A 72089-nucleotide genomic window follows, 5' to 3' on the forward strand; every position below is an offset into this window, starting at 1 on the left:
TGCCCGTTGCTCTGTCCTGTCTCCCATCTGCCTCTGAGATGGTCCAGTGAAGGGGATCTGTAGATGCCCCTGTCCTTTAACTCATGATCTGTCCCCTCCTCAGCATCCCTCTTACCCTCTGCAAGGACCTCGGGGCTTGTCTTGCCTGTGATCCTTCCGCCCCTCATTTCAGTAGCACCATCACAGTCCTCTCCTTGCTTAGGTAGATTAATGGGGAGCAGACTGAAAAAAAGCAGCAGTAAATTGATCTGGAAATTTCTACATGCACAATTTTTTAATCAATGGTCACTTCGCCTGATGGTGTTATACCTCTTGTCTTCTTCCTATGCCCCCACCTGGACCCTCTTTTTATTTTTATTGTTCTACTATCTTGTGTAAAGATGAATTTGACACCCAAATTCTAAAAGGTTGGGACACCATTTTTCTTGGGTGTGAAAAAGTAAAAAGCGATATTAATTATTGCTGACTGCCTAGAGTGAAGTTATTTTAATACAATTTCTAATGCTACCAGTAACTATTCTTTTTCTCAGAAAGAATGCAAAGCTTTATTTGTTCTTGCTATTTCACGTATTTAATATTTTAAATTCTTTCCTAATTGTGATAGGGATGTGATGCAATGCAGTAACACTTCTTGTTTTTTAACAAAGAGCATTTTGTATTTAAATATGCTCAAATGAGTGAAAATTTATTTTGAATTAGCCTTTACTGAAGTACAATTGTCTTGCCCTACACAAAAGGCTGATAAGCAACTGTGCTGTGTGACCATATAAAAAAGTATTGTTGACAAAGTGCCTATTTGATTCCTTTCAGTGGCCCTTTTTACACATTGTGCAGAGCTTTGAGAGGAAATATTCAGGTCATATCTCAGTAACTAATGGATCTACAGCTTTATTTCCACACTGAACCACAGGAGGTAGGCATCTCAGTCACCAAGGTCTTTGCCCTTGAACCTCATGGACTTTCCAGTCCCTCTGCTACTGCTGGAAAATAAGCACCCATACGCCCCCTGGAAACGACTTGAACTTCCTAAATCACATAGTTGCTCTTGCAATTATTACACTCATCCTGTGCAGGAATCTTGTTATTCTACACATGGCAGACTTCCAGGTGATCTTATTTTACTATGCATTTATTATTCATGCAAGTTTAAAATGGGGATAAAAACAATTAAACTGCAGAAAATTTTGTGTAGTTGTGATAAAGTAGAAGGCTAAACCTGCACTCACTTCTCCCCTATAAGGTCCCACCTGGTGATGAACCTATGCTGGCCTTTCTGTGCTGGTCTTTGTGCATCCAGCACACTTAATAGTGCCAAAAATGGGCACTTGTTTTTGTTATGGGAGCATCAGAGACAGAAGGGATGTTGATATCCAAAGTTACAGCATCTTTGCATCCACCTGATATTTGTCTGTAGAAACCTTGCATCGTGCTTATTAAAGGTTCAGCTGTATTTAGTTAATACCTATAGCTTCACATTTTCTTAAGGTCCAGCAGAGGTGTTGCACCTCCTGTTGCAGTCCTAGGGAGAGGGTTGGGGGGTTTCCAATTTTTGTATTGTGGTAATTTTAGAGGGCCCCTATGGGAGTCTTCTGCAGATGTCTGAGAGTGAGTTCACGATCCGCTGAGCCCATCAGGCTGTTTTCTGTTAAGACGTGTGCTTAAATGCCAAAAGATGTGTGAATTCAGATTCCGTTCTAGAAAAAAAAGGACAATATATGCAATCTAGTAGGAAATTACTGATTTTAAGCTGCTGTTAAGATCTGTGATCAAGAAGAATATGAGGTAGAATAAAAGAGCTGTAATACCCCAATAACAATAATAATATGACCTTCTTTTAAGTTAGCACAAGCTGGTAGCATTTAATTTCTTGTTGCTTCTGACCACTAAATTACCAACTAAAAATGTGCACTGAGTTGGTGTTTATATTAGATTTCATTTGTGATCATTGAAAGACTACTTTTTATTTGCTTTTGGCCAATCTAAAAGTCAAAGTTACCTAAATGTGCTGTTAATCTGATATGATTGCAAGCTATAAACTGTGTATTTTAAAAAACACGGGAACCTGGTGTCTGAGTATGTTTTTCTTATCATCTTTAGAAAGAAGTATTTACATGGAAGTGTAATGATACTAAAATTGATGGACTGAAAAAACTTGTGTGTTCTGAAATTGATTAAAATGCATTCTCTTTGGCTAGAAATGAGTTGGTGCCAGAGGAGTGGTCTCAAACTCATGTGGAAGATTCATTTCGTTACTTATTTATTTGTTTGTTTGCATAGCTTATAAAATCTCTGTTTAAATAAACAATATACCCTAAATCCAAAGTAGCAAGGTCAACAGCACTGTTTACTAAGCCCAGTGTGTACAATTAAAAGAAAAAACAAACCAACTAATACAAACAAGAATATAATTACTGCAAATTCTTAATATTTTTTTTTGTAAACTGTTCCTGGTGTCTGACAGATTCCTATTCTTATTTAATATTCTGAGACACATTAATATGCCTCCAGAATCCCTCTTTTAAATTGCTGTAATGTTAACTGCAGTTTGAAATAAACACAAAGTTTAATAAACTGTGGAATTACTTAAAATTTTCTTCTTTTTTTTCCCATGAACACCTGCTTTTCCTGCTCATTAGAAGCAAGCTTTGTGAATACTAATTGGCACCTTTACTTAACCCCAGAGCTTGATCTAGGAGTGTATGATGGATTTGCTTATTTGCTATATATGCACTTTAAACAAATGTAAATGGTAGAAATTCAGTGAAAGTAATCCAGAAAATCTACCATGATCTACTAACTTGCCATTTAATCTAGATAAAAAATATACACAGCAGTTGTACAACTGTATGTTTATATGGAGCTCTGAATTTTTGACTGAAAAGAGAGCTTTCTTAATATAGCCTAAAGTGTGATTTCACTTGAAAAAGTGGATCTGTAAACTTAGCATCATGTTTATTGTCTTAATGACTTTTCAAATGCCAGACTTGATTTATACACTGGCACAGCAACTTGTTTATCCTATCTACGAGCTCAGTCTGAGGTCAGCAAGTCTAGCTACGTTCAAGGGGCCGAAATTAATGCAATATCTGTGGGAATAGTTGCATAATACACCATCTTATCAAGTTACCACATCAATCCAGGGTTGGGGTGGTGAGGACTATAAAAATGCTGCTGCATCTCTCCAAGTTTCTCCATCCTGTGTATTGTGTTTTCCTGTCCTATTCCCCTCTGTTTTCCACACAAAAGGAAGGTCACTGAAATGCCTCGTTTTCCCCCAAACTACTAAAATTTGAAAGAAAGACTGGGAAAACAGTAAGACTTTAAAATGAAGGAGGGACTTGCCTTGCTTCTAATCTAAGGCTCAGCTCTGTTAAAGGCAGTAGCAGCACCTTTTTTCCATGCAGCCTTCCAATGCCACAAGCTCTGCTCATCCTGCAAGGCACTTTCTAGATGGATTTGCACCATCCCAGGCAAGAAGCAGGCTTGGGTAAACAGGAAGGATGTGCTTGGTACCTGAGGCAACCCCAAAGTCCTTGCTGGCAAGTGCCTTTACGAGGAGCAGAGAGCCCATCTGTGACTCCTTCTGATGCCACTCTGAAAACTACTGCAGGTTACCGTGTTTAGTAATGCTGTGGCTGCATAGTGCACTGGTACACAGAACTTTTGTTGCCTGTAAACATGATACAAAATGATTGAATCAGCCCTTGCGAAGGGGACAGTGTCCTGCAGTCCTGGCACTGCATAACCCAAGGCAGCTCACCTGCAAGTGGAGCAGATGCTGGAGTGCTGGCTCACTGACATTGCAGTCTTAGGATATAAATGTCAATTTTTTTTTTAAATAAATGGATTTTGAAAGACATGACAGGATGCTGTTTCAGCATTGCATAATGAGATCATTTGGTTTCAACTAACAGGAGTTAAGTATAACTCTGAGGATGTCCTGCCGAACATCTACACAAACTGCACTTCCCTCCTGCAAGATTTGCTTGTACTAATGGAAGGGTTTTGGTGGCTTTTTTATTTTTTTTTTAAAACCTTTCTTTCAGAGTGCTGAAATATCCGAACAGAAATTAAGTTGTTGCTGAAAAACCAAACAGGCTGCCATCCCTTTCTCTATTCTGGGCTAAAGTCCAATTTTACACAGCAGTTGGAAAGAAAAAGCAAACGCATCACTAGATTCAGCGAAAAATATTGTAACAGTATGTAATCTCTGTCAAGATAAAACTGCTTTGTGATTTACATTACAATAAATCCTGACCTTTAAGTGCTGCAGACTAAGCTAATCTGTGAAGTACTTTATTCTACCACTGAATCAGCATGTGAAGCTAAAGCAAAGTGACTGTGTTCATCCCACTGTGGTACTGCTGAAGAGCACATAGGAAAGCAGATTATGGTGTGCTGTGCCATGTGCATCACAGCAGTGATGTAACTGAAATGTCTACTCTGGATTAATAAAGTGACTTGCTACTGTTGCAGGAAGTATAAGTTAATATTTTTATGAATACAGAGCATATAATATTTAAATTGACATAAATCAGGACATTTAGAATTAAACTTAAAAATCTGGGTTGACTTTCTAACATTAATTCTCTAACAGCTCATTCCCTCATCTCTTGCTGCCCTCATTAATTTTATTTTCAATTTTTTTACGGACAGCGGCTTGTGTTGAAATATCCATAGATATTTCAGCCTTAATTTAAATTTTTTGACCTTCGTCTCTCAATGTCTCAGAGCATTGTTTGAACGTAACCTTTGGTAGATGTGTCATCTCTGGCACTTCAGTTAGTCTTCTCTTCTTCTTTTTTTTGTGAAAAAAAAATAAAAATCTCCAGTATTAATATTTCAGAGATTCTTTAATTTACCCATTTACACATTAGTCATTACAAAAAGACACATAATATCCACCAGATTGAGTAAGTAGGTAATCAAGTAATTATTAAAACAGAAAATCTTGACACATTATCCCATAACAGGGCAGCTAAGTTTATTGTGTCGTGGTGTGCTTAGAGCATTTTAGCCGAGATATTTATATGAGCACTTAGAGGCAATCTCACTATATAACATTTAAGTCTATGGAGATGTCATGGTTTGAGCCATCCCCCCTGGGGGGGCTGGAAGTGGCTGGTCCCAGGTGAGTTTCCAATGAGGGGCCAATCAGCTGGGTTTCACCCCTGTGAAATTAGGATATTACAACAGCCGGAAGGAAGCTGTTGGCAGAGAGAGAACTGGAGCCACGAGGGGTGGCCAGGGGACCCCGAACCCGGGGGGCCCCTGGGCCTCCGCAGCCTTGGTTCAGCCAGAGCCGGGGCGGTTTCCTTGCCAGTTCCCCCCCACTGCCCTGGTGAGGCGGCGGTGCAGGGCTTGAGAGGCCAGACGGGGGTGGGAGCAGCCCCCCCGGCAGGCAGGCATGGCACTGGAGCCAAGCCAGAGACGGGCCAAGGGGTGGCCCAGAGCTGGAGAAGCATCTGCGATTGTGAAGCAGAGCTGGAAGAATTCCAGGCAGAGGAGAGAAGCAGCCTCGCTGCTACCTCCCCCACAATGGTGAGAGAAGTAGTGACCTGGAGCTGAGGCTGAGCACGGAGACAGGCTGAGGGGCTTGGAGGGGCCTTTGTAGGTTTAGATGAGGGCAGCTGAAAACCTTAGGACGACGGATACAGGGGGGGAGGAATGCCTCCCTGTGACACATGGAAACTGAGCTAATGCAGCAGCTGAAACAGAGAGAAGCCAAGCCAAGCAGGCTTTTTCTGGGTAAGGACTTTTGGTGAAAACTATTTGGGGTATATAAAAGACTGAGCAAAACACAGAAACCCTGCAACCTGGGGAAGAAGAGTGGACTTGAAGTAGAGAAGTCCCTGAATCTTACTTCCTGGGAGGAACCTTCATGAACCAGGGAAAAAGAACTCAAAAGCTGACCCCTTGTAACTTGTGATGAAGACCTGTTGCAGCAAGTGTTCCCTTGCAGTCCAGGAGGAGACCTCAGCAGAGGCCGAGGAGCTGGTGGGGGTGCAAAAGACCCTTTCCCCGATACCTCAATGAGAGAGAGACTTTACCTATGACACTGAAGGTTTTTCTTCTGAACTGATGTGGGAGAGTCGAGGGGTGGTAGAAATTGTATTAATACTGTGTATTTATTTGCTTTTTAGTTTCTATAGTATTTATTCTGTTAGTAATAAATTTTGATATAATTTCCCAATCTGAGTTGTGCTTGTCTGAAAACTTCTTTTCCACATTTGAGGCAAATTCTGGGGGAGCTTGGAAATTGGATTTTTGGAGTGAAACCCCCACAGGAGACAATCAGGTTTGCAGACAAGAAAGGTATTATAAACTCTGTAATTTTGCATACAGAGCATCTCATGCTGTAAAGCTCACTGCTCTTAAAAGCTTTACATGTTACTGTTAGACCAGTTTGCTTTAGTGTCTGTTGAAATGTTGGGTGGAACCTGAAACCAATGCAAAAAGTTTAACCTGCTCTGTATCACTCTTTGGATTACACCACACCTTCCAATTTAATTTCATTATATTTAGTATTGTGAGACCACTTATGTTGTGCGATATATGTCCCTTATCTTGGAGCTTTCATTTGTCTGTGTATCATTAATTGCACCTTCTGAACAGGATGTGCAATATTACAGAGAAGGATAAACAGTTAAAAACTGGAAGGACAAGTTAAAACATTGTCATGAGAGAAAGAGCTGCAGAAGCTACATATTCTAAACTATAATAAATAGGAAGTTGTTTGGTAATGTAAGGTTTCCAATTTTGCACTTGTAATGGTTTTGAACAGAATTCATTGAGGATTTTCTGATTTTTTTTTTCCCTCAAGACAAGTTTAGAAGCTGTTGAATCAGTGCTTTTACAAGAAAACCATTTTCTGTATATAGTTTCTTTTCAGTTACACTTGAATTAGGAAATGTTTTTGACAGTGTAATGGTTTGAGAGCCCCAAAATCCAATTCCTGAGTTCAAGCCCCCCTCCCACATCTCAGCCCAGTGTGAGATGGGTTTTCCAGACACCACACAAGATTCAAAATGGGGGGAACGGGTTATGTTACAATGACTGTACAAATAAATATTACAATACATTACACACACAATCTCAACTATCTCTACCATGATAAAGCAGTATTTACAATGGATCAAATCTCTTCTCTCTTCAAATAAAAGCCCAGGAGGGAAGAAAGAAGAGATCCTTTCCACTCTCAGAGCAGCAGTCTCTCCAGGGCATCAGTCTCTCTCTCTCTCTTTCTCCCATGCAGCAACTGTAGTTGAATCTCTGCCAGTACACACGAGGGAGGCCTCCAAGCCCCTCTCGGCCTTTCGACTCCAGGCGAGGGTCTTTTTCTTCCGTGGGCTGTGTTTACCGGGACAAAGGTCATTTCACCACGTCATATCACGAAGTACAGGAGTATTCATGACGGTCCCTATCTTCAGGGGATTCAAGCCCCCTTTGCAGAGCTCCTGTGCTCTGTCTCAAAGCAGTAGGGGGCAAAGCCCTCCTCCGCATTCCTTCGGCCATCCCAGTCCAGCTCTGGGAAGCCTTGAGCTTCTCAACTCCTCTCTGCCGTGCTGTAGCACTCCAAGACTCTTCTCAAGTAAGAGTCCATCATCCTCCTCCTCTCTAGGAGGTCTCAGAGGGGTTTGGGGAGTTTGTTTCAGTTCTTACATAAACTCTCTCTCCCTCTTCAGACAGCTCTGTGTCTCTCTGATTAGCTGTGTGCTTGGTTTGCTGCTTCTTCGGTTCTTATCTCCTTCTGGCTCTCTGCCACCGTTCTCCGTCCACTGCTGCTCTGCCACCGCTCCTGCTGCCCACTCACAGTGGAGAAAGACTCCCAACTTCTCAGTTACAGACCTCAGTCCAGTCTAACACTGTTCCAAGTCCCTGTAGCCCCCCAGCCGGGGCTGGGGGGGCCACAGCCCCCAGTGGGGCTCCTGCCCCTTCTCCTCATGGCCTCAGAACATGGCCACCTCTCCAACAACAACTACAACAACTAACCTTCTTTTCCGGTCTGAGTGATATGTTTATATTTTGCAGAAGCGCTCATTGGCTCAACCCCAAAGGTAACCACTCCCTGGGTGGTTACCATTTTATAACTTCAGGGGCAAAACTTTTTTCCCCCCACCACAGACAGAAAGTTTTGAAATTGCTAGGCTGAATCCATTTGACATTTTTTTTAAATTAAAAAATCCCCGTTCAGCAATCTAAACAATTTTTTGGAAGCTTAAGGTAACTACAGCTTAAAAGCAGCTAATATTAAAATAGAAGTTTTAAAAGTTTTGGAAAGGGAAGTATTGGAGAAATTTCTCAGACTTCATCTGTTAGTTTATTTTTGTCCTTTTCTCTTTCCTCTGAGGTTTTCTACTGAGATTTCACAGGTTTGACTGCCACATTGTTAGGGATGCATTTACCTCCAGCAACCTTCTGCCTGCCCATGGCAGGGTGGTTAAAACTACATGATCTTTAAGGTGCCTTCCAACCCAAACCATTCTATGGTTCTATGATTCTCTGACAGTTCCTGATAACACCCACCTCTGACACAGCAGTGGTGATTGCAAGGTTACATTTATACTGTAAGACACATCAAAGAGTGATACTGGACCACTAATAGATGCTATAGAAATATTGTTCATTCCATATCGTTCAGATACCCAGTTCTGTGCATCCCCCTGCTCGAGGGGAAGCCTATCCATATCCCTCCCTGCCATTTTGGTAACTAGTTTCCAAAAGAGCTTATTTAGCGGTCTTCTCTGAACATTTGTCTTCTAAACAAAATACACATCATCAACTGAAACAGGCTGGTAAAACTGTTTTCTCAAAATAACATATATATCAAAGCCTCTCTGTAGAAGTGCTTGTGCCTGTCCCTTTACATGAGGGTTTTAAAGCAGCTTGTTCTGAGATGTTCCTCATGCTTCTGTTCAATATGACCTTAAATATTTCATCAGGTCTTAAAATGCAGGACTCTATCCATCTACTGGAAGGTAGGAGGGAGGCTTCCCCTTTCTCTTAATTTATAGTTTTCACTCTCAATTACACAGCAGCTCTACTTTTTGTAAGATTCTGTTGTTTTAGGTTTTTTTTAAGCACTTATTTTCAAGCAAACAAAATCCCAGAATGTCAAACACAAAGTGTTTCTCCACTTTATTTTAGATTCCTTGGTCGCCTCCAAGAGCTAGCTGCAGACAGCTGCTCCTAAATTACACTGTCAGCTTCCTACCAGTTCATGTGGGTATCACTCCTGGGCACAACCCCGCAAACTGAGTCATTTCTCGCAATAAGAAAAAAAGAGTGGCTTTGTGGAACAGAGGAACCTTAAGACCCTCTGAGAAGAGAACAATTAATCTCAAAGATCTGTTCAGAAAGGATCAGAAAGCTATCACTGGAAGGAAAAGGTCTAGACTTTTGGTCTTTTTTTTTTTTTTTCTCCAAGTTGAAAATAGGTATTTTCTTTTCCAGAGAACAAAGGCTTGTCCATGCAGCCAAAAGCCTCCTCCCCTCCATGGTGGTTTGGGAGGGTTTAGCACAGAAGGCTGTGTTGTTTGCTGGCTGTGGCTGTCCTCATAGGTGGTTTGGTGAATCTCTATGGAAGGCCAGGACTGCAAATGTAAGTGGGCTTCCCATTTTCACCCAGAGGGTCAGGTTGTCCTGCGTCTATCACAGGGAGCATGTCACTGCCTTCAAAGTTGGATTTTCAGTGCCCTACAGGCAGTGTCTGGGAGTAAATCACAGTAAAATCCCTGACACAAGACAATCAATAAGGAACCGGCAGTCACTCTCCTGCAATTCACCACCGCGTTGATGTCCCCGGAGCCACACTAATGATGTCTGAACGTAGGCTAAATGTTTCGTAAAGCACTGCATTTTCTACCTAGCCATTATTGTGTTTGATGATGTTGAAAGTCCAGGTCAGTCCTGAAATTGTTCTTTTCACCTGCTCTCTGTAAAGGCATCCACCCTGCATAGTGTGTGGTGGTCCTTTCTCCCTCCCCACCTTTATAGTCTTGACCCTACAGTGTCACTCCTGTCTACAGCAAACCCAAACCCACGTAATGGCATTTTGGGTGAATGGTTTTTTGGTTCTGTAGGTGCTGGAGGAGTTGTACCATGTTCATTTCAGTCTCTGTTTGGCACATACGGCTCCTTCCCCACCTCCTGCTCCTGCAGGAACAGCTGTCGCCATGTTGCTGTCAGAAGATGCTTCCCATCTTACCTCCATGGGATCACGTTCTCTAGGAGCCTCTGAAATGCTACCTTTGTCCCTCTTCTACATCTTAAAATTATCTGAGCATCTGGAGTAAATTCAGAGGCTTCTCACCGGTTTGAGGTTTTTTCCCCTTTTTCTTTTTGGTTGAAAGTCACTGCAGCAGAAATAAATCTGAGGTCACAGAAAGAGTCCACTGCTGGAAAGAATGAATCTTGATGTGGTTTAAGCCTTCATGAATCCATTTTTATGACCCTCCTCCTTGATATTTGGGGATTATAAAGGACATATCGCAGTTTCTACAGCAGGAAGGAAGGAAAAAACCCAAACGAGAAAAACCAAGCCTGTGCATATTCAGAAAATAAATTATGGAGGTCTATTCATTTTAGAAATAGTATTAATATTCCTGGATTGATTGCACACAGCTTGAAATAAACAAACATACACAATATCAATTTAAATATAATTATATCTCTTATTTTATTTAGATTTATGCAGTATTAACTGTGAAAAGTCCAATAATGGCAAGAACTGTGGAAAACTATTTTTCATTAGGAAGAGAAATTCATCTGTCCCTGAGCTCTGTGAACATGCTGGCCATTCAGTGTATAACAAAGTAAATACTTAGGTTGTGAAAAGCTGTTTTCTCTCTAACTTCCTGAATGTTGCCCTAACTGCATTTTCAGATTGGTTTCTGTGGTCTGCAGCTATGCACAGCAGAAGAAATTGCAGGCATCTCTTAAGCTGAGAGAGTATTTTTAGATGTTTTGTGGGCTGTGTATCAATTATTTTATAGAGTTAGTAAGGAACGTATGAAATATATTTAGTGTCTTTTGAGAATATGTTAAGAGCATTTGCTTCTGACACTTGGAATATAATTTACAGAGATGCAAGTTACATCATTATAAAATTATATATTGAGAAAACACCACCACAAAAAATAAGCCAAAAAAAAACCTGTGAAGAAAATCGTTTGAACCCTGCCCTGAGGTATCCACCCTTGAAAAGAGTGGAAACTTTCACTAAACAGCCTTTGCTTTCATTTCAAAGGAAGCTTTTGGAGGATTACACAACCTGTGATTTTTCTATAAATTATTGTTGTATCAGTGGTTATGTTAATGACATTTGCACTACTAGCTGACTGTTCCTCTAGCCTTAAAATATCTTTTGGGTATCAACCAGTTTCCTTGGCTTGCCCTGTCTCTTGGTTTCTGTGGAAAAAGGAGGCAGGAGGAGGACCTTGCTTTTCTTTTTCACATTTTCCTTTTTTTTTTTCCCTAGAAAAAGATGAAGTGTTTTGGTGTTGTGAGGTTCTATGATTCATTTTTTTAAATAACAGAAAAAGAACCAAAACAGAATTAATATGTTTCTTAATATGAATAATTGAGGTATTAAACCTACATGTTAATGTTTTCCCAAATGTCATAGAATCATAGAATCATAGAATCAGCTGGGTTAGAAGGGACCTCAGAGATCATCAAGTCCAACCCTTGATCCACTACTGCTGTGGTTACTAGACCATGTCACTAAGTGCCACATCCAGTCTCTTTTTAAAAATCTCCAGGGACGGAGAATCCACTACTTCCCTGGGCAGCCCATTCCAATGTCTGACCACCCTCTCTGTAAAGAAATTCTTTCTAATATCTAACCTAAACCTCCCCTGTCATTGCAGTCAATGGGTTGGCAGGAGGGAATTGCCATCTTTCCTTCTGTTTTATTGGTGACTGGGTACATCAGTTGCATGGGAGTAGCTATAGCTTTATATGGAAGCAGTAGAGAAAAAATTTAACTGTTCTCTCTACTCACAAAAAATATATGGGCAGACCAAGAATGGAAAAACCTTGCCCAAATTATACCAGCCTTGACAGAGTTGTCAACATGGGAAACACAGGTGAGCCCTATCAAAATACCTAAGGGGTGGTTTCCGCAATGATCTCTCCTGCAGGCTAAGTCCTGTTCTATTCAGTGGTATTCAGTGTTAAATTTGGATACCTTATAGGCAACAGAAGCTGACCTATGCTCCCAGCAGAGAATCCTGAAGGTAAATCAGCCATATTGCTTATCTCAAAAAAAGAATTAAATATAATTTTGATGTATTATCATGATTTGATTTTTAAACCAGTCTGAAAAAGCTGCCAGACTGGTGTTTTCCCCCTTTTAAATAAATACAAAGCCCACTGAGCTTCCCAGGAAGGAGACCACCTCCTTTGACCACGAACTGTTTGTGTGACTTTCAGGAGGAGGACCTGGCAATCTGCCCAGAAGGATATCCTGGCTTGCTGAGGTTCAGTCATCCTTTTTGGGCAAGAGGTGTAGTGGGAAGGCATAGTGGTTACGGAAGGGATCCCTTCCACATCCAGAAACCATGCCCAAAATTTATACCCGTGTTAGCAAATTTAGTGCCTGAATGCACATATGCCTTTTTGCAGAGACCATCCACCCTTTAAACGCACTTATGCAAACCCTGGGCAGACATTCATTCTGCAGTCACTACTCCAACAACGAAGCCTCTAGTAAAAAGCAACGTCTCTGAACTGAAAATTTTCCACCCAGATCTCAGGAGATGTCTAGTAACAACTGCTTCTGGTTGGAAAAAAACTATTCTTAGATACTTTTAAAATTTCTACTTTCAAAATGAGCCATAAGATTTCAAATGTCAAAACAAAACAAAAAAACCCAAACCAAAACAAAAAAGGCTTATAAAAAGGTAGCTAGTCTGTCAAACCTCACAGAGGTTCCAGAATGTTATTTCTTCTATAACCACTGCATCCTTTCTGATGACCGCTGAAAAAGCTGAAATTATCTACTAAAAAGTGACTTCCTTATTCTAAAGGATTGCATTTTCCCTATGAAGACCACAGCTATAAGCAGTCAGATCTGCCCTCGAGACAGAGCTGGGCTAAACTTTACCAGGCTCTTGTCCTGCCGTCAAGCAATCCCAGCACAGTCTTGAGTTCTGGGCTGAACCCACACGGAATTCTGTACTGCTAGGACCTGTTTGGGGATTAAGCTCTATAAAATCTGAGACCAAAACCAAGCTGAGAAAAATATTGCAAGAAAATATTTAATTCTGTGAGGAGCTCAGACACCATAATAAGATCATACTGTAGAGATCACATACAAATCAGTAAGCTATCTGGTCTTCTCTTTGTCCTCCTATATAAAAAAATAATAATGTCCCCTACTTTCATATCATAGGGCTAGATTTGTCTGATTAATATAATGAAGCTTCATAACGTTTCTCACTGGCTTCTGTACAGTGCCACTCTTCAATGGAAATTGTGCAGATTAGGACAAAGAGCAGCCAAAGGCTTTATTTTTTTTTAATTTTTATTTAACTACAAGAAATTTAAATGTCTTATTTTCAAGTAAAGCTGACAGCATGTTAAACTCTGAAGCAAGTTTTTTCCTATTTTAATGTAGAGCAGCATTAATATATAGTTTGTTTGATGGTGGCCTAGAAGTAATTGCTAAAGGGTCAGCAGAAAGGGAATAAAAATGCAGAGCAATTAGTGGAGATCCCTACTTACTATTACCCCACTTTGCACACAGATTCTGCTGGAGCTGTGCAGCAGACACGGCAGAAATACACACAAGAATGAGCCCAACTGGCCTAAAAAAAGCTCATGCAATCAAGAAGGAGCATATGGCACTGAATAAAGAATGCATAAAGTGCGGTATTTAGGTAAAAACATTTGCTCAAGTCTTTGTCAGTCCAGCAAGACAGTTGACCTGACCTCAGGGACAATAAAACTTGCATTTAAAATGCTCAGGTAGTATAGTGAAACGAGAGCCAGGCCTAAAAGAGTTAACCGAGGTATCTTGCTCTGCTGAGAAAGCCTCCCCCCCAACACCTGTTCTGCCTGTGCTGCTAAGACTTGTTCTGTTCTGCTTACTGGACCTAAACCTAATCATAAGAAGCATGCTAGAAACAGTATATAATCAACCTAGAGGTTATAAATTAGGACAAGGTAGGCATTTGAATAGGAGCCAAGGGTTTCTGCAAGCTTCAGTAGTTAGGACATTAACAATAGAAAGGTAAGAAGCTTAAACCGAGAAAGAAGAGGGACAGAACCCCGATTTGAGTCTGAAGGCCGGAACTACCACCAAAACTCAGTACCAAGAGAAGAATCTGGAAAGCACCATCCTAAGATGCACCCAGACTCTGCCTAGACTCCGCCTGTTCTGTCATCATGTGCATGATTACATATTGTAATCATATGAATATGTATATTGATATGTTGAAATCATGTATGTAGACTGTATAAATACCTTGTTTTTGTGTTGGTGCCTTTGAGCAAGTTTGTCCAGCATGAACTGGCTTGCTCCCAACGTTGAATAAACAAATATGTTGCTGCTTAAAGATACAAAAGTCTCTGAGCAGTTAACCATTCCGAGGTTTTTCGGCATCCATAGCACTATCCTAGTTCTTGAATAATTTAATTTTTCATATTTCACCTTCACACTCCTTGAGGATGCTCCAGAGTGAAGACAATTTGAAGACAAAGGAGCCTGGCCTGCAAGGAGTTAAGTGAACAAGAGATGTGCAGCTGCTGGAAAGAGCACATTAGTGTCAGAGACTGAAATGGTTAATGATTTAGGCATTCTAGGATTGCCAAGGGACTTTTGCAGGCTTCTGCAGGACTTTTGCATTATACCTCTGATGGGCAGTTGGGCCCATCTCTCCCTCCAGTGCTGAAGGTGTCAAGCCCTGAAAAGGCAGGAAGAGCCGAGTTTCAGGCTTTTGAGTTTTGCATTATACCTCTGATGGCTCATCAAAGCCCATCCCCCCCTGCCAATCTTGAAAGGCGGGAACCAGACCAGACACAAAAACTCTGCGCAGGGTCTGGGGAGAGGTTGGAGGCTGGAGGCATGGCCCGTGACACTGAGCATGGATATAATATCTCATAACTTCTTGGAGTGTGGAGGCTTCCCTCCTTCACCCCCAGCAGACCAAGGCCACCACTTCAACTGACAGACATAGAAACGGCAACTCCCAAGTGTCATCGCAGGACCCCGTGGGCGGTGACTATATACATTTTTCCACTCTCATCTTTTCTTTCCCTTACTCTCCCTTAGCCTTATCCTGTCTTTCCTTTCTCTCCCTTATGCATTCCCCCCCTCCCCCCCATGATAGATAATATAGATGGCAACACCCAAAATGCTAACATATCTGTTAAAACAAAATTGTTAAAATAAACCCTACCTATATATGTTTTCAGACAATGTCATTTCACTCTAATCTACCCCAAGGGAATTATTGATAAAATCCTGGGTTACCCCCCCTCCCCTTTTTCTGGGGCGGGTCGTAACAATTAGCACAGACACTATTGGCAGCTTTTCATCTTTCTGGTCTCGGGTAAACAAGGCAGATAATCCAATGTTTTCCATATTGCATGGGTTTTATCAGGGAGCAGGTAGAAAAGCCTCAAGGATGGATATTTTTGCAACCGAAATAGTTGTGGGTTTTAGCCCTTCAGATATTTTTGCACTGCTGGTCAGAAAACAAGAGTACCAAAAGGACAGAATTCTTCCCATTTATGTCTGCAAAGCAGCTTATTGCATGACATCAACAGTCTTCACTGGTTTTACCCTTTTATACATGTTTATAATTGACATTTACCAGCTAAATGTAATGGAATGTGCAAAATTATGGGTTTATCTCTTGTTCTCATTGCACTCTTTAAAACATTTTTAATTACAAGAACATAATTTTATATATATTCAATGGAGATCCTAGAAACAGAAACAATTATTTTAAGATTTTTTTGTAATGAGAAATAGTGAAATAGATGGGAAGGCAGGTGTCTGTCCATCCCATCCCTCTGAGAGCACCTGTGCTTTTTTTTGGTGTCTTTTTTGTTTAAAAAACTGCCTGAAATGGAATTGTAAAATATTAAGAAAAGGTATAAGGGGTGTGGTAGCAACCCTGCCCCATGGTCAGTGTCTCTCATGGTACATGGGCTTTGTTGAATGCTCTGGATGGTGACTTAGAACATATTTGCTAAATATCTGTCTTTACGATAGGCTCCCATTTGTCCTTGGGCCAGTCACTAAGGGTAATGTTATTAAATGTGAAAGGATTCAAAATAATTTCAATTATTTAAAAAACCTAATCACTTGTCTCTATCTGTGATTCATCTCCATGTTTTCTCCTATCTTTTACATTGTGCATTTAAGGCTTGTCATGACAGGCGCTGTCTCTTACTATATGTTTGTAGAATATGAAGGATATTGGGAAATTGCCTGGGTGGAACTCATGACATATTGCTAAACAAGAAATAATGAATGAGTTTTAGTATTTATAGCAGATGGCAGAGTGCACCCAATTTTCATGTATTATCTGAAGAACTATATTTGTTGTTCAAAACATAACTCTAAGATGCTTTTCTGGTATTCCACTTCCTGATACTATTTAGCTTTCTTTGACATTTAATTTTGCCCATTTATTGAGCTTAAGTCTGTATTTTCACCATTCTCTCTGTCTGGTAGCAAGTCTGTATTTATTCCCTCTCTCGCATTCTCATTGTAATCATGCACAAAGTCCTTGAGAAAGTTATCTTGTTCTTTTTCATGGACAAAACATGTACTGAATTTATCAGTTATCAGAGTGATAACTTTTGACCTGTTAGTTAGATCTGCATGAGCAAGAACAAGCCCTACAACAGACCTCAGAAGACAGGGCAGCCCCAAGGCCAGGGTCACATTATGTGTTATGTCAATGCTGCCTTTCCCTGTCTCTGTCAGAAATACAGGGCATTGATGGGGTGGGTGGCAAGCTGGGCACAAGTATAACTTTGAAGCAGTGAAGGCCAACTATCTTGGTTCCAGCAGCTGGAGTACAACCAACAAGTTAGGGATGTGAATATCCCACTCAACTTGGCATTTCTTAGGCCATGCCTTAGAAAACAGTCTTGGTCCCGGTAACTTGACAAAGCAGACCCAGAGAAAGACCACTAGGATGACAAGTGTATTGGAGAAATTGATGTATGAAGACAGATGGGACAAACTGGGTTTGCTCAGCCTGGAGAGAGGTTGCTCAGGGAGTTCTAATCACAGCCTTCTAAGACCTCAGAGGTGATTATGGAGAATAAGTTATCCTCACTTCACAAGGATGCATGGCACCAAGACATGAGGCAGCAGGCATAAGTTGATTGAAATAAAATTTTGTCTGGATATTAAAAATATTCTTCACTGTGAGAATATTCAAACTAGGTATTTCACCCAGCAGACTGCTGGAAGCTCATCTGCTAGATACATTGAAAACTCGATGTAGCCCTGCATAACCAGTGCACGGCCCTACTTTCTGTGAAAGCTTGGATCTCATGAACTACAGACATTTTTCCAACCTGAAGTTTTTTATGGTCCTGTGATTCTATATTTCTTTTATTCTCCCCGCTGTGAATACATTCACACTGTGACTTCTTCCTAAATAGAGCTATAATTTTTTCAGTATACTGGCATTACATGCACATTTCTGCATAATGCACTTTCCTTGAAGGAAACATTGAATTAATCCTTTTGTTTTTCCAGAGAGAATTAATGTGATAGCAGCTACACTTTTCTTGAGGAAGGTGTAAAGCTAAACAGCCAGTATGCTGTACTGATTCTTTTGTATTACCCCCCTGATCCAAGCTCCTTGCCTAAAGAAAGAGATGCATGTTCAACCTGGTCTGTGTCTCTTTACTTTTGAGGTAAACTTTCTAAGACAGTACAGTCTGAGCACATTACTCTGCTCTGTGTCAGATATCACTGACAATGGGAAGATATGTCAGGAATGAAGGTCATACCTTTGGGTAACCTCATGTGTTTCTGACATGGAATCCATTATATCAACCTGAAAAACGAACACTTCTTCAAAGCCTTCCTAAAGTGCCGAGTTTGTCCTAATATAAGCATATTCCAGGTATTTAGGTTATAGCACACCAGCATCATCAGCCATGACTAATAAATTCTTTACACTGAGAAAATCTTTGCTAAGTACAGGCCTGGCTAGCAAAGTGTTCCTGGAGTGAAGACATTTGAAAGACATTTTAATTCAGTGGCACCATGCAGAGGGCATTAATCTTTCTTGTGATTTTCTTTATTGTAACAAAGAAAAAGATTTTTAATGTGCAAACCTCGTTAAATCAATCATCCTTGGGAATTTAGATGCACAGTGTGATAAAGGCAACAACTTTCAATACCTAGAGGCAATTTTTTCCATATGTTTTGGATGCTGGGTTTTAGGAAACATAAGCATTTTAATGGATTTTTGGCCCTATTTAAAACATAAAATTTTAATTTAAAGCTACCCTACTCTAGGATGACTAATATAAAGTCCTCACCTATTACAATGAAATATCAACCTGTGTTTGGTGTTTTCAGTGCACAGTCAGGATTACTTTGAAAGGGATTGCCTAAGGTATTGCTTGTTTAGTGCTGCAGCAATACAACACAAAGCCATGACAAATATTAAAAGAAACCATTGGCTTTTAGGCATCCTAGAATTTACTAAAAATTTAGGCAAGTCTTTTAGTGATTGTGTTTATTCTGTTCCTGAGATTTAGCAAGACGCCTTTATTCAATAACAAATTTTTGCAACCTAAACTATTTGCAAACCTGGAATTGAGTTCTTTATTTGGAGAAAGTAGAAGTGTAATACTATTTGAAAAAGCCAATGATTGTGTCATTTTGCATCACAAAGGGATGGCTGACTATGACTAATCCTCAGGCATTTGTCAAGCCTAGGCTTCCCATGTGAGAAGATTTTTACTAAGAGCCATAGCCTTTAGAGCAAACTAGGACATTTGATGTATTTCCACATGGATAACAGCATTGCATGACGTCTAGGTAAGCTTACATTATCTATTAATTGACAGCTTAGATCTGTCTAGCTCAAGGGGAATAGACAATTGTGTGAAGGCTGAGGTAAGATTAGAGGACAAATGTCAAATGTCACTGGGTTATACCTCTTAAGACAACCCGTAGTCCAGCTTCGTAACCTCGATTTAGGCTTGTATCATGATCTGTTCCATTCAGTCCTTTTGAGAAACATATTTTTTGCAAATAGAAAAGACCATGCACACTCAATCATCTTTTCTTCCACTTCAATTTTCTGGCTAATATAGTATAATTTCAGAAGATTTTGAGAGATGTTTAATGTATTTGAATAATCAGATCCCTTTAGACTATTGTGTAGCTCTGAACAACTTATGCACTCCACTGTGTAACAGAGAAGAGACTCAGAAAACTTTGTGTTTCTCTACTGTCTGTTCCTTTCCCTCCAACAAAGCACACCAGTTACAATGAATGAAAAAAAAAAAAAGGAAAGAAGACCAATAAACTGTCTACATGCAATTTATGATGCCCAAATGCCTTAACTGGGCTTGGTGAACTGCTCAATAGAGATTTTTTTGAGAAAACTTGATAATCTCAGGCATTGCCCCCATAAGAAGTTAAAAGATAAACTTTGTATAACCTTTATCATCATCACCTTCTACATTTGTTTATCAAGTACTGTCTTAAGGGAGTAGGTGGTGTCAGAGCATGACATACAGTCTTCTCACAGTCTTTGTGCAGACTTGAAGATGACAAACAAAAAGAATTGGATGAGAAGGCAGATAAAAAGTATACATGAAATTAGAATTCCTTTTAAAAAATAAAAGTTGCCCCCTCTGACCTCACTCAGTCATTGGATCTGTCCACTTCTGCTCCCAAGGACAAGGAGCTCGTACATCCTGGTATGGAAAGAGCAGAGATTCTCAAAATTTGAGCTCAAGCAACATCTCCAGCATATCTCCATCCTGGCTGCTTCCAAGGCCATGCAGCCCCTAGGAAGTAGCCCCAGGCTATTTAGACTAACTATCCCACTCACTAGATGAGCAAAGGCATCATTTGTGATCTTGTGGATCTTGTGGAACAAAGTTTATCTACTTGATCAGAAAGACTGGACACTGCTCTGAAAAAAAACATTTACTGGGACATGTGCTACCATAAGCCTGGTGACACCAGTTTGAATCTCTTTCCTCAGGTCCAGAAGCAAAAATGGTTTGTGATGATGAATCCCTCTGTGAAGGCATTAAGCCTTTCTACATCTGCAGGGATGAGGAGCGTGAGTCTATGTATATGGGAAACATCTGTGAAACAGCTGATGTGTTTACTATTCAACCCCAAACTTACCTCTTGTGTGCTCATACCTTTGGGTCTTTACAAAAATGATATCTAGACCAAGCCTACAAAGATGGTAATCCAGTCTCTCTTAGCATCTTGAGCTATTAGATTTATCATTACTTATTCATTGAAAAGCGATAATCATGTCTAATTGTATTAAACTGAAGCTACAGTTCCTTCCTTGTATTGACCTTCGAAACTTTTTTTGATCAAAATCAATAACAAATTTCACTATTTTCACCAGTATTTCAGCTAGTAGCAGCAGGACTACAAAAATGGTTAAACTCTGAAGCATTTCATAATCAGGATGATTATCTTTTGTGGCTCGGTTATTAAATGCTGTCATGTTTAGACTGGCTTTGGAGTGAGTTCTGCAGCAGGTTTGTTATTGGAGGTGTTGTAAATATAGTCTTCTTTCTCACATGACTTCTTGCACTGTGTATGTTTTACAGGCTGGGAAATGCAGTATTACAAATTGTCTAGGAGTTCATATTTATTAAACAAGACAATAGTGAACCATATATACAGATTTTATTACAATTCTATCACACTACAAACCATAGAGGAGTTTCTTAATCGCAGAAGATAGGTGAAGAAAAACAGAAAATAATTAATATAATGAAGAGGCATGATGAAAACAAAGGCAATGGCATCGTTAGCAAAACAAGGCTGAGAAGACTACAGTAATACAGATGAAAACAAGCTATCACAAAATAAAGGGGCTTTGCAAAAGCCTTGTTCAATATTTTTGAACATATGTAATAAGAATGTTTTTATGACTTTTTGAAAAAGATGTAAATTAAGTTTTCTGAATGCATTTTGTAGCCATTATGGCTTGGATTTTAACTTATTCTAACATTAAAAATAATTCTAAAAGTATGAGGAAGAAAGGATGTCGCAGTTGAAACTGGTGGTGTTTCCCTGATGATGGGTGCAGATGGTCTGTGACTCCCAAATGGGCTAATGGGGTATTTGTAGCACCAAGAGCACAGAACCCTTCCACAGCCAACCCTGTCTGGCAACACATATGAGCACCATTCCTTGGTGGGAAAAGAAAGAAATAAAGGAGATAGTCCTGTAAATGTTATTTCTCCCCCAATACCTGTACCTCAGAATATCTTGAACTGCCCCTGCTGCAATTTCATGGCTGCTCTGTATGTCAGCTGTTTTCCAAACTCAAGAATTGAGCTCAGGACACACAGACAACACAGACACAGAGACACAAACACAGACACATCCTTTCTTTTATGATAACTCACTCTTAGATTACAGGTTTTTAATGCACTTTAGAGTATAAAATTCTGTCATACAGAATTAAAAGCATTAAGAATGGGCAGGCTGCAAATTCACCATTCAGGTTTAGTAATTTGAAGAACCTTTCATTAAATCTTCCATTTTTCTGGAATTTACAGGCAATTCCAAGCCTGAATTTCATCACATTAGCTTGGAGAAGCTATTACTTTAATAACTGTGCACTGATATGCATGGTAGAACTATAATGTCTTGCAGACATGTAGGCAAAACAGTGGATTTTTTAGGATCTGAGAAAGCACAAGCTGTAAACACAGTGCAGTAAAAATGCCTTCTTCTCTGTTTCCCACTGGCTGATTTTCAATTTGTTTCTTCCCACACTCTCCCAGCACTTGGTGTCTCCCTCCATAAGCCAGCAATCCTAAAACGCACAAGGTCTGGGCATTTCACTCAGATGCTCTCATGCTGCTGCACAAAGAGAAGAAATACATAATGCTAAAGAGAAAACAAATCTGCTGTGCACCGCCATTCACTACAGCATCCAATCATTTGTTCAAGACTTATCACTCTAGGGAAAACAATAAATCAACCTTACAAGGAGTGCTATCGAGGTAACAATTAAAGATGTTTTTTCTAAAGAAAAATGCTGGTTTGGGGCACACATTTGTTTCCCTTGGAATCATAATCCTTAATCACATTACCCTTGCAGACATCCTGAATAAGCTACACAATTTACTGTAAATATTCAATATTGACATTTCCATTTGTCCTTTCCCCATGGCGAGAAACTGATGTGGGCCTTGCCCTGTCTACTGCTGTGTTCTCTTATTCATTACAGAAATATGAAAGACTATCTTGAAAACACTGAGTTAACAGGCTCAGTATTTGTCTGTAACCTTCCTGGGCTGTGCTCTCATGCGAGCATATATATTATTCCTTGTGGCACTTAAAGAAGTGGTTTAGTGAAGGACCCGGCAGTGCTGGGTTAATCGTTGGACTTAATCTCAGAGGCTGTTTCCAACCTAAAGGGTTCTATGACCCTGTGGATCTATGTGGAGCTCCCCAGGAAAAGGTGTAGATGAGCTTGATATGGTCTGAGTCATGATAGAGAAGATGTGCACATACTCTCCTTCCTTCTCAGAAGTCTCATGATTACTTACACAAAGGAATTTGGTCAAAAAGTGTGAAAATCCAGTGTTTCAGCTGTACCATACATTACCCTGTCTCTTAAGTGGAGAGGTCTGGACAGATATAGAGGTTACCTCCAGTCAGCTCTCCATTCATTATTAGCCTAGTTCGAGAAGGCTCAACTCAGCTACCACAGAAGTACCAGAAGGTTTCACTGCTTTAATAGATTTTAGCCACATAACAAAAAAACTGAAGGCTGTTTCCCATGTTACCCATTTGGAGTGGTTTGCTTTTCAGCGCACACAATACTTACCAAGACTGGCACAACTGGCAGCGCCTGTCCTGTGCTGCAAGAACATTTTTGGTGGGACCCTCAAATTCAGCAGTTTGCATTATGAATGTTGGTTATCTGAGCTAATGCCTTACTACCTCACTTGAGGCAATTTCCACTTCTCTGGTGTATTGTTTCTGACTCTCTGCTACTTCTTGATTTAAAATACTAAACAAGTGGCTTCAAATATGAGAGTTCTGAAGACCATGATGGAACCATAAGGAGGGTCATAGTTTCTCCCCTAACTGGGCCCTGCCCATCCAGCCACTAACAGGGACTGTGTTTTGAATGTGCGTTCAACTATGCCACCAGTTTGTAAAGACTACAAAAAAAAAATTCCTCCTTTTTGCTCTCTCTTCAGTTCAGGTAGTGATGACAGTTTCAGGCAAAATCAGTCAGTTCAGTCGTCCAGCAGCTACCCAGGTTTGTTTTTTGTTTAAACATGTAGCCTATGGAATAGCATGAAAGTAACACAATGCATCTGAAGCACAGATGGAGAGATACCACACAGACACCTTCCCTTTGGCTACACAAATTCATTTACCAGGTTAGACTTATACTCAAAAGAAAATACTGCATTTATGTGTGTGTGCACTTCTGCTCATCAGCATCATAAAAGTTCACAATCTGGCAATGCTGATCATGATTAAAGCAGTCTGAAGTACCACAACCTGTGGTACTTGATAGGCTGTGACACAAAGGGATAGTGTTGCACTCCTTTTACTCCTTAATACTCCCATTTTAAATTGTATTTTCTTCAACTTAGTGGGAAACAAGCAAGAAATGCAGGTCAGTGTGGAACAACAAAAGGCCACTACTCTTCCCATGGGTGATGAGAAAAAGAAAAAACAAAAAAATCACCTTTTTTTTTTTTCCACAGAAGCTTTCAAGAAAAACAAAAGCTGCAGCTCTATTTTACAAAACACACTTAAACAACCTAACACTGAATTATTCATGCCTGTTCTGAAACACAAGCTTTATAACCCTGAATTAATTGCCCTTGGTGGTGAGTATATCTCATCTCATTGTAAATACTTTGTCAATTGAAATACAAACATGTTCTGCCCAAAAAAAAAAGATGTTAACACAAACAGTGTCATAAGCTTAAGTATATTATCACCTCATTTCTCGTAACGACTTTGGACCAAGTTTTACTTTTGAAGCTGGCAGACTGACTGGATTTTCATTGATGTGAAAGCTCAGACCAGAGTTTTTTCACTTATGACATTTGTTTTTTGGAAGGGAGTTGTCTGGTTCTGCCTGCGTGTAGCCATAATCTAATTTTCCATTTGTCTTATCAAACTCCCTCTTCTGGGATTCTTCTGAAGGTAATAATAATTTTGTAGGATTCTAAGATGGGACTTGCCCATTTGAGTCCGGTTGCTACCCAGACAGCCACCGAACTGTTTATGAGGTCCCTTTTCTTGGAATATGTTCCTGAAATCAGTGTCATTCCTGGAAATACAGAGTTCAGAGCAGCTAGCCTCTTGGGTGGTGTGATGTAAAAAACCACACAAATCCAAAGTGAAAAAAGATTGGGGCTTTTCTGAAACAAAAGCAAAATCCTACCTTTTGTGGTACGGAAAAAAATTTCTTTGCAATTAAGCTTTTTTTTTGACTGCTTTCTTGATCAGGTACAAAAAGCTTTCTCCACTGATGTCTAAATATCAAGTGAACTTGTAAACACAGGAAGACCTGTACAATTGGTTGCAGAGATTAGGTGGTCTAGTTTAAACCAAGCCCTGTTTTCCAGCAGTGCTGCCTGCTAATGAAGGAAAGTTGTTTCTCATAAGAAATACCACCTCTGCCCTATTTCCTCTATCTGGGTTTTTGAGAGACACACACAAAATAAAATTTCATCTCTCCACAGAAGTCTGGGTAAGTGACATTTAGCTAGTGGACTCGATCCTGACATGCGTAATAGGAGGAGAAGGGCAACTCATTAATTTCCAGGCTCCTCTGATCCCATGGCATTTAACCTTTAGGATCCCGCTGACACTGGCAATCCCACCAGCCAATCATCTATGGCACCATGCTCTTGGCTCCTGTCTTACCTTGGGTGGAGTGGAGGGAATGAAATATCGGAGAGACAGAGTCAGCGAAGGACCACTGAAGTATTTGTTTGCTGCAGAAGGACCTTCAGCTGTCCTATCAGCTCTGGTCAGGACAGTGACTCCGTACTTGAAATATTTGGCAGGCCTGTGTTAAGGCCTGCTCTGTTGCTTAACACCAGCATTTCAGTGGTGAAGGGGAAAGGAGAATTCAGGGATAGCTGCTGTGCTTTTCAACCAGCTGGGGCCATGGAGACAAAGCTCTGCTCACTCTTGGCTCTTTCTTTTTTGCAATCCCCTGGAGCAGCCTTTGTAGCTGAATGTTTGTTCTTCTGTGTCTAAAATAACTGTAGGTCCAGTCTTGACTGTTATGCCAGATTTTTAGCACTTCCCTTGGCTGAAACCTGGAGAGGGAAGGAATGTTGTGGCCCCAAGACAATACCAACATCTGCACACCCAGACACACACTTTGCTAGCATCACACCTTGCCGTTGCATCTGTTCTCTCCTCCTCAAAATCCTTCCTTGTGACTGCAGTAACTCAGGTCCAAGTGATGTGGACATTCATGTCAGGTCTCGGGCAAGATTAATGAAAATGTTAGGGTGTGATGTTAGGGTATGATGAAGCTTCAACTGACTGTAATGGGAGGTTCATGAAGTTTTTATGATCTCACCCCAGGTGGCTAGCTGGAAAGGCTTTGGAGGAAGGTAGAAGCTGAGGTCAGATGAGCATCCTAATCCATTTGTGTAACTTGGGAACTATAGCTTTAAGCCAATTTATAGTTATTTGTTGTCTTAGTTTGGTGGTGTGCTGACTGCTTTTCTTTCGTATGTGGAGAGAGCAAAGCACTTTCCACATGTTCTTAGCTCACTGGCAGCTCAGGTCACCTGGCAAGCATTGTGATTATCTGAACACAGAGGGGCTCAGAGGAATTGTGCTACTCCTCAAAGGGATGGAAAAGGCATGACATTTCTTATTTTATGGTCTTTTTTTGTTTTTTGAGCTGTGACATACCATATCCTATGTGGCAGGTGGCATGACACAGATGAGAAGGCAGAGTGAGAAATAGCTCTCCTTTCACTCTGAGGTGTGACATATGCTAGGAGATGCTGCAAACCTTATTAGGGCTCTTATTATTGTACCACCTAATGACTGGTGTATATATAAAATATTATTGTGTTTTACAGAGACACTCAAATGTTCAAGAACAACTAATGGGTTTGGACATGCAACTGGCAGTTATTTCCCCTATCTCCAAAAATCAGGTTGCTTCAAAATTTTTCAGAGACTGTGCAGCTAAAATCCAGTGCTTTTGAAAATGTAAGCTATTTTTTGCAAGTTAGGTATTGTGGCTCCTGTATTTTAAAACTAAGGTTTTTATTCTTCAGAAAAAGTACTAGCAATTATCTTACAGTATATTTTTCTGGTAAAGGAAGCTCACACTAGATGTGACAGCCAGGTGGACAGAAAAACATGTAAACTCAGGGCCAGACAAAGATATAGATAGAGGTCCAAGAGGAAGCAAAAATATATGGTAGAGTTTACAGTGTTCATCGAGGTCGGAAAGATACAGCAGTGTGTCAGAACTGCACACGCAGGACAGAGTCAAGGCACTGAGGATAAACAGCACTGTGGTATATTTCAGTTTTCAGATGTTATAATTACAAGCTTGGTCTAAATGTTATGAAAGAGTACTATGGCTGTTCCCCACAAAAACGTAAGTCTTCTCTTTCTCCATTTTTTGCAGATAAACAAAACCATAGCTCAAGATGAGTTGCTCCCAGTTAAGGCTTTCCATACATGTTTAATTATCCTACATGTACATGCTATGTTTGTGCATAAGTAGTGACAGAGGAAACCATCATGCTCACACATAATAATACAGCATTATTTTATTTCTACTATCATGTCTCCTCTAATCATTGTGCAAAACAACCGGTGGCTAATGTGGCAGAGAAGACGGGGGAATAAAAAAGCAGAAGCCCTGAAAGAAGTGAATTTTCCTTTTTTCTCAGTGGCAATGCCATTCACCCAGAAGGGGGAGATCTCAGCCTGCATGCTGCAGCAGCCAGCACCTAGCTGGTATTTCAGCTCCAGCTCAGATTTTGTCTGACAGGAGATTTCAACACAAACCGTGCAATTTGGTGCCGGAGCACGCTGGACCTCATCTGCTTAAAAAAATGCACAGATATAGTTATCACACTTCATAATTTAATAAACTGCTAAAAAATTGCACACGTTTTCATTTTAGCAACTTAGGTCCCGCAACTAAACTCACAATGCTACAAAGACATTTGAATTTTTCACTAATATGTCATGAGCACTGCACCCATTGCAAATTAATGAGTCTCTGAATAGCACTGTGCATTTGTCATTTGAATTTATGCTAATGCACTGAGATCTCCTGATGATGTTGATAGTCCACAGCAGCTGCTCAAACTATAGAATATACATGCATGTTTCCTCACTTTTTATTCATCTTTCCTTGAATTTTTATGGTCTATCATTTGGACTGCAGTCCTGCTGCTGGTTATTGATAGGGCTGCTAATTCTCTTTGACTTTACACTACAGGCTTGACCCCCAACCCTGAGCAGAAGTAATGGACCAGTGTTGAGAGAATTATGTACATCACACAACAGCAACCTCAGACCAGAGGGTCAAAAAGAGTTCATCGAAAACCAATGGTATTTACAAAGACTGTTGGCATGGTAGCTGATAACTTCCCCCCTCTCCCCCCAATGAATTATACCAAGTATAACTTATTTCGATAAGTCTGGGGCTGTGACTGTACTCACAGAAATTATATATTGTAGTGGATGGCATTTGTTCTTTTTTGCATGTCAAAAGAAGTAAAGGCCTCTCATTTACCCTTGCCACCCAGAAGAGGAGAGTGTGCAACAGCCAGTGTATGGTAGCAACTGCAAGATGCTGGCCAAAGGCAAGATGACAACCTTTCCATCCAGAGTTCAGGCAGTGCCATTGGGTAATGAAGAACAGCGTCAGACTGAATCCATCTGGGGTCCTGTCAAAGAAACAAAGAAAAGAACTACTAGGGAAACTAGTAATAAAAGTTTCAAAATATTTATCTGTGAGCTGTTGTATATTGGAAGTTTGAATATTCCAGAGTAGACTACAGTCTTTACCAACTTTAGCTTTAAACATGACAATTATAGTGCTGCTAATATACCCAGGAAACAATTATTTGAGCTGCCTAATCATTTTCAAATGACTCAGAAAAAATCAAGCACAGAGATGAAATGAGTAGCACAGATACAGAAAGTACAGCTTGTTAAGAGTCATTTAATTTTTTTTGTTTGTTTTGTATTCTTCCAGGTTCCACAGGGCAAGGGAGGCTTAGCATTTTAATTTTGAAACATCTGTCAGCAGCGATGCTGTACAATATACTATGGCCTTTTGTTTGCAGCAGGTTCTTTTTGAGAGAACGAAGCTGTGTCACATGAGGGAACTTGACTGAATTATCTGATAAATGTCAAAATTAGACAAATACACTCTGCCATTTCTTAAACACTATCAGGAAAGGCTTTTAAAAAATTAACCACTTCATCTCTAATATCAAAGAGAAACTCTAGAGCTGAACAATAGCATATACAAAAGGAAAAGAGAACAGACTGACTCCATGATCTTAAAGCAGCTCCGAGCAGAACTCTCAGGAGAGCTATTTTATATATATATATACATAATATATATATTTATATATATTTTTATATATGTATATGTACATGTGTATATATATATGTATATCTAACATTCTAGCACCATCGCCGGTTAAAGGACTGCTTCAGAGAATTGCATTTCAGTAAGGAGCAGCAAATAGATACTTTCCTATAGCACTGCAGTTTTCCCATCAAGGAGAGTAAAGACATTTTCACTGTTCTCAAAAAACTTTGAAATGTAAACTTGTTCGATTGATGGCTCCTTCTGGTCCTGGCAGCCTTTTTGATAGCTGGTGCTCTTTCTGGAATACTTGTTAAAAATGTCTCTGTAGCAAAGATGTTGTGTTTTTTGTTGTTTTTTTTTTCACCCATGTAATTTTTTTTAAAGTCAGTGCATGGAAGAGTGGAGATAGGCTCGTGTCTTAAATGCAGCAGACTGACAGGTGAACACCTCTCTCGCTGCCCTTGTACATTATAATAATTTGTGAGTTTAGACTGCTTGAAAGCAGTTTTTTCATTCTAAACCTTTGATTGTCTTTGCACACAACTCCTGCTCAGGAAAAGTGGCCATGGCATTGCAAACTATGCTGGAGGCTGCGAGTGTGTCAAGGCAGTGCAAGCTATGTGTACTACCATCACTTAAGACCAGTGCCTGCTACAGCTATTAACTCCTCCCTGCATGGAGACTGACCAAAATTTGGGAGTGACACCAACCTGAAAGGTAGTGTACCATGTTCTTCCCTCCACCAGTGTCTGCGGTAGCTCACTTCTGACCTTTACCAGCAAAGAAACCCCTATTCTGGTTCAGAGGGAGCCCATCTGTTGAAGGCAGCCCAGCTTTCAGAACAACTGTGCTTGCATACTTGCTTGTCAAACTTGCACGGCTCTTAGTTTTGGAAACATTTTGCTTTGTGCATGTAAATGGTTTCCTGGAGGTTGTCACATATGCTTGTTTCTCATCTCTCATGCTACCTCCTCTGACCCTGCTAACTCCATCATTGCAGTGTAATTGTAAAAGGAATCTTCCCAGTTGAAATAAAAAACAGTGTCAAGGGAGGTTTCTGGATTAACACCTTGGTGCTAACCAGGGTTCACAGATCTGGAGAAGATTAAACTTGCTTCATGTGAAAAAATTTTATATGTAGCTTTGACAAAAAAATAATGTAGCTTCCAAATACAAATAATCTGAGGCAGACAGTCAGCTTTTCCCACTCCACTTTTCCTTTCACTGTGCTCAGCGTAGCTATTAACTAGCTATCATCATTGTTAAAGATTATCTTGCTGTATAATAGCTGGGATTTTTTACCACATCAAAACACAAGAATCTTCAAGAGCCTCCCAGCATGTTTCATGGACTTAATCTTGTCCTTCATTCTCCCTTCACCAGCCTCACCAGCCCCCCTTTTAATTTCTTTGAAAGAATTTGTGCAAACTCAGATTGCAGAGAGTGAATAATTCAGCCCACTGGTATATGAAACCACGGCAGAGAAAGTAGTTGGTGTGATTCGCAAGGGCTACAATGTGCTTATAAAGAAAGGCAGATAATCCTGATAATATGCTATGCTAGTCAAGGCTTTTGGTAAAATACACAGTACTCAGTAGCCTCTCCAGGCTCAAAGGAGACTGTGCTTCTCAAAAATGACAGCAACATTTTTAGGCTCTTGTAGCCTTTTATGTTAAAAACCCTTGCAAGTGATTTTTTATCAGTGTGCTTGTTAAGTGAGAGAATACTTGGTTTTATTTTAGTTCTATTTTAACTACAACAATGAGTTCTCTGAATATCTTTCTAATGTTTCAGATTTCTATAAAGATAGCAGTTTCTTTTCCAAATAATTTCTTAAAGAAAAGTGTGAGGGATGGAGGTACTAACGCAGATGAATTTCACATCCTAAAATTACAAAACTACAGGGAAAAGGTTAATTTAAGTCAAAATCTGAGCATTCCAGACCTCAGATTCTCAGTGTCATTGGACATCTGGGGAATTGGGATTATGATTCTTAGATAATGTGGGTCAGTCTTGCCCCGTTGATATCAAGGGACTGATCTATAGGGATTGGTGATCTTGGTCTCTCTGCAATTTCCTTACAGTTCTAGATAGAAATGCTGCCTGCAGATCATTACCATCCCCAAATGCCCAGCTTGCATTCAGTCTCACATCTCAGCATGTATTACAAGAGCCTAAAAAGTATCCTAAAACTGAAGATTCCAAACATCTCTTAAAAAACCCCTATTAAGTATATTGCTTCTTGTGCATGTTAGAAAAAAAAGCCACATTCAAAGCCTCATTCAAAGACACAGTTAAGAGTTGTCTCCAGTTTTTTTTTCTAATAGGAATACCTGCAATCTTGCTAGTGTACCACAGGCAGATAGAGTTCATGGCCAAGCTGGGGACACCACTCAGCATCAGGAAGTGAGGGTACAGGCTGGAGGAGGATACAGGTGGGAGAATTTCACGGCAGTCCTTATTCTCTGCATCTCTGACAGCTGCTTACAGCCTTCAGCAGAACACGATTCACTGAGGAACAAATAAAGAGCTGGGTCAAGTACACGGGAGATTTTTGAAAGTGTGAGTTTGTCCTTTTAGTGGGTGCTGGGAGTTGGCTATTGAAAATGGTAAGAGTGTATGGTACCTTCTCTACAGACTGCCAGACACATCCCAACGGCATAGTGATAAACGTCTTCTGGCCTTCTCAGTGTCACAAGGCATTTGCATACCTTTAGGAAATTAAGCATATAGACAAAGAATATCATTTAAATATCCATATCCTCAAAGGGAAAGGATCCCAAGTTTGGCCCTTAGTCCTGAAAACTAGAGGAACCCTCAGATGGCATATTCTGGAGTTGAGATGATCCCGAAAAAAACCTGGTGCTCTAAACATTAGACATATCTGTTCTAAATTGAATATTTTTTCCCCCAAGCTATTTATTTGATTTTCTGTATGGAGCATGTCCAGATCCTGTGTGTGTTTTTGAAAGCAGATTCTTGCTTTTAAATTCCATATGTGGAATGAATGTTTATTAACATATCAAATTGGGTAGGATTTTAACTAAGAGGGAAAATTAAGGCTTTACAAGAGGTGCAAACTTTTTTGCTGCATTAATCTTCTCTGGACTCACTTCTCAACAGAGCTCTGTAGCTGCATCGAAGAGCAGCACCACCTACAATATCCCTTTCCTTTTCCTGGTTCCACAGTATTGACATTTCCCTGTGAATGCTATGCTTGGTCCACAACTCTAATGATTCTAGGGCTGTCTGTGGGGATTTGTCCTTTCTCCTTCTCAGTTCCTCCCTTTGCATGGTTCCCATGTGCTGTGGGGAGGCTCAGGAACTTGTCTGCTTAGCAGACTTGAAATCTCCGCACCAAGCAGTCCGCCTGTCAGAGTCATCAGTCTTTACAACTGTTTTTGCTTCATAAGGCAGTGGAATCACCACATTTACCTTATAGTTCTGTATTTACCTACAGACAAAATGATGTGATTCCATTATGTACTTCTGTGGTGTATAGGTATTATATATGTGTGTGGGAATGAATCAAGACTCCTTTTCTAGTACAAATGCCACACATTTTATGCTCTTTTTTACCCCTATAACCAAACTCACAGGTTGTAAAGATTCTGCTTTGCTCAGAGGGACTCGTGGTCAAACTGAAAAGAAAAAAAATGTTAAAAAAAATCATACCATACTTCTTAGTAAGTTCTCTTTTCTCTTTCAACTAGCCAACATAAAAACCTTTTCTCCGGGCTTTAAAGTACTAACAAGTGTTCTGCGGTTTCTAAGAGATTCTTTTTTTTCTTTCATAGCTCCAGGGTTACCACCCTAGTAGGTGTGGAAAATCTTTGTTCACTTCATTATAAGACACTTTTGTGTACCATCTAACTGGATTCGGCCAGCAAAGAAGAGCAGATATGTCCCATGCTGAATGCTTTTTTTCCTTGTCCCTAACATCCCAGGATATTGCACACTTTCATGTTCTAATGGAGGTTTCTTTTACCAGTGACCAACATTTTCCTCTACTCTCTAATGCTCCTACAAGTTTCTGACCTGTTATAATTTCCCCACCTGCAGTGCAGTTGCAGCCAGTGTTCCTGTTGAGTACTGAGGAAATTAATATGTTGCCTAGAAAAATTGCCTTCACATTTAGAAAATCTGTATGCCAGAGGATGTTAGCTTGTGTACACTAGCATCTTGAGTGTTCTCCGTTGCATCTGTATGAGAACTGCAGTGAAAATCAGGGGGGGAAAGGGCAATTCATATAATGAATTTCGCTACAGGCTTTCTCACAAACCTTGCCCACTTGTCACCAAAGCAGCACCTTAATCTGCCAGTGGTAGATGTAGATAAGAAGCACTCCAGACTAGTGAAAATGAATTTATTCTTTGAAAACATGGCATATACTATTTTTGTGTGACAATGAAAAAACGTCCAAGCACTTTTCAAACACACATTTACTCAGTAACGTATTCTTATTACCCAGTTCTCTATCTGGGCTATTTTGAGAAACTGAAAGAGCTGCTTCTCTTTTAAAACTAGCCACTTCCTTTTTGACTGTCTTCCCACTCTGAACATAAAACAGGTGCATCAGCAATATTTGGCAAGTAGATAGCAAAAGAAGTTCTATCTTTAATACCCAGCATTTTATGTAGTTTGCCTTATCTCAGTCATCAGCACTGTTTCAAAGCTATTGAGTATCACAGCACTGCCTACAAGCCCAGTTTGATGAGAGCTGGCAGGGGTTACAGCTGTGGGAGGACCTGCAGGAGGAGGTACTAGATGCTTCTGTGAGACAAGAGATGCCCGTTATAATACTTCCTTCATATTTCTCATTTGTTAAAACTCAGTTTTCTTTGTTCTTTTATGACAGGTGACTGAACAGATTATTTCCAGATGCAAACAGACAACTCATCTTACATCCTGGCAAGGAAAGTAAAATGGAACATACTTCATAGAGAAAGATGAATGCAAATGTATTTGGCAGACTTATAAACAGTTGAAAACAAGGTCTTACACTGCAGAGACTCAGGGAACCTTAGCTGTACTGCCCGTACCACCCGCAGTAAATGAGTTGTCTGCCACAGGATGGTATCTTCAGATGTTATAGTCCTCTGCAGATTGCTTTTAGATGTCAAGATACCTCTGCTTTACCTTGTTTTAGAGAACAGAGGCAAATAAGGCTTGAATTTAGAAAACACAGTCTTTCAACTGTTATTGGAGAAAAAAACTCCCCTCAGTTTCAAACGGGGAGCAAGAAGGAGGAACTGTCATGAGTTGAATTTTTGAAAAAGATACCAGGCTTCAGGACCCTGGGGGTCTGGGGTAAAGGATCATAGGTTGTTGACTTCCAGTGTCATGGGCTCCAGGCAAAACAGAATGATTTGTGATGAAATATAAAAGTCCAGAACTGGTGCCTCCTTCCCTTAGCCTGTCACAGACTTAATGTTGACCCCTGCAATAACCATTCCATTTTCCTCTCTTTTTCCTCTTATGATGCCTTTCTGTTCCCTGTTTTTCATCAGGAGAGTAAATCATAACTGGTGTGGTGGATTGTAAATATACTATATTAATAAAATATAACATACTGTAAGTACAACTAACTGCAGTTCACTGCCCTGTTGCCTTTGATACGCAAAGCAAATACATTCTGATCTGCATAAACTATACAAAGTTACATTTTTCTTAAAAAAAAAAAAGAGGAAAAACCCACCAAAAATAAATGTTATAGACAATCCCTATCATCATCATACAGAGACAACCTCAGAGTAACTCCACACTCATCTTCTCCCTACCAAACTAGAGGTCCTGAACACAGGAGCTGGAGGAGACATAGCATTAATGTAATACATTAAGAGACACCCATGAGGTTTAGGATATATAAATGCTAATTGTGATTTAGTTGAGTCTGTTTGTTATCATTTGCTGCCTATTTACAGATATGGATGCAAAAGAGATTTCCGTAGACTTAGTGGTCACTTTTAGGGTCCTGGTCCTATGTTGGTGGTGTCTCTCTGAAGATGTCCACATTATTCAACACTGCATTAGTCTGTGCCAGATGTTTCTTTTCATTCATAGATAACTGCTTATAACACAAGTTGTCTTGCTTCAAAAGGGTGTTTACATAGTCAAAAGAAAGCTAAAAATTTTTGGTTTGGACACATGTTGGCTTACATAGCGTGCATTCAAACCATCCCATTCTCTAAGTTTTCAATGCAAGATGTTGAACGTTGCCTGGGTTTTTCCATAGCATTTGTGCAATAAAAAATTATGTTCCAAAATTGACTGTGATACTGCACTTCCAAATCATACACTGATAAATAATATCCTGTAGTAAAGCCTATGTCACTGTTTCCCACAGCATTCTCCAGAAGAAACTGGATGCTCATGTGTTGGATGGCTACACTACATTGGGTAAAAGAGTGGTGGTGAATGGAGTGACATCCAGCTGGCAGGCTGTTACTAGGAAGATTCCCCAGGGCTCTTTGTTGCAGCCAGTCCTGTTTAATATCTTTATTGATGATTGGAATGAGAGGATTGAGTGTACCTTCAGTAAGTTTGCAGATGACACCAAATTCAGTGGGAGTGTTGATCTGCTGGAGGAAGCAGCACTGAAAAGGGATCTGGACAGGCTAGATGGGCAGAGGCTAACTGTATGAGATTCAGTAAGGTGAAATGCTGGGTCTTACCCTTGTGTCACAACAACCCCAGGCCGTGCTACAGGTTTGGGGCAGAATGGCTGGAAAATGGCCCAATGGAAAAGGACCTGGGGGTGTTGGTTGACAACATCTAAACTTGAACCAGCGTATGGCCAAGAAGGCCAAGGCCATCCTGCGTGATATCAGCGATAACGTGACCAGCATGACCAGGGCAGTGTACTTGGCACTGGTGAGGCCACGTCTCAAATCCTGGGTTCATTTTTGGGCTCCTCACAGCAAGAAACACAGTAAGGTGCTGGAGCAAAAGCGAAACAGAGCTGGGGAAGTGATGGGGGTAGAGCTGTAACCCCCCTTATGCAAGACCCAGAAAGAATCACTCTGCGCAGAGTCACAGTGTGACATAAAATGAACGTTTATTAAACATGGATGCCAGCTTTTATAGGGAAAGCAGGCACTGTTTTGGAACAAAGGGTGGAGACTGGGAGGAGTATTCCAGGAGTGGCAAATCACAGCAACAAGGGGTGGAACTGTCTAAACATGGATAAATGGGAAACTGTCTCTAGGGAGAACAGGTGAAGCAGGTAGGTTGAATAAGGAGAGGGCTTACATTGAACCAATAGGAAAAAGGGTAGCAGGGGTACAGTACCAGGAACAATACATTTTTATAATAAAATATATTATACTAATAATAAAACCATTGCACAACAGAGTAAAGGCACTTTGAAACAAACACTCGCACAGTCCTGACAGGCACACAGCACACCACAATGTAAGTGCATTCTGATGTTATTTCCTCTTTTTCTTCTGATTTCTTTTCACTAATTTTTCTCCACCACTCCTATGTCTCCATCGGGGCACCTCCAACAGGGAAGGTTCTGGAGCACAAGCCTGATGAGAAGTGACTGAGGGAGCTGGGGGTGTTTACTTCGGAGAAAAGGAGACTCAGGGGGGAACCTTCTCACTCTCTACAGCTACCTGGAAGGAGGTTGTAGCCAGGTGGGACTTGGTCTCTGCTCTCAAGTAACAGGTAATAGGACAAGAAGAAATGGTCTCAAGTTGAGCCATGTTTGGATACTGGAAAAAATTTCCTTACCAAAATGGTGGTCAAACCCTGCCACAGCTGCCCAGGGAAGGGGATAAGTCACCCTGAAACTGAGCCATGCCCTGAAACTCTTCCAAAAGTTGTGTAGATGTAGTGCTTAGGGACATAGTTTGGTGGTGGGCTTGACAGCACTTGATGACCTTAGAAGTCTTTTCCAACTTGAATTATTCCAGGATTCTGTGATTCTATGACTTTGCTAAGAAGTTTGTCATAAGCAACAGGTTGGTGGGTACAACTCTGCTGCAGACTGTGAATACTTCATTGCAACCAGATCTGCCCTCCTTGTAAAGCCATTTAAACTCAGTCTGGAAAGGCATGCCTGGCTCTGATGTATTGTCTTGCTTCTCACTTAATTTGCTTTAAGCAAGCTTGTAATGAGTATCATGTAAATCCCATAACAATCACAAGGCAACATGTTTGAGATCATTTTGAGCTTTGGTAAGGAGCTGTGGCCCCTTCCAGCCCATCCAAATCACTGACATCTCTCAAAACTGCTCTCTCAGGCTGCCCAGGGAAGTGATGGAGTTAACATCCCCAGAGCGCTTTAAAAGATATGTAGATATGTTGTTTAGGGACAGGGGTTAGTAATGGCTGGGCAGTGCTGGGTTATGGATTGGACTTGATGATCTTAAAGGTCTTTTCCAACCTGAATGGTCCTATGGTTCTCTAATTCATATTTTTCCAAGGAAGTAGGCAATCCTATTGCATTTAAGACTATAGATACCTTCAGTATGGTGGCCTATCCAAGCATGTTGGACTTCCCATCGTATTTGATTCAGTTATATGGACAACATTTCTGCTCCTCTAAGTGCATCAAGAGATTACTGATTATTATTCTTTTAAAGTATATGGGAAAATGACATTGTACAAATGAAATATGTAGGATTAAATAAGAATTATACAGGACTGATTTCCACTCCCACATTTATTGATTTTCTCTCTTCAACTTCAAGAAAGGGAATTATTTTTAGTTAGAAACAGCTCCTAGAAGATCACTGTGGCAAGTAAATGTGGTGACTGTCCCAGTGTTACCAGCACTAATGAAGTTTTTTTTACTTTAAATACAATATTTTCCAAATTTTAGATCTTTTTATGTTAAGGGCACTGAACTCAAAATATCATGTGGTAACAGCAATTCTGTTTTATTAAAAACTTGGTAGTAATTTTTTTTCACAAATTGTTTAGGATCAAATGTTTGGATAAAAAACCCTTAAAAATGTAAAGCCCCAAAAATTAACCCAAAAAAAAAGGTCATCAGATATCTGCATATTTTGTGGAAATAGTTAACAAACCATATAAATATGCTGCCAGAGTGCTGGTGATATCCTTTAGAATCCCAAGAATATAGGTGGGAGAGTGCTAATACATGTGTCTGCCCCCCAGGAAAATTTTCATGAGAAACTGACACCTCAGGAATGAAAGTAAGCCAAAGGGGATATACATAAATGAGCCAGCTTCTTCAGTTTCGGTACCGATGGGACTATTTATGGAACCTTTATGGTCAGAGACAAAAATAACTTACAAATAAGAACTGAAACAAGCTCCAGAATGGTCATCTTGGAGAGGAAAGTGCCAGCAACTGGAAAACTTTTCCATGGGAACTTTGTCACCATGTAGGAGATGCCCTCTCTCTTGCGTTGTGTTGTTGCCTCACCCAGGAGACGAGTAATAGATGCTGTTTTTACTAAATATGGGTCAGCAGTAAATTAGCATGTTGCAGGTATTATGCATTAGTGTACTACAGTGCTTTTTCTTTTCATAATGTTAATAATATTTAATTTTGTAACATCAATTGAATCTAATTGCTGCCTGTTTGCCTTTTTAGCCTTAACTCTCTTTTTTGTCCACCCACACCTTCAAATATGTCCTGCATATGGATTAGTGTCCACATCATGCTGGAAAACAGAATCATTACATATCTTTATGCGGTTCAGAGACCCATTTGTGAGAACATGAACCCTGAGGGGGTACTTGCTTAGCTCTTGTTTTGCCTTTTTTAAATCCTAACTGTTTAAATAAGTGGCATTTTCCTAATGTGGTTGCTTTCTCATCTATTTCATCTTCCTATGGCTCTTTTTCCCCCTAGCTTTGATTTGTACGTGTGGAATATTTTTGATCAGATAACACCCAGTGGATATTTTGCTGTCTTTATTCATGACAATGGTTTTGTAAGATGCAGAGCTGATAAACACTTACATGTGCCTTATTTCCTTTTCTACATAAAGATTCTATTGAGACATCAGCACATCTGGGGAAAACATGTTTTTTAATATCATAGTTGTTGTTATTAATTTTAAATTCAAACCCATCATATTTGATGTCTGCATCTTTAAAAAATGCAAAATTATGTCTTGTTGGCAATAATGAATATGAATCTAACAGAGAAGAAGAAAGGGAACCTGCCTTAAAGTTCCTTTGTTATAAAATTCTTATCTGATAAAAGGACTTAGAGAATATTAAAACTTGACTCTTTGTCTGTTAGTGTTATGAAAGATAGAGCTCTTGCTAAACTAGTGTTGCTTTATTGTCTCCACAGTTATGATGCCTTACACAGCAGTTTTTCCTTCAAAATAAATCCTTGGGACAGAAGATAAAACAAATGCCATGCTCTAGTGACTGGCATATACCAACCAGAGGCATATTCACATGAGAAAACTGCTTGACAAATATTTCATCTATCTGAGATATTTTCCAGCTGAGTTGCCTTGCTATTCTGTTCCCACCACATTCTCTGCATTACAGAGTGGAAGAGCAAAGACATTTAACTTCTGCACTGGATTGGGAACTTCAGATGTTAAAGACCAGGTCAATATTATGTTTTTTTTCAGTTAGCACTGAATAATGGAAACAAACTTAATATCAGTTCTTCTGTATAAAAGAAGTAAGTCTGGGAGGGGTTAGCTTTATGACTTAAAAGCCCCTTTACACAATAGCTAAAAATTCTCATGAACTAAGGCTATTTATATATTTATTATAAAATTATGAAAAGCTCATAATACTATCTTTCTCATCAGAAACATGTGAATCTAACTGTCTAAATATAGAAAAGTACAACTAATAGAATATAAAGAAATCATTGAGAAAAATTTTGGATTTCAAATAAAGAGGAAAGTATTTTTAAGGAGGTGAATTTATTGGAAATCATTGTTTCAATTAGCTAAGCAGGTAATTTTTTTTTAACATAAATTTATAACAAAAGTTCTAGTGTCGCATCAGCCATAAGGGCTGTATGTCAATATGGTATTATGAAAAACAACAGCAAAAAAGCTATTAGCTTTTATAAGAACACTAAAAATAAATTACTTATTTCAATAACAAAATTTTATAGCTCATTGAACGGTTCACTCTTCAGAGCAAAAACTAAAACACAAAGTAGGATATAATTTCATTGTACCTCATGGACTTAGAAAAATTAGTAATGCACCAGTCTCAGAAATAAAGAAGGAAAATGGTGGAAAGTTGTACAGCTTGTTCCTGATCCTTCACATAGAAAATAAGGTTAAAACTCCTAGCTAATTAGCTACAATTAAGCAGTATATATGACCTTTCAGAAGTCAATCATCTCATATGCCTGTGGAGCTACTTGTGTTCAGCTGTGAAGTAATGAAACAATTGTGCAGCATGCATTTGATAAATTTGAATAGAAATTTGCTTGAAAAATCATTATTTGCTTGCAGAGTATGAAAAAAAGACTAAATTTGTTGTATTAATTATTTACTGCAAACTTTTCACTCAGCTGTGGCTATGAGTAAGGTGGGAAATGAGTTAAAAGGTACCATATAAAGGAAAAGCTTCAGTGATCAGATTCTGTCTTCCTACCCTAAACACACTGCCTATACCTACTTGGATACCACAGGCAAAAGTGAGGCTGATTTCAGAACAATGCATGCTATACCAGTGTTACAAAGACTCATCACATGGTTTTGGCATGGTCCAAAACTCTGACTCTGGGTAATGCCAACACTGTGCAGCATTTCAGGATCATTTGGAGCATGATCATGTTCATCTAGGGAACCTAAAAGCACACCTGCTGGAGGGAGTCCAGAGGAGGCCATGAAGATGCTTTGAGGACTGGAGCACCTTTGCCATGAGGAAAGGCTGAGAGAGTTGGGGTTGTTCAGCCTGGAGAAGAGAAGGCTTTGGTAAAACTTTGGAGCACCTTTCAGTTCTAGTACCTAAAGGGGCAACAAGAGAGCTGGAGAGGGACTTTTGAGAAGGGCATGAAGTGATACAGCAAGGGATAATGGCTTTGAGCTGACAGGCGACAGGTGTAGATTGGAAATTAGGAAGAAATTCTTAACTGTGTGTGTGGTGAGGCACTGGCACAGGTTGCTCAGAGAATCTGTTGATGCCCCATCCCTAGAAGTGTTCAAGGTCAGGTTGGATGGGCCATTGAGCAATCTGGTCTAGAGGAAGATGTCCCTGTCCATGGCAGCAGGGTTGGAACAAGATGAGATTTAAGGTCCCTTCCAACAACATCACCCTTCTGTGATTCTGTGATTCTATGTGGTTCTTCAGTAGTTCTTTGCTACAGTGCTGCTTTCTCTTTGGTCTTCTAAGGACAAAAAGTCAATTCAAGACTGATGGGTATTCACAATACTCAAACTCAATAAAACTCGGTGTTTGGGGTTTTGTTTGTTTGTTTGTTTGTGGAGGTTTTGTTTTTGTTTGTTTGTTTGCTTTTTTCATTGTAGGCAGATGAAGCAAATTTAGTATAAAGTTGTACAGTAACACATGTAACACCGGTATTTCAGGGCAAGGAGCAGCAGTTGTATCCAAGTTTTAGCTGGTTGTTTTAGAGGTCTGGACTACAATATTCCTACTTATTTGGGAATCTGAAAATAAATGGAGTAAAAGACATCTAAGGACACTATTTTTTATGTTTTCTTACAGCACCATCATAGGAAAAATAAAAATAGTAAGAAAAAATTACTTTTTTTAGTATAGAGTATCTCTGTGAACATCTAATGCAAGATTTTTCAACAACAGGAGTCTTAATTTTTTGCTCCCAAATCCCTGTTAGATTCATAAATAAATACCTAATTTGTAACAGTGCCGATCACCAGTGTACCAGTCAGTGTCCCACAAGAAAACAGCTTTATAAACAGTGCATCTATCTGAAGTTTTTTCTAGCTGACTTCCTCTGGTTGAGCGTACTTGGAGTTTTAGATGAACTTTGCTTCTGAAAATAAGACTACTTATTTTGGTGCCAAAATTAGGGAAACTTGTCCCACAGTTACATTTGTACCTGTGGAGGTCCATTCATTCCCCTTGGAGAGAAGAAAGTTAATGGTAAAAACAATTTTAAAAAGTCAAACCCCTTCATTAACAAAACCAGAAATTTTCAACGGAAAAGCAGATTGAGATAAGGATCATGATTTTTCATCAGACCTCAGTCTAGGCAAAATTCTGAGCTTCTGATTGTTAATCTTTTGCTAAAACCTGTCAGTATCTCCTTAATTAAATTGAGCTTTTCTTTGGTAAAACTTTTCATGTCAGAATTATACAGTTAAAATTCTGACATTCAAACTACTTGGTGAGTGCTAATGAGGTGCCTTAGTTTGTTTTAATGAGGTATAATGCATAGCTTCATTGATACATGAGAAGAGAAACAGGAAGATTTTTGAAACAGGTTTTTGCTCTGTAATCCAAGCAAAACATACAGACTCTGCTACTCACCATTAATAGGATGACATAAAGAGTTGGCAGCGTTTTTGTGCCGAATACCCTAATCTCATGTGGCTACATTTGAAACGTGGAAAATCATTGTTATCTCATATAGATCCTCACAATGCACTGTATGTATCTAGTGAATGAGCATCAAACTGACCCTGTGGGTGTATGCTGCACATCCTGCCAGTCCATTGATTTTGGGGCTACGCTGAAAACAAAAGGCTGGCTTTGAGAAAGGGCCATGAACTCACATTTAAGGGTATAATTTTGCACAAGTCAGAATAGAGGAGAGACAAAATTGTCCTCCAGACAATAGCCTTCAGTATGGGGAATGCTAATTATAATGTTGAAGAGCCACAGGGTCACGCTCTTTCCACTATTCTGTAATTATACACCAGGAAGCACAGCACACAAGAGGTTAACTTCTTTGGTTCGCTTTTTATTATGCTTGGGAATTTCATGCATATGCAAGATATAATTCCATAAGAATTATATTGTTGGTTATCATTAATGGCTGCTTGTTATGAAGTGCAATATTCCTACCTTTAAAATTCAGCAGGATTCTAGACAGGCCTTTCCGCTGTTAGGAACTTGGCCAATAAATTACTCAATAGGGTGCATAGAGTGGCTGCAGCAATATAATAGCATCACCCTTGGAAACTGTGGAACAGTATTGGTAACCACAGGAGCAAAGGGGCACTTCTTCACAAGGATGTCTTTCACTGGCGCAGACGGTCAACTAGAGGGCAAAACAAAATGTTTCAGGCTAGATATAGATTTCAAATGGGGCAGATATTTGGCAGGCAGGAATCATACACAAAAAGCTGACTTTGAAAAAATGTCATGCAAAAAGAAAAGAAAGATCCTCTGTTACCACAGGAATCTGAATATATTATACAGAGCTTTATTAGTTGGCTTAGAGCAGGAAAAAGAAGTCTGACAGAATCAAACTGCAGCCTTTGGGAACAGAAGGATGTCGCTTCTGTGCTGGCTTCTTCTCACTGACCGTTTAATTTCTGCTGACTGCATTTCTGGCAGGATTTCCTAGATAGAGAAGAACTTCCTCAATAGCTGGTAATATGAGATCTCATTGCAATTCAACCTGAGACATTTTAGGTGACTCTGTGTATCAGAGGTCACTGAAATTTACCATACTGTTTTTATGGCTCATTCTATACACTCCATCTACCTGCAAGGTCACATGAGAAAAATAAATATTTATTTGTTGTTGGGGCCACTTCTGTGCAGGAAGTGAAGAGTGTGAGTTTGCTTGGGCACTCCTATTTCTTGGTGAGCCCATCTGTGCACTATGAATTTTCTATAAATGCAGACCAAGACTCTTGCAGGGAGGAAAGCATTCTCTCTTGCACGGATCTATTCTGGAATAGCTTTTCCCACATGATGTTCTTCTGTTGTAAATATCCCTCCTGTAAGATGTAAGAACATGTTTACCACTATCATATTAAAACAAAGTCACATCTAAGGTGAGTGCCCTAGGACAGTTTCTCCTCACAATAAGTGCATAAAGCAGGAGCACACAAAGACTCACAGCTGGGTGCTTTTAACTTTCTGGCTTAATGGACCCCTAATTCTTTGCAGCTGGGGTGATAAGGCATGAGGACTGTCTTCAGAGTGAGTCCAGGGCATGGCTTGAATTAGTGTTTCTGGATCTTAAAGGCTCCAGCATTGCTATAAAATCCATCGCCTGTGTATTATCACTTACGTACATTTTCAAAGATGTCTGACAGTGTCTCAGCTACCAGTTCAATATATATCTGCATAACAGCAGAAGCAGTCCTGAATAACCTGTACATACCCTTCACGTGCTCCACAGAGTCACTTATAGATGTGTGCCCATGTAATATTTACATCCTTAATATACCTCTTTATAGTCAAGGGCAACTTTCATGCAGTTAAAAGTAAAATTGCTGCTATCAAGAAGTGCAGTCACTCCTTAAAAATTGAGAAGATTATCTCTGAAAAGCCTTTTCAAAAACTCTACTCTGTTATTAACACCCTAAGAAAAGATCTCAAGAAAAATGAGGTAATTTTCTGAACGTAAAGGACAATATAAAAAGATGTTGTTTATAAAAGTTTTACACTAAACCAGGTCCTCTATTATTAAGCAACAGCTCATGTTGCATGCTAGAGACTCCAAATGCTTTTGTGGCACTTCTACATATTAATTGTCCAATTTTATCAAAGTTGGTAATAATTTACTTATTACAAGCATTGGGTTCTGAATAATATTTTCCTTCCCATTACATTTCTTTCCCAGGATTTTTTGACAGTTACATCCTCTAATCATTAATGTTACTTCTCATCCCAGACTGAACTGAATATTCACATGAAAGATCAAATCACTGTTATTTTGTCTTGTCACGATTTTTTCATCTAGATTGTTAACCCATCAATTTTATCACATTTTACAGTAGTTGCTACATTTATAGCATACATGCTAGTCCAATTCATTATACAGACTAACATTTTGGAGGAGAATTTGAAAGAGAACCTCTTTATGAACTCACACATATTAATGTGAATCTGTCTCCTATTTCTTTTCCTTTAATGCTTCCTGATATCCCAAGAGTATTTCCTTACTTTCCAATTAAAATTTTTCTGTTTTTTATTTTTCAGTCATAAAAGGGCTTTGAGAAGTCTTATTGCAGCTAGGGCGAGATTTAAGGATTACAGAGGAAGAGACAATGATCTTACGACTGAAATCAGAAATTCACGAGATGGGAAAAAGTAGACTCTGTTCTTGATGGGCTTTTTCTATGGACCCCACACCCATTAGCAAAGAGCCTCGTGAAAATAACAGAATGGCTTTATTAGTCCTTCTAGAATGTAAAAACTTTTTTTTCTTCCTTTTTTTTTTTCTTTCTTCCTTTTTTTTTCACTGCATAGGTGGAGAAACTAAGGTATATAGATTTTATAGAATTTGGCTGATGACTTGACAAATGTTCACAATGCAGTACTGTTTCTTTTATATTTTTTCTACAAAAGCACCTCATTACCAAAAAGCCCCATATGACCTTGGGATAAACCCATCAGACCTAGTCCATCTTATGCTGCCACAGCAGAAATTATATGAAACCTGTGGTTATTACTTGTATCATGTTGACATCTGGAAGTATTAAGATCACTACAAACAGCAAGAGGCCAAGAAAATGTTAAGGATCTAAATATATAGGAGAGAAAAAGGAGAGAAAAACCTTTTAAAGATAGGAAGCAGAGTCGTTGAGAAATGAAACTAATTCCCAAGAGAATACAAGGAATTTCTGGCAAAGTTGAGAATTCAACTTAGATGTCCTCTTTTCAAGTTCACTCTGTTGCTCTTTTCAAACAAAAGAACAAATAAGCCTGAATCTCTTGATTTTTCATATACATCTATCTTATGTATAAAGCCAAACTAGGACGTATTTCAGATAAGGCTGTACAATTAAATCAACTGGTATAATAAATTGAGCTATGCTTATCTGTAGGATGAACATGAAGACTTAAAGTCATCTATAAATAAGACGGGATGGAGTTGGGAAAAAAATGCCACAAAACGGTGAGTTAATAGAACATCTGAACAAAAAAATAGCAAGAAATCAATTTAACAGTGATTCGATCTACATGTAAATATTCAGTTCTGCCTCTGAGGAAAAGCAAGAAACAAACTTAATGAAAAGACATTTTTTTTTTCAGAAATCCATTGATGATAATTAGTAAATTGTTGCCACCTCCAATAAAATATGATGATGATCTTGCAGATCTCTGACATGAAATATTATTAGAACATCTCTCCTGTGGAGACAGGAGGAGAGAGTTGGGATTGTTGAGGCTGGAGAAAAGAAGGCTCCAGGAAGAACTTAGAACCCCTTCAAGTGCCTAAAGTAGCTACACGAGAGCTTGAGAGGGATGCTTGACAAGGGCATGCAGTGACATGATCAAGGGGAATGGCTTCAAAATGAAAAAGGATAGATTTATGTCAAATATTAGGAAGAAATTCTTTACTGTGTGGGTGGTGAGACACTGGAATAGGCTGCCCAGAGAAGTTGTGGGTGCCTCATTCCTGGAACTGTTAAGGGCCAAGCTGAATGGGGCCTTAAGCAACCTGGTCTAGTGGAAGGTATCTCTGCCCATGGCAGGGGGGTTGGAACAAAATGAACTTTCAGGTCCCTTCTATCCCAAACCATTCTGTGATTAAACAGTAGATCTAAATTCCTGCCAAAAGAGGAAGATACTTCTGTCTGAGCCATACAAAGGTACAAAATAAATTGTTCACCTGTAAAGGATCCTCATTCAGAAAGATACAATTTACATTAACAAGCTGTAACTTGTACATGTGTGCTTATTGACATGTTCCAATTAAGCAGTCATTCGTCTTAGCAAAATGCTCTTTAGTTCAGCATCTGTGCACCTTTTCTCATGGCTATTCCTCAGGAAAGCTAACAGGCTGACCTGAAACATAACTGAATAAGCTCTGAGGAAGAATTTCATGATTTACAGAGGAGATGCTGGTTGTAAAAGCCTAACTTTGGTCTGTGGTTGTGAGAGCAGTTAGACTGGCAGATGCTTGATGCTTCTGAGTACTCCAGTTTCTCCCTCTACCCTTAGAAGCCACTTGTAAGGGCAGTGCTGGAAGTGGTGATGGAAGGTGCTTCCATGTGCTCAATCTGAGAGCAACATGTTTCTACAGGGTCATTTCTGACTATGGATAGGGAGCTGGTAAGCTCAGAGCAGTCCTTGCTGTGGAGATTGTGCCAGCCCCAAGCGGGCTACTGCAAACCTTTGGTGCATTGCCTAACACCACATTACTGTGATAAGCCATATTTTCTTGACCACTTATTAAATAAACAAGAGATATTCCGGTGCTGCTATGGAGCAGGATCCCCTCCCCATCTCAGGTGCAAGTATTGCTGTCATAAACTGCAAGGATTTAGCGTAGCTGCTGGTGTCTGCAGTGCCAGCCAGTGCCAAGCATGGCAGTGCCACCACACAGCTCCTTGAAAATCTGACTAACCAGCTACATGGCTCAAAGACTTGGTCTCTGTTTTTGCACGGCTCCCCAGGTCAGATATCAGGACACCCATAGCTGAGAAGGAGGACAACATCCAAATCTTAATCTTATTCTGATGCTAAAACAATAGGGAGATCTTGTTTTAGTAATTACTGTAACTTACAGAATTTGCAACGCTGTCCTGCTAACCTCTTCTGTGCAAGTGCTGTCTGCCCACACCGAAGTTTACCAGGTTATTTACTGTCTTTCTACAGGTCTAAAAACCCATGGTAAAGTCGAGTTTATGGCCTCCGACTCTCCTTGTGCCACACTCTATACTTATGGGTACAGCTGCTTCAACCTACTGGAGGAATCTCCAGTAGGAGATTGAAGGAACCGATTATGGTGGCATATTTTATTGCTGCTGGACTAATGCTTTTGGGAGCGGGTGCAGGTCTCATTTCCTCACAGCTGTTTAGCATTCCCATAAGGTTGTGTTTCATATGTGCTGCCATTTGCTCACCTACAAGCCAGCATTTTTCTGCCCTTCTCCATGGCAGGTGAAGAGACCTGTGACAGCCCTCCAAAATGCAGTCTCTAAACATACTCTGTCAGAGCAGGATCTGTTAATGGGACAAGAGCTGTACCACCCACTGTAGATTTGCATGCAGCTTAGTCTGCAACAGCTGGAATGGCTCCCCCATAGGTGCATTATTCCCCCATAGGTGCAGTTCATTCCCCATAGGTGCACTGACAAGGTACTCTCAGTTCCCTTCCAACCACCCGCACCTTCTACTTGACAGTTTTGTACAGTCCAGGGACTACCTCTATGTTTGATTTCTCAGCAGTTGCTGAGAATTTTGAATATTTGAGTTGGTTATGTAAAGAAAAAAAATTGAAGAGAAAGATTTTCTCCTGAGTTATTCTGCTCCCAGCCCCTGGTGAGAACTCAGTTTCTTGCATGTCTCACTTCTGAGCTTCACTCCTACAGTCATAATATACATGTTCAGCAGTCCCCAAGTGACAGCTTCAAAAATGTGAGTTCCTGGGTCTGGTGTTGCCTTTGAGGCACACATAACCTTTGCAACATTTCCTTCTTTGTCAGCCACAAGTGGGATGCTTGCAAGTCCAACCCAGAGCTGAGGTTTAACTCACTGAGTTAAAGTATTTCATGTTGATGCAGAAGTAGTGTTTTGAGGCTCTGGTAGGTTGACTAAAACAAACTAGTACCTTCTGCAGGCTCTGCAAACCCTTCAGGTTGTGTTAATGATCAGACAGCAATGACAGACACTGCCAGTTTTCTGCTTTTCTGAGACGAAAATTAAAAAAGCCCACAGCACTAGACCAAGATGAAAATTGGGAATTAATTTGTACACAGGATTTCTGTGAATTAAGAAACTTTGTTGATGTGATATTGAGGTAAGAAAGCAATTGGTATTATAATAAGTTTACTTTACAGAGCTATTTGTGCAGAGTGTATAGCCTTTTCTACTCACATTGCCTCACTCAAGTCACACAGTTAGCTTATGAAATGTGAACTCTGAAAGCCCAAACCTGTTAAAAACACGTCCCATTGCCAAATAAAGCAAAAATCTTTCCATTCTGGAATGAGCATCTTTCTGTGATCAACTAAATCTGTTCTCTGATGAAAATAAATGTAGAATTCAGATCAATGAAGTGTGTGTGTGAAAGGGAATGTGTGTGGGCGACTGGAAGTGAGAAGAGGAAGGAGCTGGATATCCTTCAGTTTCCATATCTGCATATTTGCATTATAGCTAATAAAAAAATATAATAGCTTGTAGTAGAAATGGAAAGCTGTGACTGCACAGTCTGCAGTGAGCTTGAATCATACGAACAAAATGGCATATCCTGTAGATTTTCTACAGATCTGCTCTATGCACATTTTCAAATAACCTTTAGCAAAGGCGATGAATCGCCGTTGCTGTTGTAAAAACCTCAATGTGCTGTACTAACATTATGCTAAAGAAAAGTATCATAAAGAAGTTAAGATTACAGAAACTTCAGTAAATAGATCTAGATGTTATCCTGTATAATTTTACCAGGATTTTTTTTTCATTGATTTTTAAGGAGAAGAAGGTGTGCGGTAATAGCAACTAATTCACACTGCAAAACCAAAAGGTTGTGTGGTTTGCTGCTTCTGTGATCTCTTTTCCCCATCCTCTGAGTTCTGCCATATTTTGGCAAAGATTCGGCTCCTATACGAGATAGCTAACTAGGTCCAGTAGTAGATAGATGATTAAGTAAGGCGAGAGGACAAAATAGCAGGGACACTAACTTCCCGCAGAGTTCCATTACTGAACTGCTCCCAGGAACTCCATTAGCCTGGGAAGTAAAAAGCAAAAAAGTAATGACAGAGACAGGCTGCTAAATGCTCAGTACATGGGGCAGCCGCTAAGTACTACCTGCAAGGGTGTCCAAGCGTCTCATCGCTACATTATGTTCTGAAGTACTTTCTTTTTGCTAATTCTTGGGTATATTGGGGGAAATTTGTTCTGGGTGTAGTTCAGGGAGTGATTAATTTTGTTTCAGATCATGTCATGCTCACTCCAGCTCCATCCAGCTGAGATACATGTTGGCATCCTGCTAGGGAATTGTTAGAGGCTTGAGTAATCACAAATGTGGATTGTGCTTATCATGTTCTTGTCATGAACTCACCGACCTGATCCAAGCAGATGTATATCAGAAGTACACAATGTCGAGCTGCTTTAATGGCCTGTACATAAAAAGAAATGTTTTTTTCTGTCATTTTCTTCTCCTGGGGCAGAGGGGAGATTGATATACCATTAACCTGAGACTACTAAATATGACGTGCAATCCCAATAGAGTCCTTTATTCATCCACTTCCAGGACCTCATCTGAGGAAGGATGAGGAAAGCTGCAGAGGCTATGATGCTCTGTGCAAACAGGTGAGACATTTATCTTCTAGATCATACCTGTGCTCAGGCTTTCCAGGTGTCATGGTTTAAGCCCAGATGGAAATTAAGCACCACACAGCCATTCGCTCAGTCCCCGCTTTGTCCCCCCCCCCAACCTGGTGGAATGGGGAGGAGAATTGAGGTAAAACTTGTATGCTGAGATATGAACAGTTTAATAATTGAAAATAAAGTAAAATACAGTAATAATGGTAAATAATAATAATATAATAAAAAGGAAACACACAAGCAACGCACAGTGCAATTGCTCATCACCCACTGATTGATGAAGGCCCTGAACCCAGATTGGCCCCCCTTCTTGGGAACTGCTAAATACTAGGCATGACATTCTATGGTGTGAAATGTCCCTTTGGACAGGCTGGGTCACCTGTCCCAGTTGTGCTCCCTCCCACTGGTAGAGTATGAGACAAGAAAGGAAAAAAAATCCTTAACTTGGAACAAGCACCACTTCTCAAAAATCAAACCATCAGTGTCTTATCAACACCATTCTCATTCTGAATCCAAAACATAGCACTGCAACAACAGCAAATGAGAGAAAAATCAGGACATCAGAGTTTGCTCTGGACTTCACACAAGTTTCCTGTAGACTTTTCAAGGTTGATAGCAACGGTTGTTTGAAACTCGTGTCTCATGCCTGCCCGTGAGTGGGAATGGTGGTGGCAGGCCCGCTTCAAATCTTGTCTTTCCCTTTACAGAACCAGCTACAATGCTGTCAGTACGTGTGCCTATATAATATACCTCTCCTTAAGTAGTTATGGCTTTCCTCTCTGCTGTCCAACCTATTCTTATTCTTTTTCCTGAGAACATATTTCATCTTCCCACACCCGTGCTGGCAATATTAGTAACTCTGAAGGGGACATTGCCTTTTATATTTCAGAAGCTTTCACATTGTGCAGATATTTAAGAGTCCTGAAAGTATTAAAGTTATATATAAAGGAAATTCTGGTAACATTATTAATGCCTGTCATTTTAAAGATAAAAGCATTTCCTGAGTCTCCTTGTGATCTGATGGATTTACTGGCACATAAAATTAGTACCTTTCAGTCTTTGAAACCAAGTTACATCTTAGTGACCTGATTCTCCCCAGATCAACAGACAGCCACATGCAGGTGTGAATGCTTTACAGGGACCTGATTCTGCCTCGATGGGACTCGGTACCCCCTGCACATATGTGAAGAAGAAAAAAAGAGTCTTGAGATCAAGTCCTACATTTTCAGTGTGATATAGGGAAGATACAAATCACCACTCTCTAACCTTAAGTGTTCATACAACTTGTATTACAAATGATGTAGTATCTTGCCAATGCTTCTTTCTTCATCATGGGATGTGTATTGCAAGCATCGAGTATATCTGAATGTCCTTGTCTAATTATGGGTGAGATACTCAGTATCACTAAAAGTATTACCACAAGGAAACCATTATTAATACACAATATCATACTACATTGCTATGATTCTTTTAGTTCTGAACCTCTATTTTCAGTGGCTTTCATAGTAAAATTACCTTGCAGGGTAAAAATTTGACATTTGTTCTTCTCAAACCAGATCAAATAAACAGCTGAATAAAATCCGCACAGTCGTTTCAGGAAGGAAATAGTATGTCCCTGTACTAAGTAAATGTATTTTTTTCTTTCTTTCCTTTTTTTTTTTTTTCATTACAGACTCTCAAACAGTTTGAATGTAAAGCTCTAAACTTGGCATCTACACAGTTTTCAATGAAGATCACATGCTTTTGGAAGTTTGGAAAAAATGGTTAAGCAGCTCATTACATGTAGGGCATATATTATTTTTCCATGCTGCTTCATCCAGCTCAATCCTATGGGACACAGAGATTGCCTGAGAAATGGGCAATGCTGTTGATTCCCAATGAAACCACTGTAAGCAGAGAACTTCTAAGCCCCCAGGGACATGGACGCTGAAACTTCACATCCCTCCCACCTTTATGACGGCTGTACAGCTTTAAGCCTGTCTTCCATGTGAAAACTTGGGCTTCTCTTCATCTGAAGTCACAGAAACCTACTTAGGCTGCCTTTAATAATCCAGAGTATGGTCTTAACTCAGCACTTCCCAAGCTATTTTCTCTAGCTCTTTCTTTCCTCATGAACTCTGTCCCTTTCTTTAATTAGCTCAGGCCAAATCCATGATGTGTTGGTGATCCTGCTTCCAGCTTGAGAGCCAGCTCATATCCTCCTCTTGCTGCTGTCCTGAGCCAATTTTGCATCCATCTGCACTTCCACTGTAGTAGGGACATGCCTTACATTTGGGAATAGCTGCTATAATTAAACCATTTAAAACCGTGGAGTCTGAGAGGTTTGATTTATGGAGAAAAGCCATAAACTAAATATAGCCTTGCAAAACAATGAATAAATTGGGATTATTAGTTTTGCAGGAATAAATGGCATGCATGTTCACCAGAACAAAGAAAATTTTTAAACAAATGTGTGGAGTAAAAAGCAAGGAGGTGAAACAAAACTGGGAGAATCCCCCGACTGTACTCCACAATCTTTTCTTTGAGATGACCCCAGTCAAGAAACCTTAATCCATTCCTTCCTTTGAGCACTGGGCCTCACCTTCCTTCTCCCATATTTTTCTGCTTTTCTTAGTGCTTCCAGCTTCTTTCCTTTTTGATCTATCACCCCTCCTTTTCCTCCACAGGCTGCCTTTGGCTCAGCCAAGGTGAGGATGTTCCAGCTGGATGGTACAGGCAGGAGTTGGGGAGCCACATGTGCCTGCCTACTCCATGTGATGCTGGAGTGTCTCTTCAGGCTCTCTCATGAGCTGGCAGCTGTTCTGGTGCTGGCTTCTTGATGGTCATTATGGGTTGACAAATCCACAGTGCTCTGCTGATAGATCTAAAAGGCTGGAGATTTCTTGAGGTAGGTGTTGTGAGGCCTAATTTTGCCAGCATTTAAATGCCAATTCTTTTTTTTCTTTTTTTTTTTTTTTTCAGGGGCACTAAATTGCATTGTTTTAAAACAGGAAGTCTATGTTAAAAAGCTGTGTAAAACCATTATGTTGTAGCCAACACTCCAGGCTTTTCTAATTAGGTCATTTGGAAAAAAGATGACCTTTTAGTTTCTGTGCTGTTTTTCTAGGGTCACATGTTTCTAATTATCATTTGTATTTTACTTTTCTAAAGCTGTTGACAAGCTGTGACTCTGTGTGTGTGCGTCTGTGCGTGTCTGTATTTTGGTTTGTGTGAGAGAGAAAAGAGGGCAAAAAAGAGAAATGATACACATGCTATATAGGGTTGCTGTCTGCAAGTGTTCAGCAGCATAAGAGGACAGAAACAACATAAGCACTGATTTTAAACTAGTTCAGCTGACAGTGGCTGGATTTACGAGATGAAAAAACGTAAAGAGGTTTTCCAATATTTCTGTCCTCTTCAGCCAGCTTCCTTTCAGCTTGTCCAAAGCCCAAAGTCCCTTCACGAATGTTTGTGCTCACTTGGCATGTAAAACAGACCACAAGGAAAGAGTGAGTGGCTCTTTGCCTTCCTTACAACAGCCAGTCAGAAAGTCAATGATGAGATGACTCTATGACTGGGGTCAATACAGAAATTAAAAAAAAAAAAAATAAAAAAATTCAAGAGATATTTTGAGTATAAAAAAATCTGCCATCACAGAGAGAGAGATTATAATTGCCTGATTCATACTAGGTCTTACACTCAGCCCTGATAATGAGCACAACTGTAGACCAACTTGCACTTCTTGCAGAACAATAAAGAGATATAAGAAAGGGCCTTGACCTCCAAGTGCTTTGGTCCTTTCATGTCTAAACGCACAGAGCCACACAGCAGCTATGGGGTTATGGGCAATAGGTGGCAAGGGCAGCATGTGAGGTCCTGGGCACTGAGCCTGAATGGACAGGAAACTCCAGGCTGGCAGTTCCTAGGTTCAGATGGCAATGGAACAAGATAGGTGCTCTGCTTGAGGAAGGTATAGAGAGCCTCTCTGGAGTAACATAGCTATGGCCACAACTTTCTGCCTCAGGCACGAGGTACTGGTATGCAGGGGTGGGTGGGCTGGCTCCTCTACAAGGAGCGTTTGCCCATTGTCCAGAGTTCCAACAGTCACAGTGTTTTTGGGATGAAAAAAATAGGGAAAAGGACATTTAGGAGATTTTGTCAAAACAGACAACATATACGATGAATACTTGAAGCAATGATATTGCAATCTCTTGCGCTAGAACTGAACTTCTGATTTCATCCATTGGTTTGGCTGCTTTAAAAGGTATTCCTGCTTTGAACCACAGACCCAATCATGACCTTTGAAATCAGGGCACCAGCTTGTAGAAAAGAGAATGTTTTCACTGTCTCTGTTTCAGCTGGGAGTTTAGTCCTTAATTAGCAGCTGATCTATTGTGCATCCCTGCTTAAACTGTGGTAGGGAGTAGTAAATTTTGTGGTGCAATGAACTGTTAATAATTTACAAGACCTTCTGACTCAGTGTAGTCATTCACTGGGCACTCAGGGTTATTTTGTTTGTAGAGTAACTGGAAAACGAAAACAAGATCCTTGAAATCTGACACAGGTTTGTACTTGTTGTTCCAGGAATAAATTTTATCTCGTGATTTCTTATAGGAAAAATCTATTTACAAAGAAGACTGAAAAGGGAAAAGAGTTCCCATCTGTGAGCACTGCTTTATGAAGATAATGCTATAGTTTCGTGTGAAAGGGAGAGAGCATATACTATTTTAGGAATGTTCATGAAGCAATTCATAATGAAAATTAAATTTTGTCAATTTTCATTGAGAATGCATCCCATGGGTTAAAAATTGGTCCTGCAGCAAAAGCACAGGCAAATGAGTGTTACAGTGAATGACCCTGCTTCAGAAAAGCAGTGGACAGGTGTTGGATGTTAACCTTGATTTTTTGGATGTCAGTTTTGAAGCAAGGCAACAATATTGCAAAGGCTTCCCAAATGCAATCTAAAATGTTGCTGTGACAATTTTCAAGGTTTCTTTAGTTCTTGGCTATCTGTAGGTAGATTCCAGGAAGAGGCACAAAACAACATTTTTAGAAAACCGAGTTACCTATAAATTGATGTTAGAATTGAGCTGGCATGGCATAGACACAGGTAGATGTGAATCACTAACTTTCAGTTTAATTTGGTGATTTATTAGGCAAATCACACATAATTTGCTTTTTTACCTCAGAGATTATAATAAGATTTTGTTGGTAATCAAGGGATGGGGACACCGCCCAACAGTGTTTTGGGGATTTCTGTTATGAACAAATTAACAAACTGCTGATGAGGGCCACCTACATGCTTAAGGAGAATCACACCTTCAAACACTTCGCTCAGTGTTGTGGTTACTTGCATAAGATCGCACTCAGACTCAAATCAACAGACTGCTGAACGCTGTAAGAGCAACAAAAAACTCCAAAAGTTTGAGTCTGCCCTTTGGGGCGGACTATGTAACATGAGCAATCTTGAGCTTGGAGTCCCTTCCAACTGAAATTGTTCTGTGATTATCCAGGTTTTTACTGGTTTGTACCTTTATGCACAGGTAAGGTGTGTGTGCCTTGCACAGCAAGCTCCTGCACCATCCCGTTCCCCATGTCGGGTCAGCAGCAGCTCGTTAGCAGTCCTGTCATTCCAAGATATATATGTGAAGAGTTACACTTAACCAAACATTCTGGTAACCTGAGAGCAGCAGGAGTAATACCTCTGGTCTGCGCTTTAAGTCTTGGGTCAGGGCCTTTCTGTCAGTGTTACTTATATGATACATTGCCTTGAGAAAAGATAGTAAGTACTAAAAAGTTCCTGAGTTTATAATTGAGTTTGTTGACTGTCTTCCAAGTCTTCTCTGCTCTGTTTCTTATAGGGAAGTAGTAATATATAGCTAGAGCATAAGACTAAAAAACCCACCAGAAAACTAGAAAGAAATTATTAAATTGACCTACATACTAGCAATTTTGCTGACCAGATTATTTAAAAGGCTAAAGGGCTGCAGATGTCAAATCCATATATGTATCAGTAAAAATGATCATGATAATCACAGCTTATAAAATAAAGCTGAAATGCTTCATTAGGTACCGACAGCTTCTAAACCATGTTGTCACTTTCTGAAAATGTGTCACACTGGCATTTATTACTTTTTTTCCTAGATATGGAGAGAAAGAAAGAGAGAATTGCACTGTGAAGCATGGATGAGCTGAAAGCAAATCAAAAAGGTCTCTTTTTGAGCCAATGGTGAGATCACCATTCTCTTTCAGCAAAGCAGGACAATGTATTAAATAAAACTGCTCTTAAACTGTTGGACACTTGAATCCCTTGGGTTTCTTGTAGTTATTCTATTGAAAAGGAGGCTTAAGAAGTACAGATTTCTACAGCTTTTTAAATGCCTGTAGCTCCATGTAAGAAAAAGTAAAATTTAAAGGTAAAGTGAATTTACTGCTGTATTCACATTACAGTAACTTACACTGAAAAGTGTTCCTTTTCAAAAAACTGCTGGTTTGGCTGGGTTTTTTTATTTTTATTTTTTTTAAATTTGCGTTCTGGAGAATTTGGTTTCTCCAATATGGTTTATCTGTTGGTTTTAAGGATACAGAATCATCTGTATTTCTTCCATTTAAAGATCCATTCTCTCATTTTACAGGGGTAATTCTTGGAAAGGGAGGAATATTTTGCTCAGAAAAATGACATGTGCTTGTGAGCAAAATATGCCCTTGTATAGTCAAAAGAAATGACACGCATCTAAGTGCCCCTTTAAAAATGCAGTTTAAGTGATATTTTAATAATGACTGCCTACTTCTGCATATCGTAACAGTGCTACCTTTCTTGGAACAAAATAAGATCCCATATGCAGCACACAGGAAAAGCCACCAAACTGACCTTTGAAGTCCCCCCCAGCAGGGGATTTCCCAGCAAGATCATCTTTTCAAGTGAGCCAACAAGCCTGGTGGAAGGTAGAAGAGGTCTAAGTAACCATTTTCCATTTGTTAAATGTAGCCACCAAAATAATTTATCATATAATGCGGTGAAATCACATTGCTGCTGTGGATTACAGACCTTTCATTTGTTATACAAGGATTCATAAGGATTCCTCTTTCTCTTTCTTGTTTGTGCACTTCAAGGTCACCACAGCTTTAATCTGCCCAGGAAATCAAGAAATGACTTGGTATAAATGAGATATAGATGTGCCATATCGAGGTATATAGAGTAGTCCTCATTCAGACAGAGGTGGTGGCAAGGAAACATCAGCTATGTTTGTACCAGAAATAGAGTGGGCCCAATACTAGCAGTAAGAATGAGAATAAAAATAATTACCTCTGAGGTGGTCAGGGGTCATGTAAGAGCCACATGAGATCATCTTATATTTTAAGCTATTAAATGAAAAAGTAGAGAACATTTGCTTATTAAGATCACTTCCTAATCATTCTTATAAGATTTTAATGACTGATAAACTGACTCTGGATACAAATTTATGATTTCCCAAAATAACAATTTGATTGGTTTGAGTGATGTCTTGCATTAAGTAATCACAGTTAATTTTTCTTCTGAAGTAATTTGACTTTGCCAGTCTATCACATCTTTCATGCGCACAGCTGTATTTCCATGACTGTGTCCCTGTTCTTTGTCTGATGTAACCTCCAGAGGCCAGAAAGTTTCTTCTCCAAGTTTTCTTCCTGCCCTATGCCTGGACCAGCTTACAGATGGTCTGCTCATTTGTCTATTTTCTTCTCTTTGCCTGAACCTTCCCTGTGCTACTATCAGTGACTTCCAACCACATTGAAACCTCAGTTTCTTAGCAGGGTGGGAAAGTGAAACTAATTAAATTGAGAACAGTAACGAGCAGCAGCCTGTGCGATGAGTTTTCTCTCACCACCATCTCTGTTAAATGGTAAAAGAAAGATCAGGAAACTGTCCCTAGCCACTTTCCTGATAGCATAGGCAATCAAAAAGGGGAAAAGGACAGATGTGCTGGTCCTGTCTGAGTGAGACTAGTTTGACAAAGGGAGTTCTTTCACTTTTTCACACTTCTTTATGTAACTACATCTTTCCCCCAAAAATAGGATTAACATACATCTTGTCTTGTACCCGGAAGTACTGAAGACACAGTTTTCCCCTTTGATGCCAAAACCAGGCCTGCAAACTGGTGTTACACACCTAAATAAATATGGTTTGCCTCAGAAGGAACAATCTCGTCTTAGAAAGGGAAGGTGTTCAGCATTTCAGATAAGGTACTTGTATCAAATTCTCTCATGCAAATGATTCCCCCTCAGTCGCCCTGAGTCTGACTTTACGTATGCATGTTGGAAGAAGGCTGCAGCGAGCAGGGAGGCAAAGATGAAAGAGTGACAGCAGTACTGTTGACGGGAGGAATGAACTTATTACAAAAGAAAAGTCAAGTCATAAACCATTCTGCAACTATAGCAGGGGGCTGGCTTAGAAATGTGGATGCTGTTGGCTGACTCACAGCACAAACCCAAGCAACTGCTAACCAGATGTGTTCAGCTGTATGCGTGCTACCCCTGCTCTGTGCACAGCCTGTCGCATACTCCAACTGCAGTGCTTGGAGTGGGCTGTGAGAAGCAGAAGGAAAGGCCAGAGCACAGTTGACATTTTTCCTTTTTACTGTTTGTTTTATATCTTCCCACTCCTCATTTTCCTCAGCCTACACCCTGGTGTTGCATGCTGATGAGAAAATACTTGGTTCAGACCCAAGCAGTTATTTTTGGTTATTAAGGTTGGTGCTGGCTGCCCAACCTACACTTTTTAACTTGCCAGAGTTGCATGGGGCTGTTGGTTTTGCATTGTAAGCATTTAAGGGCACACTTAAAAAAAGACTCTGAAAACAAAATATGCACATGCAGACACATAGGTGTGCGTATCTAAGTACAGATGAATGAACATACAGAGCCTTCTACCTACACATTGAATTAAGTGAAAGAAACAGCATTTTGCCAGGCTTCGCAGATATCTTTTTCTTTCCAGCTCTTATGAGCAACACCTGTAAAAAGAAAGAAAAATAACAAAAGAAGGTGTCAGATGATGAATTGAGAGACTGTGCTGTTAGGAGAAGAATATGCAACAGGAAGGATATGAGGATGAGTGGTATCACAGGAGGATATATGTGTTTCTTTCCACTTGGAAAGTGAATTACAGAATCAATTAGGTTGGAAAAGAACTGGGAGATCATCGTGTCCAACCTATGACCAAACACCACTATGTCAACTTGACCATGGTACTAAGTGCCACATCTAAGTCTTTTCTTAAACATCTCCAGGGATGGTGACTCCACCACCTCCCTGGTCAATCCACTGCAATGTCTAACCTTTTCCGTGAAGAATTTCTTTCTAATGTCCAACCTAAATCTCCCATGGTCTTCTATGAGGTCATCCGTAAATGAATTAAAAAAAAATGCTAGGGAAATAACCAGGGATGAAGTGATCCAAACAGTCATCTTCCTCCTCGTTGTTTGCAGAGGAATAAACTTCAGAGAAAACTTCAGTCAATAAATGGGGCACTTAACTCCCCTGCTACACAACCGGCTCAAATCTCCTTCCTACATGCAAAAGGAAACTGTTTCCCAGACTCAGATCTGCTCAGCATCTTTGCCTTCCGCAGGTGAACTCTGACTGGGGCACTTTCACTAGTCATGCTCCAGCTGAGATTCAAGCTGAGGCCTCTTTTAGGCTTATGCTTGTCACTGTTCTCCCCTGGTGGGGGTGAGAAGAGTGAGGAGTAGGTACACTACTTTTTTTCCTCTCCAGATTTGTCCCATAGGTGTTTGGTCGTTATGACCAATGAGACAAGTAGCATAGCAGAGAACTATGACAGCATGAGACATTTTGCAGTTACTCCATTTAACAGTCTTCTGGACCTTGAGATGATATTCAGATAATTTTCTTAAAAAAAATTTGTCCAAAAGCTACCTGATTGTCATGTCCTTTCTTCTTTCAACTGGAGGTGGTTGCTGCACCAGCCCTGGGCTTGGATGCAGAGCATGTCAGCTTGCTGCAGTCATGTTAAGAAGCTAATGAAGCTGGCTAGTAGTGAGCTCGACCAAAAATATGTGCTAATCTTGTTGTAATTCATGCTGTGAATTGTTTTAGGTAAGCTGTCTCAGGAAAACCTTGTTGAGAGCTCATTGCCATTTTCTTCTGCAGTCAAGGAACAACTGTGTGTTCCTTCTGATATTGCAGTCTGCGTTGCAAGCCAGGATGCTGGCAGGAACACTGCCTTTTAGATATCTTGCTTTAGGAAGTGTTGTGGTGGCCAAGATGCTCTTGCTGGTGTTCGATGCGCCCCCTTGACAAGAAGCATGTCAGGAATGCCCATGTTGGCAGCTGAGCATTAAGACTGTCCTGGTTTAGGCATCTTACTAGTCTCTTTTCACAATTTTCTGTGCTACATACTCAAGGATCCTCTGCACTGTGTTTTTTCAGTCACTTCACATCACAGTGCATGAAGTAGAAGGCAGCTCTGTCCGCCCAGGAGCCGTAGTGTGTGACAGCTGTGATAGCAGCTGAGGCTCTGTCCTCCCAGCTGCAGGAAAAGGGCCTGAAAAAAGGTCAGCAGATCTGTAAAGAGATGTCATTGTGGTGCTCATCCCTTCATGTAGCAGTTGAAGGTTTTTTTGCTCAACATTTTAAAGCCAGAGTTTGGCCACTCCTCACTCTGAAGGAAGTCTGCCCTGATTGTTGGTGTACCATGAGAGTCATGGAGAGAAGAGTGATTAAACCCTTGGAAATGACCACAGTCATCCAAAAAGACTGGCCCTGAGCTGGGAACACACATATGGATGATGGGCCAGTGCAATGAGTTGGATGCTTAGAAGTCTCCAAAATCCCAGACTCTGGAGTGGGTGTTTCTGCCTGCAAAGAAATTCAATATTTCCCCCTGTTTGTCCTCAACCTGTAATAGTCTCTGACCGCCCAGAGCAATCCTGAAAACACATGCCTGTAAACACCAGCAAACCAAGTACACTAAATCTATGCATGGCTATTTTTGGTAAGCTAAAGGAAAAATAGCAGCTTGCACCAGGAAAGCCTGGGAGTCTGCCAAGGCCATGATGTAAAGCTTTCCAAGTGAATGCTATGGCTGAATCAGTAAAAGCATGTCTGAGTCAGGATATGCTGTAAGATCTTGCCTTCTGAAAGTCAATCCCTTCTTCCTCACAGAGAGGTAATATTTCATGCTGTTTAACCATTTGTTCTCAGCAGAGTAGTGAAAATTACAGCTGCATAATTAAAAAGCTTCATTTAATTTAGAAGGAAATGCTTTTTTTATTATTCAGCATTTGGCTGCTAACGACGAAGCTGGAATCTACTAACAAAGCCAGAAATTCCCAATGGAGAAATAATGAAAACCACTGTTATTTTCCTGGAGTCTTTTTATTTTTAAATCACTTCAGTGGATTTTTGCACAGCAGTCATGTTCAAATAGATGTTAACTCAGAAAAAGCAACAACTTTGAAAAATAGATTTCCATATTTCCCCCTTTAAGTTTTCCTTTGTATCCATCCCCTTTCAACTAGGCTTATGGTTGATTTTCTTCTTCTGCAAGATGTAGATAGGGTTGTTAACAAGGCTGTCCTGTAAAAGGAAAAGAATTCAACAGTAAAGTACTTTTCTATATTGCTGGAAGAGGAATGATTTCCCTAGCCTTCTTCCAAGCAGCCTTGCAATAAAGGTGATTCCAGGAACCTACCTGACTTTTGACAGAAGTTTTAGGGAACAAAAGAGAATATCCAAAATACAAATTCTCTTTCCCTTACTGAAAGTGATTTGCAGACCCACTCCTAGGACCTCTCTGGGACAAGATTTATTAATGAAGGGATGATTAGTAATTAGAAACTATCTGAATTACATATCAGGTCTGTTTGAGGAACATCAGATTCTTTAAATGGACACCACAATATAGTTTATCTGAGAAAATCTGCATAAGAATATAATCTTCCCTGCAAATAATGAGAGGTGTGGAGGGTAAAGCTTCAAAAGCCCAGCTTGTAAATTTTGTGTATCTGAACATCATGTCTGACCACAAGAAACGTGCTTACTTCACCAAATACATTACATCAAAGCAGATTTTTTGAAATGCTGATCCAGACAGGCTTTTTGATCCCAGTCCTAGATGTCAATCCCCTAGGAGCTAATTCATAGTGTACCCAAAAAATGTGAAATGCAAATAGTAGTAGTTGCAGAAAGTAAGGTAATGGATCAAAACCTTCACCATCCTGTAGCAGTAAAGTCATATCTAAGCTGTCCACACCAGCTTCTTAGATGTTGCTGGAGTGCACTTGTTCCAAAACCTTTATATAGTCCTGTGGCTCATGCACTGCCATTAGAACATAACTGAGTGTCCTGTATGCCCAGAGTCACAGACCTGGTGAGGTATGAAAAAGTTTTTGTGTCTTTGTGGAGTGGTGTTTTTAGCTCAAGCTGACCAAAGATTGCAGGTTCCATTGCGGCAAGCAGCCTTATACCTCTTCAAATTACTACTGTTGTTACAAAACTGCTGTGATTATTTCATCAGCTATACACGTGAGATTCTCTAGGCCCTACAAAAGCCCTTGGAATTCAAGGTCCTTTTGAGTTTTTCAGGCTGGCTATCTGGGAGACCTCAGTGCTTTGAGCACTGTTTCAAGTTTGGAAGAAACCAGATGATAACAATGATTTAAAATATCACAAAACATGAAGGTATTTCAGGTGCGTGGGCATGTGGTACTTCCAAAACTGCTGCCTAAAGTTCCTGTGCTCCTCTCCTTTCTGTGTCCCTGGCCACTGCAGAAGTGGATGGGTCAGAGATGCAGAGCATGCTCCCCCTCCATCACTTCCTGAGATTTTCCTCATAACATTCTCTGTCTAACCAAACATTGTGGCTGTTGGTTTGCGTAAAAAAGGCAAAGTGAAATAAAAGTTGTATTGTACTGAGTTACTGCCTCCCATAACAGCTCTTTATCCCCTTCAGTGGTCTTTTCTGCCCTCTTGCAGGGACTATTTAAATCTTTTTTTTTTTTTTTTTTTTGCATTTGAGGCTACATATTTTGGCCCAAGCAGTTTGTTGTGGGTTGCTCCTCCACGAATCTGCCTTATGGCTTTTCGCTGGGGAACTGGCATTGACACATATTTCCTTCCAGCAGCATCCTGTTCAATTAGTGCTCTATGACAGGTTGCAGTCCCTACCCAGCAGCAGCTGGAGAGTTGAAACATAAGCCTGTTTTTTTGCTCCGTAGCCGTACAGAGGCTTCTCCATCAAGATCTGAATCTCTGGCGAACAACTGAATCTCATTCCCTGCTCATTTACATTTCGTGCCTAGCATCTTACTTTGCATTCATCTATATTTATGATACATCACAGTATAAAGACAACTCCTTTCAGAGCAATTTTTTTGATGTCATTAGCCTCACTGGTAACTTGCTAAACGAACAGGGAAGGGGTTTAGGAGGATTCAAATAACAATTAGATAATTATGTATACAAGAACAACATGACATTTTGTAGCTAGAAAAGGGAACAGAAAAAGAATGTCAGTGATATTAGCAAAAGCAAGTTCCATGTGAATAGCCAAAAGTTTGAGATTCCCTAACCAAGCTGAAGTCCGACAAGGCCTCACAGACCCTTTATCTGCCCACAGGGTCCCGTAATCGATTTGCTATTCCTTGATCTCAAACTTTCCCACTTTTTGAACAGTTCAAGGTCCTCCAGGACATATCTGCAACTACTCTTCCCTGAAGCTGCCCTCCTTTCTCAGCTAAACCCTCTGGCACACTCCTCATTGCAATTTTAAGAGATGTCAGTGGCTTGGCTGGACTGGAAGGGGCCACAGCTCCTTACCAAAGCTCAAAATGACCTCAAACATGTTGCCTTGTGATTGTTATGGGATTTACATGATACTCATTACAAGCTTGCTTAAGGCAAATTAAAAGTGGGAAGCAAGACAAAACATCAGAGCCAGGCATGCCTTTCCACAGACTGAGTTTAAATGGCTTTACAAGGAGGGCAGATCTGGTTGCAATGAAGTATTCACAGTCTGCAGCAGAGTTGTACCCACCAACCTGTTGCTTATGACAAACTTCTTAGCAAAGTCATAGAATCACAGAATCACAAAATAATTTAGACTGGAAAAGACCTCAAGCCCACCGCTAAACTATGTTCTTAAGCAATACATCTACACATCTTTTGTAAATTTTCAGACATGGTGACTCCACCACTTTCCTGGGCAGCTGTGGCAGGGCTTGACCACCGTTTTGGTAAGGAAATTTTTTCCAATATTGATTCTAAAACTCCCCTGACTTAACTTGAGACCATTTCCTCTTGTCCTATCATTTGTTACTTGAGAGCAGAGACTAAGTCCCACCTGGCTACAACCTCCTTCCAGGTAGTTATAGAGAGTGAGTAAGTTCTCCCCCGAGTCTCCTTTTCTCTGGGGTAAACACCCCCAGCTCCCTCAGCCACTCCTGATCAGATTTGTTCTCCAGATATTTCCCCAGCTCCACTGCCCTTCTCTGGACTTGTTCCACTGTATTTCTTGCTGTGAGGGGCCCAAAACTGAAGCCAGGATTCAGGGTGTGACCTCACCAGTGCTCAGTACAGGAGGCTTATCACTGCTCTGGTCCTGTTGGCCACACTATGACCAATACAGGCCAGGATGGCCTTGTCCTTCTTAACCTCTTGGGCACCTGCTGGCTCAGGTTCAGAAGTTGTTCAGCAGCACCCGCAGATCCCTTTCTGCTGGGCAGCTTTCCAGCCGCTCTTCCACCACCCTGCAGCACTGCATGGGATTGTTGGGACCCAAGGGCAGGACCCAGCACCTCACCTCGCGAAATCTTGTTCAAAGTTACAGCAAAGGGGTATAAAACATCAGCAGACGTGGCTTTACAGGAAGGGAGATGACTAACTAGCACACTCCACTATGAAAATTAAAGGAAAACAGGAGTAGGTTGTTCAGTAAAAGACTGCATTAAAAACACCTGAAATAGGTATAGAGAAGTTGCCCCCAAATCCACCTGTGGAACCCTGGCATAGTCCCCTTCCAAAGCCAAGCAAATGCTTCAGGACACCTTGTCTTTACAGGTGTGAAGAGGGACCCATGTGCTATGGTGCAGCAGCATCCTGGGACAGAGAAACTGAAGATGGATTTCCCCCAGGGGAATGTGCCTTAGCAGGATATGTGTTACCTCCTGCCTAATCTTGCAACTTGGACACTAGAGCTACAGCTGTCTTTACACAGAAGGAAACAAAGCAGCTTATTCCTCAAGTGTGAGGCTACTGCAAACTGTTGTTGCTTTTTAGAAATAGGTAGATAAAAGATATGTGCTAGAATTCACTGTGAGGAGGTTGAGTTTTCATTTCATCAATATCTGATGTCAAATTCTGAGTGTTCATCATATTTTGGTTAAAAATTCCATGAAAATATTTAAGCTTAAGATAATAAAATAGCTGAAAGATATTTTTAAATAGATAAGCCTGTTTCCAACCTCATGTGAATCCCTCAAGGAGACTTCTTCATTACCAATCTGTTCTTGAACTCTATTTGCATGAGATAATGGAAACTAAGGACAGCCCATGAACTGTATTACATGTGCATGCAATTGTGCAGGTAACAGCATCAAGATCACCACAAAAACTCCCTAGTACAGCCTTGTGGGTAAGGACGAAGGACTGAGGAACCAAACAGTTAGTAAAGCATCCACCGTTAGCACCCTCCACTAGTGGAGATCAGGGACCCGACTTTTTGTGAAGATATTTAATCAGTCAAGATAGGAATGATTTCACAGGTAGAATTTCAGAAGCACTTGACATGGAGCTCTTCAAAACTTCCTGAGATGTTTGACCTCATATAAATACACATAAATATATAAAAACATGGTCTATATGGTTAAAGAAGTTGGTTGCCATTACAACAGTTTGCCTGAAGTTGGACCAGAATAATCAATGGGAGATGGTCTTTTAAAGGTGGTTGCTAATTGTCTATCTGCTAAAGTAAAATCCATGCAACATAAAAAGTAGCCAAGCCAGATTCTTCCTCATCTAAGGGTAATTTGGAAGTAAAGCTCTGAACTGTTTATATTTGAAGGAAACAGGAGATGAAAATAATACCTCTTGAAATAATACTTCCTCTATTGCTTCTCAGGAAAATGCAAGTATCAGATCAGATCCTTCTCCAGCAGATGGAATGAAATAAATTAAATACATGGTTACTGAAAATATGGAGCCATGGTGCTATAGAGAGTTAGAAGTACACCAGAATAACTAGTATAATCTATCCAGGCTTTTGCTTCTGACTGTTTAGCACATTACACTGCACTGATTGCTGGAATCATAGAATAAACCTGATTTTTTTTTTCTTTTCGGAAGCAGTTAAAAAGCTAATCAAGTGTTCCTGTAGTTTAATCTCACTGCTGCCAAACACACCTGGCTATAGAATTTCATCTAACAACAGTTGAGGACAGGTTTGTGACACAACAATGATAATTAGAGTTTTACGTTCTAGAGACATGCAGAGAAGGAGTGGGTTTTGAGGCTACAGAGCAGAACTTCTTCCAGTTATTATGCCACATAGTATGATTGACCATATTCTAGAAGATTCTCCAAAACAGAACAAATTAACAGCAATGAAAATATGTTGCTTTTCTTAATTTTTGGTCAGAGAAAAAGGAAACAAAAAAAAAAAAGGTGATTGTGGCAGTATTGAGAATAAAATTCCGAGCTCCTTTTGCTCTTTGATGTCCTTTGGTCATTCATCTTTCATTTGTTTTACGATCTTCTGTTTAGAAGTAAAAGATTATGCCAATGTATGTATGGCTGCTCCACTCAGTCTGAAATCTCACTAAATTACACCGTGGTTTCTCAGCAGAAGGTTCATATCTTCCACTACAACTTTGTGAAAAAGAGAGTCTCTTCCTACTGGATGCTGCCAAAGTCACAAATCAAGCAATATGCAAGGTGCTCTAAGATTATGAAATTGTACCTGCTGTGAGATGAAGGAGAGAAAATATCTAGACCTAAGTTTCTTAAATTAGTGGTTTTGAACTTTCCATGTTCATTTAGGACATTTTCTTAATTTCTTTGTTCTATCATGTGCACTAAAATGACATTTATGCTTGAAAAACTTTTACATAAATTCTGACATATTTTCAAAACTCCAGAAGTGGCAGCCTTAAATAACACACCAAACAGTGCACTATGAATAATAATCTTATAAGCTGGTAATGCTGTTGATGATACCCAAACCTTAACAAAATACAATAGCATAACATTGTTGTAAAGAAGTGTCTTCCATCTGAGCAACGTTAGTTAAAGGTTAGACAGCCGTAAGTGTGATAAATATGCTTTTGTTATAGGCAGTTGCATCAAAGAAATCTCACACAGGACTGAACATCTGCAAGTGCTGTAGCAAATATCATTCATCTGACAGACCAACTACTTTGCTGCAGTTATTCCAGGAAGATTTTACATCCAGATAGTTGAAGTTTCTGTACAAAATGTAATTTACTGCTGAAATGCCCTAAGAGGAAACTTCACAATTCAGTCGTGCCTATTGAGCCTTTGCCAAATACCTCAGGTCCTTAAATAATCGGGCCAAATCTCCATCTGGTGTAAATTAGCACACCTCCACTGGTGTCAGTGGAACAATTTCGATTTACACCAGCAGAGAGTATAAGCATCTGGGTTTATTCAAGCAAAATAAATGATTTCATGGAATGATTACAAAACAATTAAGCCTGCCATTTACTGTCGTCATATAACTGCAAGCCATCCTGTGTACCTGCAAATACCCGCAGTAACATACAGAGAGTACTCAAGATGAATATCAGGCTGAATTCACAGTAGATAACTAAAGCATCAGTAACACCATTCCCTGCTGAAATGAAATTTAATGAGGATGACAGAGAGAAATAATTCTGTGATCTACTGCCCTCTGCTCTTAATTTAACCAGAAGTTGAATGCTTTGTGCAAAGTTACAGCTACTTAGTCAATTGATTGTATATCTTTCCACCTTTTTTTTCCATTAATGGAGAACATGGCATGAGTTAATTCTTACAGACAAAGCAGACAGATGGACTCTCTCTTCCCTGAAGCCTTGTTAAACTAATAATCTATAACATTCATATTTTAATGTTTGATAGAATTTCATCAGCTACTGTCTCCTAGTTTACACTTCAATTGTAAAGTATAGTATTGTATTACATTTGTGTACAGGACTCCTCTGAAAATTTCAGTGGGTTTTGGCTCTTCATCTGTGTTGCTGTGATTCAGCATGGCAGGGGTTAGCTCTTAGATGCCACTGTACTCCAGGGAATTTGTAGTGATGATTAAGTTGAGAATCCCAGCCCTGGTAATTAGCTCAGAGATTCTGTATCTGGATATGTGCTGTGAAAAGAAAAAAAAAATAGGAAGAAAAGAAAAAGATGTGATTTTTAAAGCAGTTAGCCCTAAGGAGCTGGCTAACCAGCTGTCTCAGATTTTATACCTGCCAGCAGCAGGTTGGTCAAAATAATTATTTGCTATATGGAGCAAGCGTGTTTATTGTCTCCTACTTGATTCACTTGTTTAATATGTTGCTTTTTGAAAGACAATAAAAGAAGAAAGGGGGAGAGACAGAAAGATGGAGGAGGGGGAAGAAAGAAAGGAAAGAAGAAAGGAAAAAAAGAGAGGAAGAAAGGAAGGTAGGAAAGGGAACAGCAGTTTTCAGTCAGTTCACGCGATCCCCAAAATGATGAATAAAGCTCCACTGAAAGCAACACAGATGCTCTGGTGTAGATAAGAAAAGAGCCAGTCCTTTTCATGCAACATTTTTCTGCTCTGTCTGAATATGAAAGATAGTTTCTTCAGTGCAGGTCAATTTTCCACCTGTCTTTTTTTCATATATCCCCACTGTTTTTGAATGGGGTAGGAAGTCCAATCTGCTGTACTTACAGCAAACTACACTTCCACTGAAGCATTTTAGATTTATTTATAGACTGCTGGAAAAAAAACAATAGTAATATCTTGCATGTTAGTAAAACAAGAATTTTCCTAAAGGTGAACAGGATTTATAGATAAGTTCTTTTTTTGGATATGGACTGCAGATTGAGGGTAACATGTATGGGCATATACCTCTTTGGCTGAGAGAGGCACTCCTTTTTGATGATTTGTGGAACATTTTATTAACCAACAGGTCTTGAGTTTCCATGCCAGCACTCAAGACTATTATCCAATTCTTGAGTTTTTTAAGTCTAGAAAGTATTATGAAGATGTGGTTAAGAAGTACAAGTGCTGTTTTCAGTGAGAACAGCAGAACGTTTTTGTCCCATATTGTATTCCTCCAACAAAGAGCTTATTTTCCCATTAAATCTGTTTGAGAACACATTCCAACTTGTGAAATAAAGTTTTTTATTGAAAGATTCCTTCTAAATGTGAAGTTTATAGCTCTGGAGTCAACAGAGATAGATCAGTCATTCAGATTAGCCTAAAGATGAAAAGTCTGGCTAATACATAGCCCTGAACAACTCCTGAGTGCCAGTAAGTGGATGTGCAATTATCTAAGTTTTTCCTGATGAGAAAAAAGTATCAGGGAAAAAAAATAAATCTAACCTTTGGGCCTACCTAGAAAAAAATTTGTTTCAAATATCCACTGTGAAATAGTATTCTTAAATGTCCACACAGAATCTTAAAAGGGTGTCTGGCCTCCTTTGCAAGTAGTGCGGAGGTCAAAGAACTTCAGTACCTTGAAAACGGCTTTCCTTCTCCCCCCCATAATGTTTTCTACAAAAATGCCAGTGGCCCAATTAAATTGTGTGCTTTCCTCTCTCTCTTCTAGACCTCATTACAAAACAATAAGAGTACTGATATAAAAAGACAGTGAGACAGCTGATTACTGCATAAACAAAAAGTGATAATGGTGGTTGTAACATCAGTGTAGGTATTTTTGAGCATGGGACATCTGGCATTATTCTTTAAGAACTAGGTCATTCTGACATACATATTGCATAATGTGTAAATAGTCAGGAACAGTTGCTGGTTTGTAAAAAATCCATAAAAAACCCACACACAACAACCCCAAAACCAAAACAAGAAGCCCCATACTGCAAAATAAATCATGAGCTACTTAGAAGCAAGATGTATAATGCAGGTTGGAGCCACTCTGGGTGAAAATTTCAGATGTGTCACACCCCAAACAAACCATGCCCTGTCCCAAACATCATTGTAGTGGACTAAAGTGTGTATGGGCCTATTTTCTGGTTTTGTAGCTTTAAAGTCACAAAAGCACATTCACTTAAGCTAGCTAAGAAAAACCTGTTATTCAGCAAGAAGCATCAAAAATGTTAATAGTTCAATAAAACTTAAACAGTGGTGGATCATATAGAGTCACAGAACAAAATCATGGAGGTTCTTCTGATTGTAAAAATATGGAAGCTCTAATAAAAGCCTGTTAAAGCCACAAGTGAGCAATCAGATCTGGTGTGAAGCACACTTCAAGAACTAAAGAATGACACTACCTTGTGATGCCTGGTTTTCTATGTTTTCTCATTCATCCAGCCTGAAATTTGCAAGCAGAAAAACAATTGGTTCTGATTATAAGGACAGAATATGTGTCAGCTTTGTATTCATTTCAGCAAGAATTAAATTTATACAACTGAGACCGTAATCTGGTCCCTGACATTTAAAAGACCACTAATTTTTCCTTGCTAAAAATCTTTGTACTTTTAAATACTCTGAAATTTATATCCATAGATTTTAATGAGGAAAGGCACCATATAAATTCTGAGCAATTATTTCAATACATTTAAATTAATTTCTGGAACAAAAGATGTAAACCAAGAGAGTTTTTCTGGATCTAGCTTTCACAATAATATAGATAATTAATATTTCATTCCAAAATTTCTCTGGGGAGAATGGCAAATGGTTTTCATTTGTTACTAAACATCAATCTTAAATGACTCTAAAGACTGTGCCTTGATTTGTCACGCAACATGTTGTATATCCTTAATCTGTTGAATGAGGACATTGCAAGCCATATCTTAAAAGACATCATCCAACTGTCTCCCTTCAAAACAAGGGAATTATTGCATTTTTCTCTATTCTGATTCTTCTTACTAAGACTAGATTCTTTATATTAATATGATATTAAGAAAAAATTCTAACTCAAAATACCTTCTCTCCTCTCTTCCCCTCCTCTCTTCCATTTAGATGACCAAAATTTTGGATGCTGCATCTGTGAGTTAGTTGCCAGAGTTGCATTACTGAAGCTGAAAAACCAACAAAGAGAAACCTTATAGCCATGAAATCAAAAGGTACTGTGGAGCCACTGATGAGGTAGAGAGATTCTGATTATTGGAGTAATTTGAGTAGGAAGAATGGGAAAGAGGAATTGAAAACAATGAATTGTCTTCCAAAACACCAACCTACTTTTCTCTGCAGCTTCAGGACTTCGTATTTTGAACTGAACTGCAATCATGGAAAAAAAGAAAAAGACAAAGGAGAAGAAAAAGAAAAAAGAAAAGGAAAAAGAAAAAATAAGGAAAAGAAAAAGAGAAAATGTTTGGAAAATATTAAAAAGACAGATAGAAAATAAAATAAAAGGAATGTTTGGGATATGTGGAGGTGCCACCAACAATGTGGACAGTATTGGAATGGAACACAAAAAAAAGGCCAGGACAAAATATAGCAGCTGATTACCTGGCCCTTTGGAAAGCCTATGTCATACCTCAGGGCTAGATGACCTAAACCCTCCTGAAAAATAGCCATTTTCTGAACCAGATTCTCTTGCAAGGTGCACTATTCTAGATCACACATTTTGATACAGTGCAAAGGTCTGTTAGAAATCTTACTATGAAAATATATTTCTCCATGTCAGCAAAGGCTGACAGGTCAATAACTAATACTGTCTCTGCTGTAATAAACCTTGGAGCAGTGTTGCTGCGTCACGAGTGATTCCCTCAGAGTCACAGACAATGGATCGACCAAGGAGGTAAAGGAGAACAGAAACACTAAGCAGAATAAAG

General features: G+C 39.8%; 1 long non-coding RNA gene across 1 annotated transcript; it reads right to left on the reverse strand.

Annotated features, from left to right (window-relative positions):
* Nucleotides 1-21985: 21985 nt before the first annotated feature.
* LOC108639714 lies at nucleotides 21986-31294 on the reverse strand. Its single transcript, XR_001920676.1, has 3 exons — nucleotides 31124-31294; nucleotides 27981-28134; nucleotides 21986-22069 (listed from the first exon to the last, which is right to left on the reverse strand). It is a non-coding gene; the product is annotated as an uncharacterized LOC108639714 (long non-coding RNA).
* Nucleotides 31295-72089: the final 40795 nt, after the last annotated feature.

The sequence above is a fragment of the Manacus vitellinus genome, unplaced genomic scaffold, assembly GCF_001715985.3.
Source record: "Manacus vitellinus isolate BGI_N305 unplaced genomic scaffold, ASM171598v3 scaffold_23_pilon, whole genome shotgun sequence".
NCBI lineage: Eukaryota > Metazoa > Chordata > Aves > Passeriformes > Pipridae > Manacus > Manacus vitellinus.